A 72,089-nucleotide genomic window follows, 5' to 3' on the forward strand; every position below is an offset into this window, starting at 1 on the left:
TTAACCAATGTTTCCCAAATTATTAGAATGTAAAAACAAAAATAGTTTAATGAAAAAAAGGATTTCAGGGTAAAATAATTTGGAGAAACTGAGTTAGTCAAACAAGTCTCCAATACTGTGTTTCTTAGGTTTGAAGCATACAATGTTGGCCAGGAGCAGTGGTTCACACCTCTCATCCCAGCACTTTTGGGAGGCCGACATAGGCAGATCTCTTGAGGTCAGGAGTTCTTGACCAGACTGTTCAACATGGTGAAATCCCATGTCTACTACAATTAATCCCTTGCAACATAGTTCCTACACTTCTTTACTTTTCTGCAGAAACTATATTTTCTTATATCTCTGGAAGTCTCCCCATCACCAAATCAAAATAACTTTTTAGAGATTTGTTTTTGAATGCTACTTTCTATTTTACTAACATCTAAACTTCCATGTTGAGTGTGAATGTGAATCTAGTCACTAGTCAATGTACGCTGGGTAATACCATAATTCATAAGACATGGCTAATGAGCTGAATTTATAAGAGAAAAAATGGATTAAAGTGATATCACAGATATGTAAAACAAGAGATCACATTGAAGAAGAGATATAAACAGAGGTACATGTACAGTTGAGCATGCTGTACCTTGCAAAGCCTGGTTGTGCATCTTATTTCACATAGTATTCTGTGTGAATTGTTGAGAAATATTAAATTGTTGAGAAATGCTAAGTTTATGAATATGGAGAAATGCTGAGTGCATGATAGAATATATTGTTTGCTAGGAAGAACAATGGCAAGGAAAATCTAGCTGCTCTCCCCACCAAGCAGAAAACCAATTGGGCATTCTGAAGGGTCAGGACAATATATAAATATCATATAACAGTTAAAACAATTCATTAAGATATCTGACCCTGTCCCCATGGCTCCATTGTGGAGAATACTTTTTAGTTTGTCTGTGATCAGTGGTAAGCAGGCACCAGCTGCCTACTTGGCATATTTTGTGTTTTGAGAAAATACCAAACATCTGTTTGTTAATAGTGATCACCTGTTCAGAGAGAATAAATGTTTGGGTCAGAATCTGCTTGAGGCCTTCAGCCTGGAATGCTGTCAGCCCCTGAGGCTCCCAGCTTGGGAGGCTGCTGGCCTCTCGGACAGTCCCACTTTGTTGCTCTTTCTGACTGTCTGCCTCTGAGTTTCTTCAGCACTGCCTGGGTAGGGGTCTCTATAGCTGAGCTGGCTCTTGGTAATGAATAGCTAGACTTGCAGCTGTGTAGGGTACAGACTGAGAGGCTGGTTTGTGCTATTCTTGGTCTGTTTTAATAGAAGCCTTTTAATAATGTTTCTCTTTTTAATGAAATGTCTGTATTACTCTGATAAAAATAAAAATTTGTTTTAGTAAATCTACAAAACTTCAGGTCACAGCGGCTATAACTGTTAAATAAATGGAACAGACAGTGCAGATGATGAGCCTTGTAGAACTCAGCTGCCATTCAGCCTTGTTGTCAGAAAATATTAATATGTTTTGCAGGTGAGGAATGATGAGAAGTTTTCTGCGTGGGATCCATAAGTGTCGATGGAGGAGAGCAGCCATCAGGCAGGTGGTGACAGGCCTTCAACATCATGGTGAGTTGTTGGAACTTTACACTGTGGTCAGGAAGAAGCAAGCTTGGGTTGCAAACAAAGGAAAAAGAACATTAAATTTTTTTTGGCAAGATGCCTGGGAACAAATGGGAGAAGAGGAAGAGTCTTGGAAGGCAGAATAATTAGTAGCAGTTGCATAGTTTTTTGAGACAGGATGAGGGTCACAGAGACTTTAGATAAAGAGAAAGGTTGAATTTGGAACATATATGTGAGGTAAAACTTCATGAAAGATTGGATGTGAAGAATAAGGGCATGTTCTAGGGTAATTCCAAGCTTTCTGACAAGAGAGACTGAGAGGTTGGTGACCCATAAAATTGAGATTAGAAAAAATTGGAGGAGACACAGTTGTCATCCCTTTATTCATGGCTTCACTTTCCACAGTTTCAGTTTCACTTACTCACAGTCAACCGTGGTCTGAAAATAGGTGAGTAGAGTACAGTAGAATTTTCCTTCTTTCTTTCCTTTTTTTTTTTTTTTTTTTTTTGAGACGGATTCTTGCTCTGTCGCCCAGGCTGGAGTGCAGTGGTGCAATCTCAGCTCACTGCAACCTCCGCCTCCCGAGTTCAAGCGATTCTCCTGCCTCAGCCTCCCAAGTAGCTGGGATTACAGGCACATGCCACCATACCTGGATAATTTTTGTATTTTTTAGTAGAGATGGGGTTTCACCATATTGGCCAGGCTGGTCTGGAACTCCTGACCTTGCAATCCACCCGCCTTGGCCTCCCATAGTGCTGGGATTACAGGTGTGAGCCACCGCGCCCGGCCAATAGGATATATGAAGTGATAGAGAGTGAGAGAGAGACCAATTTACACAATGTTTATGACAGTATATTGTTATAATTCTTCTGTTTTATGATTGTTATTGTTTTTAATCTCTTATGTACCTAATTTATAAATTAAACTTCAGCAAAGTAGATGCATCTAGAAAAAAACATAATATATATAGAATTCAGTACTGTCCATGGTGTCAGGCATCCCCTGGGGATCTTGGAACATATCCTTGTGGATAAGGAGGGAGGGACTACTGTAATTCCATTGCTGCAGATTTTTGAAATAATCAACAGAACATGCATTTTTCCAAAGTGGGTCACACATCCAGAGGGGTAACATGGGCATGTACTTTAAACAGTCAGAAAGTCAGATGTATGAAAAGTAATTCTCTTTATGTCTTAATACCTGAAAAGTCACTTTGTTCATAAGGCATCAATTCCAGTTGTAACAGAAAATGTAACTTGTTGCTTCAATGTAATTCAGTCAGACCCCATTAGAGCTCAGTGTTTTTTGGGTAACTATTTAGATTTCTCATGGATTTCTTTCCAGCACCCTCTTCTTTTTCCCCTATTACCAGGACAAGGGGGTGAGGTAGGATCTTGGTTAAAGAACATCTAGTGAGGAAGCAGAGGTAGGCAGGGTGGCTGATGAATTGTTCTGGCATTGAGAGAGCTGTGTTCATTCTCTGGTACTCATCTGTCCCTGCTGGCCTCAGCTTGTACCTTCCTGTCTTGCACAGTGGCCTCAATCCCAATCTGCTGCCAACGTCCATAGTCCTGCACAATCCCTATGTCTTAGACCAACATGTTATTCATCCTCCTTTCCTCAAGGAAAGTTTACTCTCCGACTGGTCCTTAAAACTGTTTCCACACCTTGCTGAAAGTGTTTCAGAATTACCCAGTGTTTTTCTGGCAACTTACTGATCTAAGCTGAAGTCTGTAGGCCCACTCTGGACTATCCCACAGACTCAGCTACTCTGGCCCTCCAGGGCCATGTTGACTATCATGTGTATCACCATTTGTTCTTTCTGACCTTCAATAAAGCTATTTACTTATCCATCCATCCAATGCACTTATATTTCTATTTGTTGTATATATCTCCTCACCATCTCAATCAGTATATATGTTGAGAAAACCAATTTCAATAGACCAATCATTTTCATTTTTTTACTTTTATTTTAAATTTAGGGGTACATATGCAGGTCTGTTATATAGGTAAACTTATGTCATGGGTTTTTTTTGTACAGATTATTTCATCACCCAGGTATTAAGCCTAGTACCCATTAGTTATTTTTTTCCTGATCCTCTCCCTCCTCCCATCCGCCACTCTCCAAGAGGCCCCAGTGTCTGCTGTTCCCCTTTATATGTCCATGTGTTCTCATCATTTAGCTCCCACTTACAAGTGAAAACATTCAATTTCAATTAGATCCTTTAGTGATTACGAGAAAGATGAAAGTATATGATAATGAAGCAAGTAGAGGCCATGAGAAGACTATCAGTTCCAGCAAAACGCACTAAGGCTAATAGACCAAAGCTAATGGTTAAGGCTTAGAGGACAAATCTTTACCTTATTGAAGGTCAGAAAGAACAAATGGTGACACACATATCAGATATCCTACTGTAATTATTTCAGGACACATCGTAATTGTCCCACACATCCCATGGTGTAGGGAAGGAAAAGGGGTTGGGGGCAAAATTGAGAGTTGACTGAATAGTTATACAAAGAGACTGTTAAAAATTGATCATAAGGAACACGGTTTTTGTTTGTTTGTTTGTTTGCAATAGAGTCTTGCTCTGTCACCCAGGCTGGAGTGCAATGACTCAATCTCCGTGCACCGCAACCTTCGCCTCCCAGGTTCAAGCCATTGTCCTGCCTCAACCATTTGAGTTGTTCGGATTATAGGCATGTGCCACCACACCTGGGTAATTCTTTTGTGTTTTTAGTAGAGACAGAATTTCACCAAGTTGGTCAGGCTGATGTCCAACTCCTGACCTCAGGTGATCGACCCGCCTTGGCCTCCCAAAATGCTGAGATTACAGAATCAAGCAACCACACTTGGCCTAGAACATGGTCATTTTTTTTTTAAAGAGTGGAAATGGTGTAAATATGGCCAACATGGTGAAACCCCATCTCTACTAAAAATACAAAAATTACCTCGGTGTAGTGGCATACACCTGTAATCCCAGCTACTTGGGAGACTGAGGCAGGAGAATTGCTTGAACCCAGGAGACAGAGGTTGCAGTGAGCCGAAATCGTGCCACTGCACTCCAGCCTGGCAACAGAGTGAGACTCTGCCTCCAAAAAAAAAAAAAAAAGAAATGGTATAAACTTTCTCCTAACCATAAGAAAATAGAAGTAGGAATCGATAACAAAATGAGTTAAAATCGACAATACGTAAACTTTCACCTGGAAATTTTAAAGAAAATATGTTTTAAAATACCATGTCAGTGTGGTAATAAGGTGAGAAATATATGGAATTTGACAATGAAAATCCTGTATGTCAAAATAGAATAGATACAGCAAAATCAGAGGAAATAAATAGCTTTACTCATTTACATTAATAAAAGAAGTATGAAAGATAAATAAAAATTCAAATAAAGAATGATAAAAGTAACAAAATCAACCAAAAGCATAGAAGACTTTAAGACCAGCCTAGGCAACATGGTAAAATCCTATCTCTACCAAAAATAAAAAAAGAAAGAAAAATTGGCCTAGCGTGGTAGCTTGTGCCTGTAATTTCAGCTACTCAGGAGGCTGAGTGGGAGGAATGCTTGAGCCCAGGAGGTGGAGGCTGCACTGAGACATGATCCCCCCACCTCACTCCAGCCTGGGTGACAGGATGAGACCCATTTCAAAAAAAACCAAAAAGCATTAATGAAATTTAAAAGTATTAAATATATAGTAATTCCAAGGGCATATTTTTGAAAATGTTAGAAAATTAAAAATATAGTTAATCTAAACAAATACAGATACCACAAATCCACAGAAATCAAATGATAATCAGTGAGGAATCACAAATGCTTGAGAATGAAAAGAAATATAAAGATATTGTTTGGCTCAAAAAAGTTACGTAATTATATTTGGAAGTCTGAATTAAAGTGAAAGTTTTTTGTCAAAACTACGTAGAAAAAGCTAGAAAATTTAAAGACATCAACAAATATAGACAAGATATTTAAATACATACTTCTTCTAAAAATAAGAGCAAGAAAATTCCTACCAAAGTTTTAAAAATAGGTAACACTCATGTTATTTACACTATGTCAGAATAGTGAAAAATAGCGAAAGTTCCACATTCTTTCATAAACCCAATACAACACTGATACCAAAGCTATTAAAATACAGAAAAATAAATTTTATTTCACAAAAATTTAACAAACACTATATGAAAAAAGCCAAAAATAATTGCAAAATATAAATGAAATACTATGAAAGAGATACTCTTAAAGTTTCAAAGAGTTAATATATTTAATGATCAAAAAGGTTATGCAAATTTGAAAGCAACAACTAACAACCAAATAGGACAAAGGGTAAACATTTAAAATTATTTTTAAAAAATGTTAAACACACACACAAGATGAGAAATATAAGCTAAATCTATAATGGGGTATTATTTTTCTCTAATCAAATGTATCACAAAACGAAAACTATAAAAATAATATTTTTCCAGAGTATGGAGGTAGGTTGGAGATAAATTAAGTAATATTTATTAATTTTTTTCTTTTCGTCTTTTAGCTGGAGCGGGGTGGTATGTTGCCTCCTCATCACCCTGGAGGATCTCACATGGGCTTTTTAATGCTTTTTCCCATTAAAATTTTAAATGTACATACTTTTGACTTAATTTTACTTCTATAAATCAAACCTGTAAATAAATGCACATTGTACATTTCAACATTCATTTCAGAAATGCCTTAGGAACAAAAATGGGAAACAACTGAAATGCTGTCAATAAGTTAAAAGTATGTACATCCATATTAGTGAATATTTTACATTCATTAAAAGCAATGTCAAGTCTGTGATTATTGATTATGAACTAATTTCTAGAACATATTACATGAGAAAAAGCAAGATGCAGAACAGTGTACACAGTATGTCATCATTTGTCATTTGTGCCCAAAATGGACAACACACATACATATATGTTTTTTATCTGCATCAAATGTCTGTGGAATAATACATAAGTAACTGGCAAGAGTGGTTGTCTCTGAGGAATTGCTTTGTACTGATTGCATTTTTTTGACATGCGCATGGAAAAGAAAAGGGGAGGGGAGGAGAAGGGAAGGGGAAGGGAGAAAGGGGAAGGGGAGGGGGACCTTTGGAGGAAGGTAATGAGTTAAGCTTCAGATCAGTAAAATATGTTCTATTTGCAGGACATCCAGGGATATATTTTCAGAAGCAGTTGCAATTGCAGTATAGAGGATGAGAAAGAAGAAGAAACTGCAGGTTAAAAACAAAGCTTAGTGATTTTTTTTTTTTTCTGTCGCCCAGGCTGAAGTGCAGTGGCAAGATCTCGGCTGACTGCAACCTCTGACTCCCGGACTCAAGTGACTCTCCTGCCTCAGCCTCCTGAGTAACTAGGACTACAGGCATGTGCCACCACACCCAGCTAATTTTTGTATTTGAGATGGGATTTCACCATCCTGGCCAGGATGGTCTTGATCTCTTGACCTTCTGATCCAAGTGCCTCAGCCTCCCAAAGTGCTGGGATTATAGGCGTTGAGTCACCGAGCCCTGCCGATTCTTTAATGTGTAGCGACATTTGGAGAAATGGGTAGATCATCTCGAGAGAGAATAGAAGTACTAAGACAGAAAATATGGGCAATACAATATTTTTAAAGCAGGTAGAGGAAGAGAGGCCAACACAATTCACAGAGGAGTGACCAGAGGAAGAAAAACAACAGAGCAATAGTGGAGGAAGTTTCCCAAAGAAAACCCTCAGTTTTCCACAGTACATGATTTAAGGTCACTGAAAAAGGCCACATGCACATGGTATATTGTATGAAAAGTAAGTGTAACCGACAACATATATGTTTCTATGCTAATTAAAGACTAGAGTATTGGCCAGGCACGATGGCTTATGCCTGTAATCCCAGCACTTTGGGAGGCTGGGGTGGGTGGATCACAAGGTCAGGAGCTCAAGACCAGCCTGGCCAACATGGTGAAACCCCCTCTCTACTAAAAATATAAAAATTAGCAGGGCGTGGTGGCAGTCACCTGTAACCCCAGCTACTCAGGAGGCTGAGGCAGGAGGATTGCTTGAACCCAGGAGGCGGGGGTTGCAGTGAACCGAGACCTCACCACTGCTCTCCAGCCTCTGTCTCAAAAACAAAACAAACAAAAAAACTAAAGTGTTATCTCTTCTTTTTTTTCCCTCTCTCTGAACGTTTTATTGGCCTCCTGCTCCCCAAAGGGTCCCCTGCTTCTGCTGGCTTAATGTCTCAGAACTTTGGCATCATTGGTCTCAGACACCACCTTGCCATCCACTATCCAGCAGGTGGTAGTCTTTTGGATGGTTTGCACGGAGTTGCTGCTGTCCAGGACATCACCAAGATTGAAGTCCTAGCCATCTTCCAGCAGGTGGTGGTAGGTGGCAATCTCAGCCTCCAGCTTGACCTTGATGTTCAGCAGGGACTGGTACTCCTGGGCCTGGTGCTGCCCCTCTGCCCAGGTCTGTGCTAGCTCTGACTCCAGGTGCAGCAGGATCCCCTTGAGCCATTCCATCTGCACAGAGTAGCGGGCCTCCACCTCCCTCAGGCTGTGCTCCAAGCTGGCCTTCAGATTTCTGATTTTTCATTGAGTCCAGTCTATCTCCAGGGACTGGACTCTATGTCTCAGCTCCGTGAGCATCATCTTAGCAGCACCAACCTTGGCGGACTGCGTGGTGACCACTGTGATGTTCTCCTCAATCTGCTGAGGCCAGCACTTGTCCAGCTCCTGTCAGTTCTTCCAAGCCAGCTCGTCATATTGGGCCCGGATGTCTGCAATGATCTTGGCGAGGTCCTGAGATTTGGGGGTATCCACATCCACAGTCAACCCAGAGCTGGCAGTCTGGGCTTGCAGGCCTTTTGCTTCCTCTTCATGGTTCTTCTTCATGAAGAGCAGTTCCTCCTTGAGAGCCTCGATCTCTGTCTCCAGCTGCAGCCAAGTGACATTGGTGTCATCAGTGGCCTTGCAGAGCCTATGGGTGTCGCTCTCCATAGACAAGCGCATGGCCATCTGTGTCTGATACTTGACTCTAAAGCCATCAGCAGCAAGACCGGCACTGTCGATCTGCAGAACAATGCGGGTATTATCTACAGTATTTGTGAAGATCTGAGCCCTCAGGTGGACAGTTTTGAAGAAATGACTCCAGGCTCTGACCTGGAGTCCCTTTTTCTCCAAGTGCTCCTGGATTTTGCGCTCCAGCTGCTGGTTCTCAGTCTCCAGGCTCCTCACTCTGTCCAGATAAGAGGCCAGGTGGTCGTTCAGGCTTTGCACAGTCTCCTCATTCTGGATGCCTCTCACTCCTGCCAGACCCTGGGCCATCCCCGTGGCCAGGCCCCCAGACCCCATGCCACACTGGAAGCTGGTGGAGTGGGACATGGAGATGCGGGAACCAGAGCCCCTGGCACCTGCACAGACACTGGCCACGCTGCTGACTGGCCAGGCGCTGTAGCTGGGCACCTGGACCGAGCCCGGGGACTGGTAGTTGGTGGAGAAGGTGGAGCCAGTGGTGAAGCTCATGCTGTCCCGGGAGGAGAGCGACAGGACAGGACTCAGGCTTTGCCTACGACGAGTGTTATCTATTCTTATAGGCACATACAAAACACTACATTTTGAGCTAGTAAAATAGCCTGTATCCCTATATATGATAATCGGTAGTTTTGCTTTGCAGGGGGCATAACAAAGAATCCTACAAAAATCTAACATTTAATCTCATTAATCAAAGGATGAACAAATATATAATGTGTGACACATTGTAGGAAATCAATAAGTAGCTATTGAATAAATGTTGAATTAGCACAATCGCTTTGTCAGGCTCAATGCAATGTTAATAGTTTAATAATTATAATACGTTCTGCAATAATAAATTAAACAGCTATTAAATAGACAAGTAATCAACTAGGAAACAGTTCCATTTATGCTTTTCTAGTGCTTCTCCCTAATTGTAAGCAATAAATTTTAAATGCTTGTGAATTTTCCAGCTGAGGTGCAGGAAAAGAGGGAAGATCGTGGGGGGAGCTGAGGGCTGTGAGTGCATCACTGCCATTGTGAGACACTGTGACACACACATATAATTACTCAAGTCACAAAGAAAAAAAGAGTAAGACATGAAAACGAACATTTTCTAATTACCATCCTAAAAGCGACTTAAAATGCATTTAAATAATAAATATTATACAGTAAATGAGGCACTGGGGAAGGCATTTTGGCAGTTACAAAATGAAATACACTCTTGCCATATGATCTAGTCACTGCACTGCTAGGTATTTGAGTTGAAAACACATGTTCACATAAAAACCTGCAGATGAAAGTTTATAGCAGCTTTTTTCATAATTGCTAAAACTTGGAAACAAACGTACTATATGATCTCAACTAATGCCATTCTGGGAAAAGCAAAACTGTGAAGACACTGAAAAGATGAGTGGTTGTCAGGGGTTGGGGTAGGGAGGGATAACAAGGTGGACACAAAGGATTTTTCAGGCAGTGAAACTACTCTGTGTCCTAATGTCATGGTAGATATATGTCATTTCATGTTTGTCAAAACCCACAGAGTATACATCACAATGAGGGAACTCCAATGTAAAGTATGGACTTTAGTCAATAATAATTTATATTGGCTCATCAACTGTAATAAATGTTCCACAGTAATGCAAGGTATTAATAATAGGGGAAATTAGTCAGGCATGTTGGCTCATTCCCGTAATCCCAGAAATTTGGGAGGTTGAGGAAGGTAGATGGAGACCAGCCTGAATCCCATCTGTTCAAAAATGCAAAATGTTAGCAGACATGATGATGCACACCTGTAGTCCTGGCTGCTTGGGAGGCTGAGGCGGGAGAATCACCTGAGCCTGGGAAATGGAGGCTGCAGTGAGCCAAGATTGTGCCACTGCACTCCAGCATAAGGGAAATTGTGTGGGATGAGGAGGTATATGGTAACTCTCTGTACTTTCTACTAATCAAAACCTAAAATTAATCAAAAAAATAAAGTATCTTCATTTAGAGGGGGAAGTAAAGGAAGCATCCCCCCAAAGACATAAAAAGTAATATACAACTTGCTATAGTTTGAATGTTTGTGTTCCCTCAAAATTCGTATGTTGAAATCCTAAGTCCCAAAGTGATGGTATTAGAAGATAAGGCCTTTGGATAATTACGTCATGGGAATAGTCTTTCTGAATGGGTTTAGTGCCCTTATAAAAGAGGCCTGAGACAGACTCCTTGCCCCTTCCACCATGTAAGGACACAGCGAGAAGGTGTCATTTATGAACTGGGAAGTGGTACCTGGCTCTGCTGGTACCTCAATCTTTGCCTTCCCAATAAATTGGCTGGTACTTCCATCTTTGCTTTTCCAGCCTCTAGAACTGTGAGAAATGTTTATACGAGTCACCTAGTTTATGGTATTTTGTGACAGCAGCCTGGATAAACTAAGGCATGAATTATTTAATTAGTAGCTTATTTTTGACCTAAAGAAAATAGGAAGCTGAAAAATCAGTGTGCATGATTAGGTCTTGACCAACTCAGTATTTATTTATTTACTTACTTATTAATTTTATTTTCAAATGTATTGAGTGCCTTTTTTATATTATAAAATATTTTTTATATTATAAAATATTTGTAAAGCTTATGGATGGAGACCAGACATTCAGATCTGGAGTGCCGGCACAAGTAGAAAGTGAAATCACTTCAGCAAACACAGATGATGAGGAGGAGGAGGAGGATGACGACGACGAGGAAGAAGAAAACGTGGATGATCGGACCCCTGGGCTCTCCAAGGAGACAGTGAGAGCTTCGCTGTCTGACTTGTCAAGCCTCGATGATGTGGAAGGGATGATCGTGCGCCAGCTGAAGGAAATCCTGGCTCGGAATTTTGTCAACTTTTCTGGCTGTTGTGAAAAATGGGAACTGGTAGAGAAAGTAAACCGGTTATACAAAGAGAATGAAGAAAACCAAAAGTCCCATGGCGAGCGGCTGCAGCTGCAAGATGAGGAAGACGTCAGCCTGTGTGGCATCTGCATGGATGCTGTCATCGACTGTGTCCTGCGGGAGTGCGGGCACGTGGTTACCTGCACCGAGTGCGGCAAGCGCGTGAGTGAGTGTCCCATCTGCCGGCAGTATGTGGTGCTAGCCATGCATGTGTTCAAGTCCTAAAACTGAGGCTCCCCTCAACAGGACAGTCACCCCAAACTTGACCCCAAACATTTCTATGCACAGAAGGGACTAGAAAGTTACTGTTCAAAGGCTGAAGCTATTTTTAAAAATTATTTTCACTACTAAGTGGGGACAGAAAGATCCATACTGAGTTGTGGAAACCTTGGTCCATGCCATGAGCCTGTCTGCCTGTGGACACATGAGCTTCCGGGGCTCAGCTGGGCTTTATCACCCATCCCTTGAACACTCATTGAAGTCAGTCTGCTTGCATCATGTGGGCAACAGCTACTGTGTCTTTGGAGGACAGTTACCCCCTTCTCTTATTTCCCCTTCATCCTATTTTTAACTTAAACTGCTCAGATGTTTGAAACTTCTGTCCTCTTTGGGTGAGATCAGTGTCCACAAGTGGCCGACATGGAACATGCTGAGCAGGGGCTCCTCTGAATGTTTGCTTTTTTAGTCATGTATATTTTAAAAGCTAACTAACATTTGATGAATGTAAGTTTCCACATTGTTGCTGTTTCTGCATTTAAACATAATTGGGAACAACTGACATTCTATAGTCGACTGCCAGGGCCTTAGACTACACATGTCCATTTTTGTTCAGGTATAGCTTTTTATAGCAAGGGCTGCATCTAGCTTCTTTTATTAGAAGTGTGTGTGCTAAATTCTTTATTAATGTGTAATCAGTTTACACCATTTTGTATAGTGAAGGTGTATTTTCAGTGCTACCTGCTAGCTGATTTTAACTTTAGGAATAAAATTAGTTTAAAATATATATATATATATATATATATATATATATATATATATATATTGTATTATAAAATATTTTTATATTATAAAAAGGCACTCAATATATTTTTATGATATAAAAAAGGCACTCAATATATTTGAAAATAAGATTATTTCACAGACCTTACATTTGATGGGAGACAAAATAATAACAACCAAAGTCAAAGTCATGGGATAAAGTTTGGAAGTCATGCTTTTGCTTTTAGCATTCCAGTTACGCCTCAGCTTCCCCTCATTGCAGCAGCTACACCTTCACAGCCCCAGTGAGGGGATGGCAGCGGAGCACAGATAACAGAAAACTAATTCTTGTTTCTCAAATTTCTTATTGAGCCAAAGACAACAATATAATTTTTAAAAAATCCATGAGACTTAAAGTTAGCCGTCCTCACCACCACCTAGACCGTACAGTAAACCTGCAGTGGAGGACAGGAAAAACGAGAGAACAGCTGAGGATTTGTAGGTATTGGGCTCCTTGGAAAGGGAATGCTAGATTCTGCCTCAAATCAGGCCCACCCCAGGGGTGGCGATGTTGGATGATGAAGCCACTCCAGAAAAGTCTGCAGGATTGAGAGGAGATGTGGACCTTCATTTTCCACTGACACCCTCTAAGAGCAGGGAGACAGCAGAGTGAAGGGCTGAGATCTTCTGAGGCCATCTCTAACCCCCAGAAGCTTATGTTAGGAAACTGCATGTCATTAATCTCAGACGTATTTTTTTTTCCTTTACTGACAGATACATGTAATAAACGACATGTGTTCATTTTGGACAATTACATTCTAAAAGATAAATGCTTCCCCATGTCTGAATTTTCAAATGAAAATGAAAATGTCTTGTCATTTAATTCTTCTTTAAGTTTTCTTTACTCCAATTATAATGATGTCTTGTAAACAGGAGTGAGCTTACCTCGATTGATTTTTTTTAAGATTAATGTCCTAATATGATTAAAATCGATGCCTGTGTATTCGTTTGAGATGTAATAGGAAGAATATGCCCATTGTTATTCTCAGACAACTGTTTGGATAAAACAAAGTACTTCAAATTTTAGAATCTGACAATTTTTTTGAGTCTCTAAGTGTGAAAAATATATATTTTCCTTGATTATGATGGATAAGGTCCTCATCTTGATTACGGTGATAGTTTCAAGATAAATACATATGCCAACATTTACTATGCTGCATAATTTAAATATATGTAGTCATATCACGCTAACTGTAGTTCAAAAAAGTGGTTAGAACCTTTTAAAATGTCATAAAAATAGGCCTCTCACATTCTTTTTAAAAAGAGATTATTCCTGGCTGGCTGCTGTGGCTCACGTCTATAATCCCAGAACTTTGGAAAGCCGAGGTGGGTGGACCCCATGAGGTCAAGAATTCAACATCAGCCTGGCCAACGTGGTGAAACCCTGTATCTATTAAAAAATTAAAAACTTAGCCAGGCATGGTGTTATGTGCCTGTAATCCCAGCTCTAGGGAGGCTGAGGCAGGAGAATCGCTTGAACCCAGGAGGTAGAGGCTGCAGTGAGCCAAGATTGCACCATCCCAGCAGAGTGAGACTCCATCTCAAAAAAAAAAGAAAAGAAAAAGAAAGAAATTATTCCAAATACTCTTATGATTCAAAGGTCTATTAAATTCATTAATGGCTATCATGTTTTCAGAAACTTTGCCTCCTAGACTCTATTAAAGAAAGAAAACAAAAGATTCAAAATGGTATGTATAACATACATAACACACATCCAGAGCGTGAAACCTCTGACTAATGTCCGTAGCTCATCTGTAAGAAGAGATCACAACTTACACCTCTCAAAAGGGCCTAATATCCCTCTTAATCTGAAATGTCCTCCCATGTGGTCAAGTTCTAGTCCTTGTAATATTTAGGACAAATTGGCTCTGTTCAAATCCTTTCTCCAAAAACACTGCCAAAATCAAAACCAAGAAAGACTTAACTTTAGGTGTCAAAATGTGTTTCCTCTGAGAATATTAGCTCTTATTAAATATCAGTTCTTTAATTGACACCATCAAAATTAATATATAAATCGCTTAGCTAATCAAGAATTAGCTTATAATGCCATAATTCTAAGTAAACAAAACCTCCTCATACTTTGCAAGGCATTGGTGTTACTATTAAAAATATAATTAAATAGCCAATATACCGTATTTTTTAAATTATTGTGCAGTCTTTACACATGCATTTTTGGTGAATGAATGCAGATGTTCTGGCCATAGAGGTTGTTTGATTCCTTGCTGTGAAACGTCCCACAGGCCCTGAACATGACCTCCCTGCGCAGTCCTATTTCCTGCTTCTCTGGAAGGGAGCCCTTGCTTCATCACACCACACTGCTTGCTGTTTCACAAATGCACGTTTCCTGTTCTATCCCTCAAGTATACGTGGAAAAAGCATCTTTCAAAAACCAAATTTAAATGTTAAATTAAAAATATAGTGCCCAGTAACTACATAGAGTTTAACTATGTAACAAATGATAGTTATCTTATTCTCTTTTTTCTTGAGATGGAGTTTTGCTCTTGTTGCCCAGGCTGGAGTGCAATGGCATGATCTCGGCTCACCACAACCTCTGCCTCCAGGTTCAAGCGATTCTCTTGTCTCAGCCTCCCGAGTAGCTGGGATTATAGGTATGTACCACCATGCCCAGATAATTTTGTATTTTTAGTAGAGATGAGGTTTCTCCATGGTGGTCAGGCTGGTCTTGAACTCCTGACCTCAGGTGATCCACCTACCTTGACCTCCCAAAGTGCTGGGATTACAGGCATTAGCCACCATGGCCAGCCAGGAATAATTTCTTTTTAAAAGGAACATGAGAAGCCTTGTTTTAGTTATCATATTCTTTACTGTACCTTCCAAGTTTTTGAATAATGGTAGCGTTATCATATTATATTTGGTAATGTATTTTAGTTACATTTTACATGTATCTAACTATATCTGATTCGATTTTATCCTTGTAAATTATGAGGAGTGTTGTATCTTATTCAACTGGATCCTTAACACTTAACCGCATTGTGCCTGCTACTAGGCTCTTAATAAATATTAGCTAGAGGTTATTGACTTGACATTTATATAAGGGTTTGGAGATATTCAATCACACCTAGAACATATCATCTTGAGGGGATATAAGAGAGCAAATTATTTTCCCTATTCTTTCTCTTTTGCTAACAGCAGATAACCAGAAGGAACAAGAATGTGAGGAAGCTGAAGTGTGTTTGTACAATTAGGGCAGAATTTGCATTACTTAGAATCTGACTCAATCAATCCTAAATTCTCCTGGGTCAGGAGGAGAAATAAATTTGCCAGTTAATCATATTTTAAACAGTGTCTTAGGCAAACTTTAAGGTGATGTCAAGTTCTAGTTCAAGCCCAAGTCTGACAAAACTAGAAGTAGGGTTTTGAAAGAATCAACAAAACTAGCAAATATTAAACCAATATAGGGCTATTTGGGGAAAATCAGATAAAAATTGTTCTGACAATTTTCTGAAAATATCTGCATTTCTTCAGTTTTACTCGAGGAAACAAATGTAACATGAGTGTTTCGTTTTTGAAATTTCTGATGGTCTTGCAGTATGTCAACATTCAGTCAATATGAATCAATATTTCTTTCTCTGTCTCATACAGTGTGTTTATATGTGTGTGTACATATATTTATTTATATATATATGTTAGATAAACATATCAAAAACTTTGTCTCCACTCACTAAATTTACTATCAAGTAGAGGAAACAGACAAAAATGTTAACTATCACATTAAGAATAATTATAAATTATGCTATAAGGACATAATAAACAGGGTCAAATATAGAAAATAGGCAGTGGTGACTCTATCAAGCATGGCCAAGGCAGGTCTTTCTAATGGGGGGGACTATTCAAGTTGAGCTTTGAACAATAAAAGATAATTCATGCAAAACTCCAGAAAAGACGATTCTAAGCAGAGGAAAAGAACAGATCCAGAACTAAAAATAGAAAGCACTGAAACAGTTTTCTGGACTATTGTTAGCCTAAGAGGTCCTGTAAAATGGACAAATCTACTTAAGAAATCATTACCTTTTCTTCAGGAGCAAAGACTAGTTGGAATATCCAACACTTCCTGAAAAATTTCTATGAGTCGGTCACTGTTTGAAGCCCTTTATACATACTATTCCAATAATCCTATGACATTTTATTATCCCCATTTTATATATGAGAAAACTTACACAGAATGAGAATGAATAAGTCTCAAAGTCAGAGTCAATCAAGGCTTTTGGCTCCAGGGTGAATACCATTATGCTATTTTGCCTCTTCCATGTCCTGGAGGTTTTAGGAAGCCAGTGTAAAGATTCCATAAACAAGGTTGCTTGGACAGTACCGGGCTGGAACAGTAGTGTTTAGGAGGCGGTGAGCTAAAAGTCCACAAAATCCTGTCTCCTACCTACGTTCCCCCCTTCCTCATCTCTCCAGGACTGAGAATAAAGAAAATAAGAGCATCAGAATTATTTGTTCAATAGATATAACTCCGCAGTGGGGCTAAAGCCAGAATATCAATTAAAAGAGAAAAACAAATGTGTACACAGAAGCTGTTAGGCATTTTACATTCCGGTGCCTAGAATTTCATTTATCCAGCAGTGGTGGCTTGAGCCAAAAAAATGCAGTCCATCAACCTTAGAGTTTCAAGTTTAACTGTCTATGTGTAGTTTCACAGGAGGTTTTCCACTGATAACAGACACATAGTCACAAGATGGCTGGAGTTCAGAGGTGGAACTTTATTCTGTGGAAGGACTAGAGGAACCAATTAGGAGCCTGGTTGACGGATACATAAGGGCAGAAAGGAAAGCCAGCAGAAAAGGCAAACTCAAGAACTGGAGGGCTAGAACACCAAGGTCCTAGACTGGCTGTTGGAATGAATTCTTGTAATTTTATGTTGCCTCAGTGTCCTTTTTGAATGAGTTGTACTTTCTCATAACAGAAGTAGAGTTTAGTCCCTTTTGAACATAGTTTCCAGTTCTTCATCTCCTCCCAATTTTTCAATGGGATCAATCCGGATATCTGCCTTAGACAACCACCTCCTGGTAACCACCTGCCTAAGGACAGCTAGATACAATTCTCTTAACTCACCCCACTGATCCCCACGCCTTGCATGAACTGTTCAGACAGGCCACAGTGATCCACAGAACTTGTACCTGCTTGCTGTAAGCCAGCTAATTAGAACCCCCTTCAGGTAATCTGCTTGTGTAATGCCCTGGACCCCAGTCAAGGCTTTGGCCCACAGGTCCTTCTCTCTCTCTCACTTTCTTCTCCCCTGCTGGCTGAACCAAGTGTCCTGGTTCTTCCCTTCACAGGCCCTGCAAAGTGTGCTGCCATCTTCTCTCTGGATCTGTAAGTAATACACTGCTTGTGTTATTTCATGTGTTTTGTTGTGTGGTCTTCTTTGTGTCTCACCTGATGGACACACCCAAGTATAACACTCCTCCTGCTCAGAGCCATCCTAAAGTGTAGCTATCTTGGTTAGAATAAACTGAACACAGGTCAGCCAAGAGCTTCAAGGACACCTGCTAGTTAAAACAAGTTTCCTGTGAAAGAAACATCTGAGCATGGGTTAGACACTTAGTTATTAGGCCATCCACTCACCAGGTAAAGAAGTATCCCCTGAAAGGCATTCTGTAAACATCCACAACCACCTCCCATGGAGCCAACAGGTCAGGGCTAGAATTATAGTCACTCTCCAGAAAGAGAGACCTCAAGACCAAATCAGAGGAAAATTTGACACCAGTTGTATATTAGTCTGTTCTCACATTGCTATAAAGAAATACCTAAAACTGGGTAAATTATAAAGAAAAGAGGTTTAATTAGCTCACAGTTCTGCAGGCTTACAGGAAGCACGGTGCTGGCATCTGCTTGGCTTTTGGAGAGGGCTCAGGAAACTTACAATCATGGCAGAAGGTGAAGGGGGATCAGGATTCTTAGCTGGCAAGAACAGGAGCAGGGTAGAGAGAAGGGGGAAGCGCCACACACTTTTAAACAAACAGATCTCATGGGAACGCACTACCACAGAGAGAGTAACAAGAGGGAGGTTGCTAAAATATTCATGGGAAATCCACCCACATGAGCTAATTACCTCTTGCCAGGTCCCATCTCTAACACTGGAGATTACAATTTGACGGAGATTTGGTGGGGACACAAACTATGTCTTGTAGTACTCTGGAAGTTCACCTAGCATAGATCTAAGTTCTCTTATTGTCTTCTTGCTTAAGTAGAAGGCTCCAGACATTTAGTGTTAGCCTAAGTGTTAAGTGACACTGTCTGAGAGTCGTGGGGCTGAAAGAGTAGTTGATGTTATAGAGTAACAAAGCAGAAGCTATTCAATCCACAGGCCTATTTTTCAGCCCACCATGTGGCAGGAACTGCTCTAGGGTATGGGATGATTCCTCTGTAGCCAACTCCTCAGACAAGCCTCATTGACTGTCTTTCTTCAAGCTGAATTCTTACAAATAGAAGAAGTAAGTATAGTAAATACTGTAGCCAAAAATAAACCAAAAAAATACGGGTATACAACATGTACTGCCAATTAGACATTCCTGAATGAATGCATGCCAGAGTATTGGGAACATAGAACAGCAAAAGACCCAAGCAGCAGAAGCACATGGACATTGCCAGGACGTCACAATGGCTCATAATTCCTTCATCTTCACTCACACCAACTCACTTTCCAGAAATCTGCAGTTCATTCTTTCATCACTTTGTCCTTCCAGTGGCGCTGAACCTCTATGGAAGAAGGGCAAAGCATACAAGAAAACTTTTCCCACCTGTTATGAAGAAGGTCAGTGTGGGAGACTCCACTGGAAAAACAACCCTGACGCTCTTATTCTTCCACAACACCCAGAGAAGCTATTTGTTTTGTATCGATATGAGCTGAGACCACAGAAGCCTCCACAAAAATGTCCCAGATATACTTGTGTGTGCAGAGGCAGAATATGAAGACAAGGGTATTGTCTGTAGTGTGTGAGAAATTCATATGCTCCTTGGAAAGACTGCACCAACACTGAAGCCAACCCCAGATGAGAAAGAGAGAATGTGTTTATGACAGCAATACTCCCCTTGGTGCCTTAGCAAAGCCTCCACCTCTTGTTTAAACTCTGAAATAGAGCGAATCTTTTAGGGGCTGAAACACTTTTCCAATCACTATTTCAATAAAGTAAATGGCTCCTTAAAGGACACAAAGAGCTAGTGGAACTTTAGAGCAAAGAAGCTGTCCAGTTTTCCATTCAATGTGGTGGAGTGAGCACAGAAGGGGGGCTAGTTATATTAAAATCAGGTGAACCCATAGGCGTATCTGCAGTGAAGCTGGGTGGGCTTCCTTTGTTTGTTAAGGGCTCATCTGCTGAATGCACAGATACGTTAGAAATGGGCCAAAGAGAATGTAAGCTTTGTTTTGCTTTGTTTCGTTTTTGTTTTCTTTTCCCCAAGTTCTCTCTAAGCCAGGAACTGGTTTCCTACCTTTTGAAAAATTATTGTGTACAAGCAAGCGCTGAGACCTCTGCCCAAGGACCAGCCAAACTGCCGGCCGTGGTTAGTGGAAATGCTTATTTGTTCTGGGAAGCAAAACCATCTGGGTGGGGTGGGGGGACAACTTTTGAACAAAATACTAAAAAGAAACAGATCTGAGGAATCTGGTGAAATTGAAACTTTTAATCCAAAGAAGATAATAATGACTGAATGGAAAATAATTTCACCCCCTCATACTATTTTGATTTCAAGCATTGGAAGTTCTTTTATGGTCTAGAATTGCTGCCATAGCAGTGGATAATTGTGCTTGATTGGCAGTAGTTTATTGGAGATATTTCTTCTTTTAACCTCAGTTTAACTGATGTCAGCAAAATAAATTAGCTGGAGAAATTGCTTTAAAGATAACTATTTTAAGTAAAAGCCTGTCAACTAATACTGGGTTCCTGTGGCGTCAGACGGAAGAATAATCACATTAAAAAATAAGGACAGGAGTTAAATGTAGGCATGGCCGGTTTCTAAACTGAGCTGAGCGTGGCTCAAGAGGATTCCTTCCAGGTGCTGACATGGTCTTACTAATGAACAGGCTTACGTTTTAGAGGAAGTATCGATGTGGATATTTGTCCATTCATAGCCCATGCCCAAAAGTGCCTAATTGTTTCCCATTGAGCAAATACAGGTGAAAAAAACAAAACACTACAAATTAGAACTGGAAAAACAGCCTTTCCTACTTATCACTCGTATTGAATAATGTGTATTACTTTTCTAGTTTAATAGGTTCTTCTTCTCGTAGCGATTACAATGACTTGGTAATTTTTTTTTTAACCAGAAATGTTAATTTTTTTCTAACGTTCTCTCAGGCTTCCATGAAAATTTTGTGGAAATTATTTTTTCTTTTTTGTTCATGTGAAAGCCTTAAGTTGAAGTGTACTGAAAATTTTATCCACTTTTTAAAAATTAGTTAATGTTTTATAAAATGAAAGGACAGCAATAAAAGTATCTTGTGTTCTCTCCTTACATCATTTCTCAAATCTCTTCTTCTATCCAAGTGTCTATTGAACGATTCATCAATATAAAATGTGATGCCTGTAAGGAAAATCTCAAATTAAGCTGCTTTCTTTGAGTACTTGTGAACCTTAGATAACCAGTAGACAAATTCCATCTTAATTAATAATTAAATTCCATCTTACAAAATAACAGCAAAAGTATTCTAAAGAAAAAATTAGTCTAGCTGGCAGAGCAGGAGTTAACATTAGCTTATGTTTGTTGTTAAGAAAAGCCGGGCGCGGTGGCTCAAGCCTGTAATCCCAGCGCTTTGGGAGGCTGAGGCGGGTGGATCATGAGGTCAAGAGATCGAGACCATCCCGGTCAACATGGTGAAACCCCGTCTCTACTAAAAATACAAAACATTAGCTGGGCATGGTGGCGCGTGCCTGTAATCCCAGCTACTCAGGAGGCTGAGGCAGGAGAATTGCCTGAACCCAGGAGGCGGAGGTTGCGGTGAGCCGAGATCGCGCCATTGCACTCCAGCCTGGGTAACAAGAGCGAAACTCCGTCTCAAAAAAAAAAAAAAAAAAAAAGAAAAAAGTTACCTTGCATATTATTTGACTTCTATTTAATGTTCCCTGTCAGTCTGCCCTTTGCTCAACTCTAGACATCCAGTTAGTCTTTCGGAGTAACAAAATAGCGTTTATTTAAAAATCTATACCCATCTACATTTTACTGCATTGTGCTTAAATTACATATTACAGTACTTCTATTTTAAAATTTGTATTGGAGCTTAGTTAATTTCAACATCTAAAATTGTGGATTGGAAACCTATTCCTACTTGCACAAAATTCTAGAATTAAAAAAGGTATGTAAGACAACTAAAACCAAGTGTGTGTGTGTGTGTGTGTGTGTTGTTTCTGTTTAGGGAAGGGAAAAAAGTCACAACAAAAATAAACTAGCAAGTAATGCAGATATTAGAATTAGCAAACGCAGACTATAAAATAATTACCTTTCGTTTATTCAAAAATTAAAAGAAGCCTATAAAAATATAAATAGAATAAGATACTATAAATAACCAAGCAATTTTGAGTACAAATCAATTATATCTTTGAAGAAAAAAATTTAAACGTTTTGTCATTTTTTTTAGACTTGAAATATATTTATGATTTATTCAACTATTCTGGATATAAATGCTTTTCTGAAAGTGCACTATAAATTATTTCTCCTGGTTTATACTTTATCTTTTCATTCTCTTGATGCCGTCTTTTGATAAGCAAAAGTCTTAATTTTAATGTTCATTTATATTAATAAATAATTCTATTTTTTGAGTTAATGTTTATTGTGTCCTGTTTAAGGAGTGTTTGTCTACCCCAAAGTTATGAAGATATTTTCTTAGGCTTTCTTCCAGAAACTTGGTGTTTATTTTTTTCTTACAGCTCTGTAAATCTATGTCAAATTAATTTTTGTGTATGGTGTGAGGTAGGTCTCAATATTATTGCTATGTTTGTTTTTAAATGGATAGTAAAATTAAAAGGAAGAATTTATAGAAAATATCAACCTTTTCCCAATGAATTGCAGTAGTACTTGTGTCATAAATCAGGAAACACAGGCACACACACACATACAAACACACACACATATACATATGAGTTTGTTTCTGGTCACTCTATTTATTTGAATTTGAGTGTTCTTATGCCAATACTGCACTGACTTACCTACTCTAGTTGTAAAATTAGTCTTTCATTTCTTATACACAAGAATCTTAGCAGAGTAATCACAGTGTCACTGCTATGGAGGTAATAACACTAGGGCAAATGCAGAGAGAGATGGTGGGGCAAGAGGGCTGTTTTAAATCTGGAGGTCCAAAAACTGTCCATTAGGAGGGGCCAGAATAAAGTGAGAGAAAAAAAGCCATGTAACTATGTTGGAGGTGGTAGTCGTAGAGGGAAGAACAAGTGAAAAAGCCCCACCAAGGAGATGAACCTGGAGGAAAGAGAGCAGGTGAGGTCGGGGAAGAGTGAGCAACAGCAAAGAAGCAGAGAAGGACCTTGGAGAAGGAGGCAGGAGCCACCCAGCCAAGCTCTTTTGACTAGCAATGAAGTTCAGATTTCCTTAAGAGTGGAAATCTGGAGGCTGGGCGCGGTGGCTCATGCCTATAATTCTAGCACTTTGGGATGCCAAGGCGGGAGGTTTGCCTGAGCTCAAGAATTCGAGATCAGCCTGGGCAACATGGGAAAACGCAGTCTCTACTAAAAATGCAAATAAATAAATAAACAAACAAACAAACCAGGAGCGGTGGTGTGTGCCTATAGTCCCAACTGCTCAGGAGGCTGAGGCAGGAGAATTGTTTGGACCTAGGAGGCAGAGGTTGCAGTGAGCCCAAGATCATGCCACTGCACTTCAGCCTGGTGATAGAGCGAGACTCTGTCTCAAAAAAAAAAGAAAAAGAAAAGAAAGACAGAGAGAGAGAGAGAGAGAAAAGGAAAGGAAAGGAGAAAAAAAGTGCATTGGAATGTGGCTGGGAGGTCCTGTGCAGGAAAGTCATGGAATGTGTTTTACTTTGAAAATGATCAATCCCGGCGCTGTAGGGCTGGACATTCAGAGAGCAAGAGTGGAAGCAGAGAGACCCATTAGGAAGCTGCCCTGGCTCGCACCTATTGCTTCTAAATTTTTTGGCTGTGCAATACGAGAGTAAAAAGTTTTGGATCTTACTCACCCCACTGTGTGTGATATAAATTGTAAGCTGTGCTAATATAAATTAGACATTACACATGAGATCCCCTAGGTTCCACGAATTATATATATTGTATATATTATAAAATATTTAAACAACAAAATATTTAGAGTGAAATTTCTAATAAATGTTAAAAATATTTTGTTATCAATGTTATAAAGTCATTTTGCTTTCCTCAAAACACTACTGTGATATTTCTAATTTTAATTTTAGATTTTGCTGGTATTTACATTTTTAGTAGAGCAACGTCATCAAATATGCTCAATAATTTTGAAAAGTTTTGTTTAGTATATCACTTCGATCATTTTACATTTATTTTCATTTACAAATATTTGCTAATGATGGCTTAACTCACCAGCTAATCTATCAAGGCAAATGTTCATTATTAACATCACATTTATTATTCCTAGTAGTCTGGAAAATTTTGAATTCCTTGGCCAGTCTGTCATATTAAATCATCATTATTTTTACCTAACAATGTGGTTAGCAGCTTGTTATTATAAGTAAGGTAAGTACCAGCTCTTACATTTCCTGGTGTTACCTGTGCATTCAGTATCAAATTATTTTTAATATTGGTTCTGTAGAAATTTTATGAAACTTTTGGTCAATGTTCATTAAAAGCTGGATTTTAATTCTCTTATCTGGTTTATTAAAATACAGTAGGTGGAAAAGACCTAAAAGCAAACAGCCATGTGAGAATCACAGAGGATGCTGCTGTCATGGGCCACTCTCCAGCCTTCAGACACCACACCCTTCTCAGGAAACACATCCCTTACTTATGGAGCAAGGGAGAGGCATCGCCGTCAATCCCTTATCCTGCAGGGATTCTTCATTTCTTTCTTTCTTTTTCTTAGATAAAATTAAATATCAAAACCAGTTCTTCTATTTCCTAAGCACGACTCTCAATACTGCTTCTTGAGCACTCCGGACCACAAACCCCACTTTGGACTCCATTAATGTATGTGAGAGACATACATTACGTGGATTAGGTGGTGGCCAAGCCTTACTTGTCCCTGTGGTGTTAGGGACAACAATCTGTACACTAAACGAACTCAGCCCTATTGGATTCCGAGTGTCTATGACTTCACACTGTTCAGAGATTTTAAGACTATATTAACTCAAATATCTTGAGTTAATACTGATATTTCAAATTCATACTTCAGTGTTATTTTGTGAGATGATACCTCTTTTCTCTTACATTGAAAACTTTGATTTCTAAAAAGAACAGTCTAGTTACTTACAGGCTACTGAATAAAACTAAATCTTTCTTTGCAACTCTATCTTTAAAATATGTTCCACTAAGGGTATCTGCCCCAAACACTAAGTTTTAGAGTCATTTCAAATCTTTTTGTCCCTTTATCAGGTTCACTTCTTACCCTCTAGAGGTAATATTTTTATTCTTTTCTAATTCACCATTCTACTTTTCTTTTTGTAAATGGAAACTAATAGTATCATAAATGCATGTGTGTATACGTGTAGTATTCCCCCAGAATGTTCCCATGACGGTAGTATGCCAGTTATAATCTTCTGTACCATACTTTTTTCACTTAGCAATGTATCCTGGGAGACCACTTTGAATGAGTGTATAAAGATTTTCTTTTCAACTGCATAATGTTTTGAACTGAGTGTGTCCCCACAAATTCCTATGTTGATATCCTGACCTCCCAATGTGACGATACTAGAGGCTCGCCTTTGGGAGGCGGTAAGGTCGTGAGGTTGGAGCTCTTATAAATGAAATTAGCGTCCTTATAAAAGAATCCTCAGAGAGCTGGTGTGATTCTCTTTCTGCCACGTGAGGATTTGAGGAGAAGCCAGCAGTCTGCAATCTGGAAAGGGACTCTCTCTGTAGCCTGACCAGGCTGGCACTCTGATATCAGAGTTCTAACCTCTGAAACTGTGAGAAATAAATGTCTGTAGTTTATAAGCCAAACAGCCTGTAATACTTTATTACAGCATCCCAGAGGAAGACAATGTATTATCTCAAGTGGGCATACTACTCAGGCAACCCCTTTCTGATTGACCTTTGTTTCTGGCTTTTTGCTATTGAAACTGCACCAGTAGTTCCAAAGACAGTTCTTTTTTGTTGTTGTTGTTGTTGTTGTTGTTTTTGATAAACATAGAGATTGACCCTTCTGGTCTTAAAGCCTGAAACTCACCAGATCCAGACAATGAGAAGCCAGGCCCTTCATTTATCACGATTTCTTCCTTACCTCTCCAGAGTTCCTGTTTTCCCATACATGGTGACCTTTCCTCCCTGCTATATAAATGCCTAATTTTAGTCAGAGAGAGATGAATTTGAGACTGATCTCTCATCTCCTCCACTGCAAAGCCTTCTTCTTTGGCAATAATCATTTTCTCAGTGATTGGCTTTCTATGCTGAGAGCGGCAGGAACTAGACTGAATCCCTGGTGTTTCTCTGTTACAAATAGTTACAAATCATTCTATAATAATTCACATCGTACACATGTCATTTCATATTTTGCCAGTGTACCTCTGGAGCGGATGTGTAGAAGAGGAATTGCTGAGTTAAAAGGTAAATGCATACACAATTTTTCAGGATACTGACAGATTCTGGAGCTTGTAGAATTTTCACATACCTTTTAGTTTTTAGAATAAAGTCTGGTTATACCATTTTCATGTGCATTTTTTCAGAAAAAAAAATCATTTTTGAGATAATTAACTACATCGTTCAATGTATTATGTAGAAATTCACAGGATAAATTTCTGTCTGCACTTAAGTTTAGAAAAACCCATGTGTTCCTTCATAAGCTGGCATGTTCCCTTCAATTATTAAGCTATCAATGAAGGAAACATGCTAGGACTTCATTTGTCCTTCATCAGAGGAGAGAGTTGGGGTCAAAGATATTCAACTAAGGATGTGTGCCACCTCTCCACTTTGCTAAGACAGGACCAGACAGGACTAATCCCTCCTGCAAAGTGTAAGCACAGCACAGGAGAGTCGGTGCTCCCTGGGACCACAGTGCCAACATTACTGTCTCAGAAGGACCTAGGGCAGAGTCAAGTGACAGCAGGAATAGGCTCTGCTCACAAGAGTACAGTATGCTGTATCTGGAAAAGCCAGTGTCTGCCTTGTCAGGGATATTGCCTCTCATGAGAGCGTAGGTTAACTAGTGCTAACCAGTGGGTAAGACTGAATGGTATCATCACTCCCCACCCCATTTCTTCACCTTCAGAGATGTCCAAGAATAGAAAACTGAGATTTTGCTAGCATCAGGCCTCTGTGGGGCTAGAAATTGTAATACGCACACCTGCACATGCATGCACGCACATACACACTCACAGATCAGTGAATGGGACCCCACCTGCACGAGAGATGACAGAACTTCCCCAAATTGTGAGTGGAAAACCAGGGGCTTGAAATAGGAGGAAATGAGGTGAGCAAGGACGACTAGCAAGAGAAAGAGAAGCTGAGAGAGAGCTACAGGGTTGGGGGGAGAGATGCTGCTTGAAAAGGCTTGAGTTAGTGAGGCTCTCTCTATGGTAAAACAAATAATAATAATAAATGAAGTCCTAGATTCTGGTCTTTCTCTACTGGCCTATGAGATCAACCATCTCACTAGAGAGGAATGAATTACCCCTCTACAAGGAAGAGCAACCCTGGGAGTCTCCAGCCTTGGGCAGACTAGTGGCCTGAGATGGTGCCTCTCCCTTAGAAAGGCTTAGAAGAAGGCTTTGGTTTCTTCTCTACAAAGAAACAAAAAATATTCATGTTCAACTGCTGCAGTTTTACCCAGTCAGAACTTCTTAATGTTTTGTTCTTTTCTTTTCCCTCCATGGAAATATCTTTTATAATGATACCTCAAAATATTTGGGGAGATTTAGTGGCAAAAGAAGGAAAGAAAAAGGGAAGAAAACAGGAAAGGGAAGGAAGAAAGAAAAATAGAAAAGTTTCAGTGGTGCATTAAAAATACAGTCATTGTTGCTTTAGAAAAGTGCTTTATCTCTCATCAAAACTGGTAGATGGTCGATCCAACAGGCCAGTTCATCTAGTGTCTAATCTACTTTAAAACTATGGAAAAAAGAAAACAATTAGATATAATTCGAAAACAACACAATTAATCATACTTTTTTATTAAAAGAAAAAATAATACAATGGAGTTTAAAAAGCTACATTTGTTATGGTTCTTAAGGACAGAGGTTTACACAGGTTTTATATATGTACACACTCACAACACTATATCACAACGTCAGAGGCACCATTTTTTGCCACAGCATCAGGCAATGAATAAAACTTCTCCAAATTAATTTGTTTAAAAAATATCTAAGATGATACAGTATATTTGAGGATTATATAAATATGTGAGACATATTTAGATATTTTTAAAAATAGTGTTTATATACATGCATCACAATCATCTCTAATTCTCAAAATATTTTGGTACCAAAATTCTGTTTGTCAAATACAACACAAGATGCTGCAATATGTATCCAAGCACCAGCTTAGTACAGTATTTAACCTCCCCCAAACTAAAAGAGTGCTAACACGTACAAACTGAATTGAATATTTCAGAAAACCATTGAAATAATTTAGGCCCTCACATTTTTTTTTTCATTGGATGGTTGTTTTTAGAGGAAAAGGAGGGAACTAAATGATTTAGATTAAAGTTGCTCTGTGTAATAGAATCAATCCAAGGGCTCAGAGAAGAGTGTTCCCAGGCACTAGAGAAGGTACGGGGAATAAGTAAGTCCATTTTATGCATATTACAAGTTGGAGTTTTGCATGTGATTTCGTTCATAGAAAAAGTTCTACTGCTTTAAAATAAGTCTGAAAATATTTTAGAAAGGGCTTCAAGGTAAATTTTATTTGGTTATGCTAACATGATTTAAGGAATCTGTCAAAACAGAGAGCTTACACCCAGCCAGTTATATATATAAACTGAAGTCGATTATACATATTTAAACCTGAAAATATTATCTGTATTAGTTATAGATGATATACTCCCAAGCTTTTACATACATTTTTCAATCTAGAAGGACTTTGAGTGGAATAATACATTCAATGATATGACCAAATAACATTGTCAAATTATAGACCAATAATTAAAGGTGGAGAAATAATCCTTTTATATATGAAATTATTTTTCTATATATTTTTTATCTTATGAACTGAGCTAAACAAAAATAAACCATCACTTCTGAAAGTGAGATAATTATAATTCTAATTGTATTTATAAAGCTAACTAAATTTAAAAATATATTTTAGCAATATCTAATTTAGAAAAGAAAAAAAAAAACACTTTAATAAGTGCCTCAGAACTGGAAAATCACAAAAAACATTATTACTTGGGAAAGTGGGTGCCAGAATGTATTAACTCTCTTTTCCTCTTAGAGACATATGTTCATATTATCAAACATTTTCGATGCTGTCAGACTTAGGAAATACATGAAAATTCTAATATTGCACTACAAATTTTTATGGAACAGAAATGGCTTTTGCTGTGGGTCAAGCAGCAATTAAGAATTTGTCTTCATAACCACCAGAGGGCGCTACTGCCTGCAACATTGTTAGTTCCAGGCGTACTCTAATCAGTTTAGGTGATACTTGACTTTGGACATTGCCAAGCTGGAAAAAAATTAAAAAAAAAAATAAAGGTAACTTCCAAAGAAATATATTTAAATTCTGTAACACCTAAATAACATTGGACTGTTGCATTAAAACAACAGAGTTAACTTGCCTATTTTTGGTAAAGATTAGTTTAACATAGGATTTCATTAATATTTCGGAATCAGGAATTGAATGGATAACCCTTTTAACAATGAATAAAAGGAGCATTACTAAAGCCATCAACACTGACAATTCATATAGCACCGTATATTTAGCACCAGAATAGATACTGACAGTTCACACTGAATAAAAACTTTGCTAAGAAACTTCAAAAGTTATAGCAAGTATATGTGGTAATCGTAATGTGTTTTCAGCACCATTAACCAGTGAACTGGTAAAACTTCTAAGTTTTTGACTGACCTCCAATAAGTCAAATTTAAACCATAACATAATTTTTAAAATTATTTTGCATATGTTCAAATGATAGCATGTGATTATATGTTTCACCCACACAAATAGTGACAAATTTTTATGAAACATAAAAGCAAAGGTAATGTTAGACAGTAAGACAAATGTAACTTTATTCTCCCTAAACACTTTGGTAGGTAAAGGCTTCCATCTATGTCAAGATTTACATCCTTTGATACTGCAGAACCTGAGTTTATGGCTACACAGGAAGAACATACATCAAAGCCTAAGCATTATTTTTCCTTCATAGACCCATTCAAATTATATGTTTAGCTTGTGCATGTATTTTATAAGCACAGCAGGAACACAAAACACTTAAACTGGCTTAAATATATATTAGATTTAATTATGTAGATAAGTTGGTTTCATACAAGTGCATATTATGAGAAAAATACATATTGTTTCAGTTCAAATATTCTATGTTAAACAGAACTTGCCCTAGTGTTTGGTCAACTCTGTGCTAAAGCTACATGGAACTTTCAAATGAATGTTTCCATGAACTTTTCAAATGAATGTTATGGCGCTGCCAATGAAATTTGTAAGGCAGCTCTGCTGGATGATGGGCCACAGAAGGGATGATGCTTAGAGGACTGAACAGAAGCATAAACAATAATAACAATAATGGCTTCATCCACATTTCTTGAGCAAACACTACCATAACCAGAAATATTAAGACTGTGCCTACACAACTCACAGATAATTCTACCATGAAATCCATCAGTTTAATTCCAAACTTAAAATTTTTCAGTCTTTTGATGACAATGGAAGCCCCAAACCTATACCACAAGAATATTACAATTTTTCTACCCGTCATATAAAAAAATCAGCACCGTAGAGATGATCAATGCTGTGGAATATATATATGCCAATTACTATTTTTTTTGAATGACACTGTTCCATATGAAAACCTTAATACTGACCATTTAAAGCTGCTCTTATGAAATAGCTTATACCCAGACCTTTCCTGCTTCTGGCAATTACAGTGAAAAATAGCTATCCTAGCACCATTGTTGCATGCTGTGAAAAATATGGCAGGCTGTGTTGATACTAGCAAACTTTCATTTGCTTTAGCCTGGAAAATAAAATACTTTACATGGCCACTTTATATTATTAACTTTAAAAAATAGAGTTAGAATAACAAATATACCCGTTATGTTTTCAGCTGAGTTGTTAAATTATAAATAAACTTGCAATTCTTGTCATGGTTTGGAAAGGACAGTTGCCTAAGTGTGCAGACCCTAGTTTTAATCTGATACATTCGATGATTCATCTGGATTTTTTATATAATTAAAACTTTATATTTAAAACATTTTTGTCTTAAGCATGGAGCGATGGGATTTTTGTAAATTGTTGCCATTCTTGGCTTTTTATTTAATTCTAAAAATCCATTTATATGAGCATTTATTAAACGTTTATTGGTATAGCCACCATTTAAGAAGCTGGGATAATACAAAGAATTAAACAGAGTTTCTGCCAAAGAGGAGCTCATGAAAAATTTAATTTGATCTCAAATAAATGTTTTATAATATTAATGATAATTTCAATATTCATAAATTTTTATTAATCTAGTAAATTTACCCTCATTAGAACCTCTGTGAAATATGTAGCAAATATTACTATTCTTCCTTAGAATTGAAAAGTGAACTCACAGAAGCAATTCATCAACAAAATTGGAAATTAGTGTAGCCACCTTCTTTCATAGTACTTATTGCTGTTCCTGTAAAATGAATAAAATAGAAGAAGAAAAGACTATCTAGATAAATCAAGCAAGCATCCCACTAATGAGCTTTCCCTCCAATTGTCTAGATATACTAGAAAATCTGGATTAACACCTAATAATGTAATTACTTCTATTCTCCATTTTCATCTCCAAAAACATTTAACAGCATCTACGTAAGTGCCCACAAAGGCAAAATAGTATGTTATCAAAGCATTTTGTCCCCATGTTCAATTTATAAGGGTAATTGGGCCAGTCATTCGTTAACAAGCAGACCCAACCTTCAGATGGTGAATTCCCTTACCATTGAATGGATTTAATGATCTGTCATCTTTCAAAATATCCAACCTAAAAAACTGCAAATGTATATGAAATTTTAAACAAGTAGCTTCCTTCTGTTATTTGCACTCTGGAACTAACCATATTTAATTGTTCTGAAACTAACCATATTAAATTGTTCTGTAATTCTATGGAAGCATTACATAACCTGAATAACACACACACACACACACACGCACACACGTACTTGAAGTGCAATACGTTAAATATCTTGACCAAGATGTTGTATTCTCCTCTCTGAAAGAGATGTCATGAATAGGAAAATGTGACATTTCCAAATTACATGAGTAAAATTTTCATAGCGACTCTAAATGGATTTTCATAATCAAACTCAAAGAAGAACTGAAAATGTTTCTTCTACAGAAACAGAAATAAAGTTGATAACTAGCCCTTAGAAAGCATGTAAAGAAGGCTATTTTAACAAAGTCATGACTGTATGAGGTGTACACCATGGATCTTTCATGCAATACTCAAAGATTCAAAATGATAAGTAGATTGATTCAATGATAGGCTGAACAATGAAGAGACAGGGGTGTCGTCAGCACCTCCACATCTCTTCTTGGAATCCTTCAGCTCCTGACAGGCCTCGGGATGTACTAAACCCTCAGGATAGGCCATTCTGAATCTCTCCATCTGGTGGTTATGTGCAATTACCCTTTTCATACCTGTCCTCTAAATGTTACTTCTCTTGGACTTCATTAGTTTTCTGAGGGTTTTGCTTTCTGTTTTCCAAAGTCACAGGTGTACAATCTGTTCCAGAAATCTTGGCATTTGTTGATTATTTCCTTGCCCTTCTCATTCCAAGTACTGTAACTAAATTTCCATGAGAAGCAAAACTTGTGTATCTATAGTACAGCATGGTTTATTACTTGCTCCACCTACAGGTAAATACTGCTGTGTCTGCTCCCTTCAAAAATAATGTTATAGTAAAATCACCAGTCTGCATTATTTCCTGAATATTTTTTGTGAGCTTCTTGAGGGCAGAAACCATGTCTAATTATCTCTGCATTATCAGAACACAACTAGCAAAGTGTCTTGCATGTAGTAAGCACTCAACTCATGACTACTGATTCAATAAAATGAGACTAAGCAAAAGGCATGATTTGAGAACTTACATAAGATATAAGTTGGCATTATCCTTTGGTGGACTCAAATAAGAAAAACTGTCTCCAGGTTCCTTAAATTATTATTTCCAGATATCACTAAGTATTATTTTATAAATTATCACTTTGTGGGTATTACAGAAATGGGTGCTAAAGGTGTCCCATCACCTTACATATACTTGAGAATAGTCTTTTTAAAATTTCCCTCAAGTTGGCTACTGACTCATATTATTATCTATGTGTTACATCATACATTATATGTTTGTGTGCATATATAAATCCATACACATATATATGTATATGTATACATATACACACAGGTTAAATACATATTTTATTACTTAGGAACATAATGATATAATGATATAATTTATAAATGTAAGTTTTAGGATTGGATGCATCAACTATGTCATCATTACATATACAATATTTTAATTTAGGCTTAGAGGTCAGAAAATAGAAATTGATGTTTCAAATATCTCAAAGGATTAAACAAACATGCTAGACAAACACTAATTTATACAAAGGAATACTAAAAGGAAAACAAGATTATCATAAAATATGCAAAATATGTGCAAAATTCAATATATATATATGTATGCCCATGTTCCCAGAAATTATTATATTTCCTGGAGGAAAAAGTAAGCTTATTTAAACCAGTACAGGTAGTTTGATGTAACTCCTGGAAAACACAGATTGTCAGTACAAGAGCCCCCATAACTTGGAGGACAAGATGAACATGGTACCCCTACTTTATATGGTGCTTCCCCAATCCAATTGCCCCTAGAAGGGAAAACAAAAAAGACAGCATTAGTGCAACCCACACGTTTTTAAAAGTAGATTGTCCTTAAGCCATATGTTCACGTGTATTGACATGTGATGATCTGTTCAAGAAGTTGCATTAGAAAGTCACTAAAAGTTATAATCATTTCTTATTTCAATTGTAACTTATTCTGTATATCTTGCTTTTAAAATATATTCTCTCTGAGTATTGTTGATACGATGTTCATTTACAGTTAAGAAATGAATCCCTACAACACCTGATGACACAGAGCCATGGGACATCAGGCTCATTCCACTCAAATCTCTCTCCTTCCACAGCAGGTTTGCGGAGCACATACTCAGGCCATATTCCCTTAAACTTACTCCTTTCAAACTCATACTAATGCTCATCTAAGGATGATTAAGAAAAAAATGGTATATTCTGGGAGACTTAAACATAATGAAATGAGTAAGAAGTTATCATATAAACAAAATATATCATGTTTATCATGATACATGTTTACCATATACCATGTTTATGATATACATTTATCATATATATGTTTACATGATATGTTCATGAGATTTGCTTCTAAAGCTGTAAAGTAGTTTAGATTCTCAATCTTCATAAAATGAAATGAGAAAAACTTCTTATGTGGTAAAATGGTATAAACCAATATACCATTATTCTCATATTAGGAGAACAATGTCTCTCAGGAACAATTAAAGGTGACACCAAAAGTTTTATTTCATATGCAAATTGATAGCTACTAATTTCTTTAAATTAGTGCTATTAGATTGTTGATAATACTGAAAGTTTTAATTGAATTACTTTGCATTGTCAATATTTTTCTTTCACTGTGTTGATGGCCATGATCATAATAATGGCCCAAAATATCCACGTTAACAGAGTTACAAACAGCCATGATGCCATACTGTTATTTTGCTATTTTAATTATATAGGAGAAGTTAATAAATGTGTTCTCAGTAGTTTGGTGGTAAGTAACTAAAATACTAAGAAATAGCAATATAGACAGCAATGTGAAGGCAATTGAATGTTCAGGAGAAAATTTGGTTGTCATTGGTAAAAATTCAGGGTTGAAGATAAGACAACAAGGTAAGAAGCTAAAATGTGAAACAGGAAGCCTTCATCTTCCTTAAGACCCAACTAAGACCAAGCAGTGACTCATAAAGTTTATCTACAGGATATGAAAATATCTTGATCAATCAGTCAGTTAAAAATTCAGACTTTTATCTATAAAATATCTATATGGGAAAATCTACCTATAAAATCAAAAACTTGCTAATTATTCACATTATAAACTGAGATAAGATTTTAAGACTGCCAGCCTCTATTAAATTTATTCTACACTATACTCTAAGGACAAGCTTCCTCAAGCATAATTTTGATGCCATCAGGGACTTGCTCAAAAATGCTCAAGGGGGCCTATTATCTTATGAGTGTAGCTTACTCTCTTATCCGAATCCTGTACCATTCTATGTTCATAATCCTGTTTCCCTCTATGTTTTTTTGTTTGTTTGTTTTGAGACAGAGTTTTGCTCTTGTTGCCCAGGCTGGAGTACACTGCAACCTTCACCCCAAGGGCTGAAGGGATTCTGCCTCAGCCTCCCAAGTAGCTGGGATTACAGAGATGCACCACAATGCCTGGCTAATTTTGTATTTTTAGTAGAAACAGGTTTCACCATGCTGGTCAGGCTGGTCCCAAACTCCTGACCTCAGGTGATCCACCTGCCTGGGCCTCCCAAAGTGTTGGGATTACTGGCATGAGCCATCACACCTGACCCTGCCTCTTTGGATATACCCAAAGCTATAAAAGCATATGGGCCAAGCCAATGCAACCTTAATTTCATATTTTCATCATTTGTTTTCCCACACATTTTTTGGAGAACACAATTTTAGAAACAGAAACTTGGAAATAAAATTGTATCGCAAGTAAAATTGTTACATAGTGTATATAATAAACTTTTACGTAAATCTCAGATTTTATTGCATACAGGATAATTACATTCAAAACAGTGAATCAGTCAATTTATATACTTATACTATTCATTCTTTTATTTTGTGCTATTCTAATTAAATTCTCTCTCTCTCTCTCTCTCACTTATCTCTTTCCTTGTTCCCATTCCTCCTTCTCTCTCTCTTCCTCTCTCATTTTTCCAGGAAATAACAGTTAGACTTCACATAATTTCATATTAGCTTTAGAAGAATTATATTCAGCTACCAATCAGGATTTTAAAACTTTCTTCATTACTTAGTTTCCATAAAAATTGTTCTTTATTACCACTGAAATGTAGCATGTTGGACCTATAAAAAAAATATATTTCATCAATAATATTAGAAAATTATAACTGTTAGCCAAAAATGAATAGTCACATGAACGAAACAAAAATTTCTTAGACTATTTGCATTCTGCTTGGCCTATTTACATCAGGGAGAAAGGGTAAAGTCTTCATAGAAAAATGCAATGTGTGAAACTAAAAATTTTATACAAATGTACAATTTTAATGCTTTTTATAATAATGCAGACACAGTCTACTTTCCAAATATTCCCATTCTAATAATTATGAAGAGGAGAACATAGGGAGAATCACTATTTTTCTAACTTTGTAAAAACACTGCCATTGGCATACTACCATATAAATGAGTAATGCAGTTATTTGTGAAGCATTTTCTCATTCCCTCCCCATGCTGGAATAGCTGGAGAAATTCTTTGTTTGAGACTTACTTTGGAAGACATCAAGAGTGTCATAAATCCTTTGCACATTTTGGTATTTATTCCAAATGGGAACAGAATTGTGTATAAATATTGAAACATTTTATCATCTGAAGAGCTATTGTAATCAAGAGGCATGTTACCAAATGTTGATAAATGTTTATCCTCATAAAGAATGTTCACAAATATGACCATATCTTATAATGTTTGATAAATTTCCATAACACATTTTTGTATGCCCTAGGATGAAATTGTGGATTTTTTAATCTAAAAAATAAGAGAAGGAAGAATGAATTCACTTTCAATGCATTGCTAAAAAGGTAAACCAACGTTTTTGTACTGGTAGATGAAAACATCATGGAAGATTCTTTCTTGATTTATTTTATATAGCTATTAAAAGTTTGTGTGGTACCATGTTTATTTTGCAATTGTCATAACAGAAATACATGGTAAGGAGAATTTAGTGAGTCCCAGCATTTCAAATTGTTTTGCCTACAATTTTAGACTAGAATCCCTGTCTTTGTGAAAAGAAACCTTTCAGCTAATCGTTTTTCAGAAATATCGAAAGGGTGGTAGATTTGAGGATTAGAGGCTATTCTGGCTAAGTCTTACTCACTTACCTGTCACAGATACCTATCAGCTTGGGGTTATTTAACATCTTTAAAGAATCCAGGAAATAGAATCCAACCTGGTACTTACTTTGGGGCATAGTTGCATACCAAGTAAACTGCACGCCGCCAGACAGAACCCCAGACATTCATGTTTTGGCAAGTATGAATTGCACATCCTATCCGATTGGAAGTGGCCCAAACCATCTGTGAAAATAAACCAATATACTATTACAGAAGTCAGAGCTAAGACAATGCATGTCCACCAAAATAGTATTAGCAAATACTTTAAAAGTACGAATCAAAAATTAACAAGGTAATTGAAATAACCTGTGTATAATGTGTGCACATGGGACCAAAACATCTCATAGGACATCTGGGGTTGCAATCCTGGGGATATGGAAAAGCATAATCTTTCACTTCATCATACCATGGCTTGACCAACTGGAGAATAGAGCGATATCTGCATATCAAGAAAAGAAAGACATTAGAGTACAGCACTGGTAATATATAAGAGACTCATGTTACACTGTAAATTGTTCTTTTTGCAGATTTATTCATGGTGATCCACAAGCATATCCATCCCTCACAATCATGATCTCCACCTAGTCGGGTCCTCTATTCCTGCAAGTACAGCCAAGCATGGAAATGCCCAGGGCTGGAGCAAGTGATTCTATATTTATCTAAACATGTGTCTGGCCATTCCACAAAGAAAATGCAAATATTTTCAGGACTCATCAATGTCTTATTTAATCCAAGTCAAAAATTTCCTCCTTCAGAATTTTATAAATAATCCAGAATTAGATATATCAAAGGAGTCACAATATTAGAACTCAGTGCGTTTTTTCCTTTCAGTCTGCAGTCTGAATTCCCCCCCCCCCACTTTTTTTTTTAATTTGAGACAGAATCTTCCTCTGTCATCAGGCTGAAGTACAGTGGCATGATCTTGGCTCACTGCAACCCCTGCCTCCCGGTTTCAAGAAATTCTCTGCCTCAGGCTCCTGAATAGCTGGGATTACAGGTGTCCATCATCATACCCTGCTAATTTTTGTATTTTTAGTAGAGACGGGGTTTCACCATGTTAGGCAGGCTGGTCTTGAACTCCTGACTTCGTGATCCACACGCCTCAGCCTCCCAAAGTGCTGAGATTACAGGCGTGAGCCACTGCACCTGACCTGAATTCCCTTAATTTTAATAATAGCACACTTGATTTTCTTTCCCTATTTGGGGGAGATGGGTCTTTGGAGTGTTGGATAATGACATTACACCGTGGGAGAAAAATTATCCTAGCAATGGGAATAGCTTTTCTCATAGCTGCATATACCTGCATATATATGTGTGTATAAATATATATATGTAAATACATACATTTTTATTTATATATTTATGTATATGCAAATATATGCAGCTATGGGGAAAGTTGCATACACATGCATATGCATGCACACACACACACACACAGCCTCTACACAGTCATGGGGCTTTTTCCTGAGTTGGAGAGGGCAGGATACAGCATAGGCTTGACTCTTTCTAATATTCTGTGAACTGAAAAAAAAAAAAAAAAAAAAAAAAAAGGGCTAAGAGAGAGTGTTCCAAGAGTGAAAAGCAGAACTGGCCATTTTACCTAATTAAATAATTCTGGAAGCAATCTAAAATATTCATATGTGTCAAGCATTAGTACTTGACCCATAGTGAGTATTCAATAAGTAGTTGATGTTACTTGAAATTGATGTAATTCTCTCCTTGAGTTCATAATTAATAAAGCCATATGGATGAACTGTATCAGTGAAACTACTTCCTACCTTCCAGTGCGTACAGATAGATTTTGGCCCAAAAATCTCAATAAGTAAGAAGGTCCATGGTCCCAAATGCAAGTAGCCGCCCACGCCTCTGCCGATTTTGCGAGATTTTCATCCCAAACCTGTAGGGGCAAAAAATCTTCAGCGTTACTGGATTTGCTAATAAACAAAAAGTAAAACGAAAGAAATGGTGTTACTATTTCCCAGATTTTTTTCCCCAGGCTGGAGTCCAATGGTGCGATCTCAGCTCACTGCAACTTCCACCTCCCAGGCTCAAGCAATTCTCCTGCCTCAGGCTCCTGAGTAGCTAGGATTACGGGCACATGCCACCATGCCCAGCTAATTTTTGTTATTTTTAGTAGAGATGGGGTTTCACCAAGTTCGCCAGGCTAGTCTGGAACTCCTGACCTCAAGTGATCCACCCGCCTCGGCCTCTCAAAGTGCTGAGATTACAGGCGTGAGCCACTGCTCCAGGCCTCCTAGAGTTCTTTTAATTCTGGTTCCTGAGACTGCTATAACTATAAAAGAAAGCAAATTCAGACCACTATTATTCAAAGCTCTATAATACTATATGGTTATACTTCAAAAAATTATTGCCTTTCAGTGTCATCTATATCCAACACTGACATATTAGTTTTAGTAAAGAAAAGCTTAACAAAAATACTATAATTATAACTGGGGGACAGTTCATCCTGACTACTGAAATTTGAATCCAACTAAGTCCATTGGTTTTCCTAGAGATAATTTTCACAGCCGTCAGGAGCCATGTTGTTAACATATTTCAAGAAACAAATATGATCCAATTTATTCAAATTGATTTTACCAGAATCAACTATGTCTAATTTTACATTGCAACCGATAAGGTTATATTCTATTATGGCATAAAAAAATCCCATAGAGTCAACATATGTAATGTAATTTGAATCATTAGTGGTAATAACAATAATACTATGATAATTTACATTTTTGTTGTTATAAACTGGAAACAAACTAATAAAAGTAATACTGCTACATAGTGTTATAACAACATGGTACTTTATGGTTCAATTAAATGAAATAAGAAAATAGCAACTGTTGCTTTCCTTTATAGAGGAAGCTAAGTTAATAAGGATGTTAGTGATGTATGACAAATTTTCTTTAATTGAAAAACATCATAGGACAAAATCTGAATGAGCCATGGAGTTAACGTACATTTATTTTATTAGTTACCATACGGTTTGGCATGCTTATTTCCATAGCTGCAAGAGGAAATCAAGTTAAGCATTTGTGGACCTGCCAGTAATAAATCAGCTCTGAAATGGTAATCTATTTTCTGGCAATTCATGAGGTACAAAAACACAGAACAGAGAATATTTATAATTCTTATACACAGTAAAGAAAAAGAAGTTTAAAAAAAGTGTTCCCTAGTGGTAATATATTTAATGATGTATTTACCTGTTGAACATAATTACTTTAAAATTGGTATCATAGTTCAATGTCATGACACGATTTCCTAAATTATTTATAGTATTTATATATTATTCTACCTGGAAAAAATAGTGTTTGAATTGTGACTAGAGAGTCGTAATTGAGATCTTGTATGAAGAAGGAAGCAACAGTTTTATAATCACTCATATTTACATGGAGCTTATATAAGGAGGTATATAAATGTCCTACTAATCTACTGTCCTGCTTTTCCTCCATCAGGTTGTGGAAGCGAGGATTAGTAGCTATGCTTTCACTGTAAGTTACAAGCTTTCAAGCAAACTCATGGGAATTCTTGACCATATCACTGAAAAGGCTTCATTTTCCTCAAGGATAATGGATTGCACAGATTTATTTAATATAACAACGTATTTAATTGAAGGAAACTAATTTAGTGACTTTAAAATAAAATAAGAAAAAAAAAGATGAACTCTTCAAGAGAACCTCTTACCTCAGAGGCCTACTTTCAAAAGACATTTGTTAGTTACTGAGAAATTGTTTTAAATTAGAAAAAACAAAGTCATCTTACATAAATTGATCTAGGATTCCATAAAATAAACTCACTCACAAAGTTCATATAAAAAATCATAGTATCCTGGGGCTGAAATGAACTTTAAAAAACATTTCATTCTGTTGAAAATTGATTTACCAAAGATTTCTTCTTTTGACCAAATATTAACAAAATGTCGATTCTCAAAATATTGATTGTAGTTCAACACAATACAAAACACTATAATTAATTTATAAAAGAATTTCAGATGGAATAGTATCAACAAATTATGTCCCCTAAATGATCTTAACAAATTGTAGTTACTTGGGAAAAAGTACATGCACACATTCTGTACACATTGAACTAGAGTGTGCACTCAGATCTATAACTGCTAAAAACACTTTCCTATAATCTTATGCTAAGATATTAGCAGAGCATGCACACACAGTGCTGATCTGGATCAGTGACTAATCAAGGATCCTGTACTCTAACCCCAATTCCACTGCTAAAGTTATCTGCAACTGAGGCCAGGTCAATTATGATCTCTGTCTCCCAGTTATCTCATCTGTAAAATGAGATTGAATGAGGTCATCTCCAGGGTTCCTTTCATCTTTAACTTCCTGTGATTTAGATACACTTGAGTAGCCCTAGCAACAGAGCCAGGAAGATCTAGGTTGTATTGGCCTGGGACTTGCTCAGTTCTGGCCTTTTCCATATCATGGAGAAAGCAAATCTAGATTACTTTTGAAAAAATTAAACATATTCAAGACCTTTCTTTTTCCTTATTTCACTCCTTATGTGTGTACCAAAACATCACACTGTGTACCTTAAATAAGTACAATAAAAAATAAATAATAAAAATAAAAAATAAGGCATTTAACAATTTTAAAAGTAATTTACCATATGTAACCCTATCTTTATACTCAATCATATATTTAAAAGCTAAATATTGGGTATGTCAAAAAGATAAACTAAAAAGCTCATGCCTGAAAAATATATTATAATATCATTCTTTGTTAACTATTATAAGAAATTTTGATATGAAGAAAATGTGTTCACTGACATCCACACTTTTAGGTATTTCTATGTACAAATATTACATATTGGAGAAGGTAGTTACAGGGAAGGAAGGATAATTGCTTTCTGTCACTGTGTTTACTTTTAGGAAACTGGGAGGGTTTCTACCCGTCTCCATGAACCTAAAGGAAAGTTCTGAAAAGTCTGACAGGTACTGGTTAGGTCCCACAAAGAGTGGGTTGACTTTGCCTCCATGTGGAAGATAGGACTGACCTACCCTCTGATGCCCACTGCAAGGGAAGTCAGAGGGCCCCATGCTCTTTCTTGCCTCTGTCTCCAGGCAGAACTCACATCTACTGGAGAGAGAGGGGAAGGTCTGGTTTGAGTAGTGAGAATTTGGCAATTACATTATATCCTCTGGTAAAGTTAATTTGGGAATTACATTATATCCTCTAGTAAAGTTAAGACCTACATTTACTTTTTCTGTCTTTATCCATTGGTTACAGTTCCCAGGAAAAGATGGACAAGTGATTATCCCTTTAGTCTCCAATTATTTAAATTTATTAATATGATGAGATCTTTTAAGTTTGAAACTAACAAGCAATGATAACTTCATTTAATAACTGTCAGAACCATATGAAGAGAAATTGATTAATGGGTACAGATTTTGATAGAAAAAATAAGGCTTAGTGCTTGATAGAGAAATAGACTATAGTTCATGATAATCCAGTGTATATTTCAAAATAACTAGAAGAGAATAATTCAAATGTTTCTAGCATAAAGAAAAGACACAAATTTAAGGTAATGGCTATCCCAATTACACTGATTTGATCTTCACAAATTATATGAATGTATTAAATTATCACATGTACCCTAAAATATTTCTATTATGTATCAACAAAAAATTTTTTTAAATAAGAAACAAAAAGTATAGAAAATTTCAACAAAAAAGTGGGGTCTGTAAGAACCTATGATTATTTCCTATCTGGAAGCTCTAAGTTGTAATGGATGTTGCCAGTGTAATTATGGGAAATATTTAATGACTTATGAAAGTTCAGAAAATGAGGATGTAAATTGTCTAAACATTTGACTTAATTTATTAATATCCAGATGTTAATAGGCAATCTATTTGACAAATTTCTCTGAGTGTTTGTAGCATTCATTTAAAAAATATTATTTAATGTAATATTATAAAAATATTATACTCTACAGATGTATCAATGGAAGAAAGAAGGGTACAGGTGTATACTTATTTCTATGAAATGTCTAGTAAATATGCAGCATATTGTTATCTATGCTTGGAAAATCTAAACACCTAATATTTATGGATTTCTTATTAAACCAGATTCAACATTCTGACTTCCTAGTTCTTATCCCTCTAAATAGATATGGTATTTTCACAGATAATTTGCTTGTAAACACTTAAATCTTTCAACTTAAAAATGAGGCAAAATTAAGAATATTGTGCATAAATATGAAAAAATATTTACAGGACCCACTAGAAATTATATATTATGATTAAATTAGATAAATTTTAATTCATCAAATTTAAATGGTTCATAATGGTGTCAGAACATGCATGTGCTTGTAGGATGCCTTATTGCTTCCAGCAGTTTTCTTCTATTCTTTTTTATTAAGAGTCATTCAGTTGGTCAGCTCATAAATTGACTGATTTAGCTTTGCACTAAAATATTCACCATGAGCTATTGTACTTATAAATAAATTAGAGAGTTTGAGATAGACACAGTACGTTGTCTGCTAAGCACAAGAAGTTGAAATCACATAGTCAAACTAAAACATGACACATATCCAGAATTCAAACTTAAGTCATTTAAATATCTAAAAGAGTTGTGATCCTAAGAGATAGAAGGAATATGAAAAGAATGCAGGATTCTCATCAAGTTCAGAGATCTTTAGAACTTGAGCTGAATACAAAATTGAGTAAAAAATGCTGCTGCATGGGCAAAGGTTGCTGACTTCCATAAGTAGACAGAAAAAGTTGATGATACTGATCCAAACCAGATATGAGGCTGTTTTATCAACTGTTTTCCTGTTTTGGGATCCTCCGCAAGGTGGCAGCCAGGACCATGAAGCATGCTGACATCTAAAGATGTCTTAAATCCCAGCCACTATCTCTGGCCAATAAGAAATGCAATAAGAAATGGAAAGCAACCCCCAAAATTACTTGGGACTCTGCTCCTAAACTTTATTGAAATGACTTTTTTCCCCATTAATTGGGTAAGATCCTTTAGCTCCAAATATAAAAATTAAATGTAGAAATGTTTTAAAAGATAAAATTTAAGATAAAAATCCAAACAATGCATGTTCTCACTTAAAAGTGGGAGCTAAACATTAAGTACACATAGACACAAAGATGCAAAACATAGACACTGGGGACTACTTGAGAGAGGTGGGAGGGAGGAGGGCAACAGTAGAAAAACTATTGGGTGTTGTGCTCACTACCTGGGTGATGGGATCAATTGTACTCCAAACCTCAGTGTCACAAAATATACCCATGTAACAAACCTGCACATATATCCCCTAAAATATAAAAGTTGAAATTACTTTTCAAAAAAGGTTAAAAGAATGGCCTTTTGGGGTAAGGAATCTGAGCTTATTCAATATTACTAATATATGTAATGGTTACAAAATGCTCTATTGCAGTAACCTGTTAGTCTTACATTTTCAATTTAAAATCTATAGGCATATAAATACTTGAATTTATAATTTTACATTGAAAATGACAAGGCAATTTGTGAATTTTTTTCAACAATTTTGCAAAGTTTAGGTGAACTTGAATCACTACATTTCTTAGAATTATATAACTTATTTAACAGTATGAAAAGTATTATTATCAATAAATCAATTGAAATACTAAAAAAAACAAATCTATTAAACCTAAATATGCAGTTTAAGAAATTTAACTTACAAGTGTTACAAACATTAAATAAATGTGATTGTCAAAACTTGCTACACTTATGAAAAAATTTACAAAGTTAAAATTTTAAAGAAAAAACAAGAATGTTAATTTTGAAAATTAAAATGACCTTTGAGAAGTCTATTCTACACATGGAAACCATTTTGAAATACACAAAATGCTAAAAATAAAAAACATCAGGCTTTGAGTTCTGGGGGATAGATTTACAGTTATTTTCATGGATGCTATAACAATGGCATTGGAAACTATATGGCATGTTCTATAGACATTTATTTTTTCTTGGACACATGTGTAATTTCACATATACAATATAAAAAGCAAAGGCATCTTACATAGACAAGTTTTTATTTTAAAAGTAATTTAGCTAGGGCTATTTGATCTTTTGCTTAGGTTGAGAGAAGAGTGCTAACTTATAGAAGTGAGAAAAAGCCATTAAAAAAATTAAGTGATGCCAAAATTATTTTCCTTTAAAGCAGCCAAAAGCTTAAAAACACTTCATAGGCATGATTGTGGTTCTGTTTTAAAATTGGTGGATTTATCCTCATTAGTTAGAAATACTTGTGAAATGCCCAATAAGGGAAACTGACAGCTGAATATACAAGAACTTGAGTTAATCCAGACAGGAGGGCAGCACTGAGCCTTGTTAGGCCGGGGAAGGGGACGGTGGGGCAGAGGAAGAGAAAGGGTTTTTATAAAAGAATTTGGGAGTGCTGATTAGATTAATTCCATGATATTAAAATAGCTCTTTGTAAGAGTAGAAGGAGAAGATTAAAGAAACTTGATTTAAAAAGCATTCCCTTCAACCGCAAAAATAACTACAAAATATGGCACTATATTATGTATATCAAGAAATATAAAGGTGAGAGCCAAAGGATTTTTGTAATGTTTGAAAAAAGATAATAATGTCTTTCCTTAAATAAGATGAGTACTATCTTTCATGTAAATTTCTTTATCTATAAAGAGATGATGTAAGGTGCACTATTTTTAGGGGCTCTCAATTGAATCGTTGCCAGCAGCATAAATATCTGTAAAGCACATAGATATTTGTGAAAACCATCTCTTGAAGCCTTTTCCTATTCAAACTACTATGCCATTCTTCTCCTGTGTTTTTACAACAAAATTTTTTGAGAGTTGTCTTCACTGGAAATTTCCAGTTTTGCTTTTCCAGTGTTCTCTTGAGCCCACCCCAGGCAGATTTTCCACCCCATCCCTACTCCACCCAAGCAGCTGTCTTCAAGGTCATCAAAGGTCATCTCCTGGTCATCACCTTCCTTGGTATATCAGCAGCTTTTGGCATGCCTGACCACCTGCTGTTTCTGGACACACTTCCATCCCTTGGTTTCATCACCCTACACTTGCCTGTTTTTCTCTGGCTGCTGCTTTCTTCTCTATCTCCTTGCTGATTCTTCCTTATCTCCAAAGCTTCTGTGTGCTGGAAAGTTCCCAGGGCTCAGCCTAAGTCCTCATAACAACTCCTATTTTTTTTCCATCCTTGTTTCATTTATATCCACTGCCCAGGTAAACTCATCCAGTCTCATGGATTGAAGCATCAACTGATAGTATTATTCCAAATTATATTTTTAGACCTCTCAGTTGAATTTCAGGTTAATTTATTCAACTACCTACTTTTCCAAAATTGAAGTCCAAATATTCATAACCTTACCCCTATCCCTCCAAACCAACTACTCCTGCAGTCTTCCTGGTATCTGAATGATAGTGCCCTTTCTCTAGTCCAGGAATCAGCTAACTATGGTGGACAGGCCACATCATTTCCACTGCCTGTGACATATTGTCTACGGTGTTTTCTCGCTACACAGGCAGACTCAAGCAGTTGCAACATAAACCATAAGACCTGCAAAGCTAAACATATTTACTATGAGGCCCTTTACAGAAAAAGTATACTGATTGCTGTTCTTTATTGCTTAGGCTGAAAATCTAGTCATCTATTCCATTTTTTTATAGCCTATATCTGCTCAGTGAGCAAATCTTATTGACCCTACCTTCAAAATACTGTATATCTAGAATATAACCACTGATCACAACCACCACTGTCACTACCTTGGTCAAAGCCATCATCATTTGTTATCTGGATTATTAAAAGAAACTCTACTTTGGGAGGCCGAGGCAGGCAGATCATGAGGTCAAGAGATTGAGACCATCCTAGACATGGTGAAACCCAGTCTCTACTAAAAATACAAAAATTAGCTGGGTGTGGTGGCATGCACCTATAGTCCCAGCTACTCAGGAGGCTGAGGCAGGAGAATTGCTTGAACCCGGGAGGCGGAGGTTGCAGTGAGCCAAGATTGTACCACAGCACTCCAGCCTGGCATCTGGCAATGGAGCAAGACTCTGTCTCAAAAAACAAACAAACAAAAAAAAAAAAAAAAAAAAAACAACCAGAAACTCTAACTAATAGTGTGCTCAATACAGCCTTAATATATAAATTAATGAAGGAATAGATGAAAGAAAAATATATTTTGAGAAAGAGTATTTAAATAGCTTGTTGATTAAAAAATCAAGGAATGAAATTTTTAGTGTTCTACATCTATACATCATTAATTGTGCACTGTGAAACCATATTTTTGTTAAGTCCTTTGTAAACAACGTTTGAAGTTTTCTTAATCAATAAAGCACATTCCAAGTAAGGGTCATTTCCTATTGTAGATATCTATAGCTCACCCATAGTACCCACATGTTTTCTAGAAGTAAGTGCTGAATGGTCAAGTGAAATTATGTGATAATATGAAAATTATCCCTAGAATAATTTTTGTTTTAACCTATTAATTCTTGCAGTATATAGGCAGATAAGTAGATCTTTCAACCATATAATATTTTTCTCAACTCGGTTTGGGATCCTCAAAGGATCCCATGTACCATGACCTCAAAGGACATTTTAGAGTTCTCACCAGGGAAATAACTCTAGAATCTCCCAGGGAACTCTTGAGAAGGCAGATATCTAGTTCAATCCTGAACATATCAAATCAAAATTTCAAGGTTGGAGACCTTGAACGTATACTTATGAAGTGGTTCTATGTTCACAGAAACTCCAAATGGCTTTATAAATTGAAATACCTAATGTAACACATGTGAGAAATACGTATGAAACTTTCTGAAGATCCAAAATTTTAAAAAAGATTTAAAAAATTCTAAAGTAAGACTTGAAGGGATGGGGGTAAGGTTGTGAAAATCTGGAGCTCAATTTTGTAAAAGTACATAGGTGAATAAATTAGTTTGAAATTCAACTGAGAGAGCTATAAATATAATTTGAAATATCATCAGCATATAAGCAGTATTTCAGTCCATAAGACTGGATGAGTTTACCTCAGCAGTGACTATAAATGAAACAAAGATTAAAAAATTAATCCCTTTCCATTATAACAACATTGTCTGCATTTAAACCACACATTTATTTGACCTGCAAGCAGCTTAGTTCATGAGAATGCGAATCAGCAGGACAATGTGCCCACTGACTCTGCCAAGTTAGCTTCAGGATACCTCCACAGAAGTAGAGCAGTTAGAGAGTAATTTGTCACATAAATCCTAGGCATCTCACTGTCAGAAGAACACACACATGTTGTAACCCAACCAGAAAGTGCAAGCAGTGATGGGAATTCATTGCTCAGGGCCTCAGGGCTTCCAGGTCCCAAGATGATCTCACTGTCACTGTTCACATGTGCATGTGTGGAGTAAGGGCAGGTGGGGAGTGTCCTGATTTTCCATTTCCTTAACAATAAACTTCTTACCTTTTCCAGGATATTCAAAAATCAAATGTCTTTGTGTAGCCTCCCCTGACAGCTTACGTTGGCAACATCTGGATGGGAAGGATGGTATGTGTAGGTGTTTAACACAAAGAATATGGAGGCTAAGAAGGGTTTTGGTGACTGGATTCACTGAGTCAAGGATCTATGACATAGAGGTTTTTTAAGATACGAACCCACTTCCTGATAGGGTCTAACAATCATCCCACTTCCCAGGAAAATATAATTCCCACCAGCTATCATTTAATATTGAAATTATAAGCCAATTAGAGATTTCTACATGTGTTTAATTTTTTTTTACCAATTCAATGTTGTATTTTAAGAACTGATTTCTAGATCGTTGAACTCTCCTGTGATACCCCAGCAAACCTCATATCTTGCCATTGCCCACTTGGTCAGAAGAATTCAAATGCCTTTCCACCTACCTACAGCCTGCTGAAAACATGATCTCTCTGGAATGCAGAGAGATAGATTTTGTAGAATGTTCATATTTAACTAAATTATGAAAAGTGGATTTGATGCACTTTTTAGTAGAAAACAAAATTGTGTCCTTATGTAACACTTTGGAACTTCAGTTTGGAGCGTGTGGTGTGAAATTTTAAAAGATTTTATGAAGGGTTTAGTCTAAAAACAAAACTTGTTGGGCATTCTTCCATATTTGTGTCAAGAAAAAATGCTTGATGCCTGCTTTCAGATGCTATGGATAACATAGACTGGAAGAATTCAAATCCCATCCCTGCAAGCCACAGTCTAGGTTGTATTTTATGCCAAACATCTTTCTTGACCATTTTAAACTGAGAGTTTATATCTTCCACGCCCCCTTCATACTATTCTTCAGAAATTCTTATAGACAACCAAGTGTCTCAAGTTCATAGCTATTTAATGGCCATTGACTACTTAGTAAATGGTTTTCATAAATACTAAATTCATGACACCATTAAAAAAAAAAAAAGAGGAGGGATGAGGGATATTTTCTTGCATAATTGTTGAGTAGATTCCCAGGTATCAAATAATTAATCCTTGCTGTCTCCATGACTCTACCCAACTTCTATTATGCAAAGTGGTTTATTTTGACTACTGAAGAATATTTCCATCCAAAATTCTTTGTAGTAGAAGAATGTTCCTTCCCCCACACTAGCTACTTTTTTCAACCTCCAGAGGTGTGGGTACTGAGTGATAAAGCTGCAGCCACTAATGGCTTCCAGAATTCTGCTCCTTGTTTTGTGTTCTCTAACTCAGAGAAACTTAATTGTCTTTATCAAAAACGGAGACATCCTCCTTGTCTGCCTCACCATATAAATCCCCATTCTATTTTACCATGTAAACTACTTACTCCTATGGATTTGTACCTTCATATTTCACAGCCCTAATTTATGTTTTTTTATATCCTTATTGCCTTAAACATAGCTGAGGCTTCAATTCTACCTCACCTAGACTATCCTAACAGCCTCTTGACTATGTCTTTTCTTCACTTCTTTGTTATTTAACTTCCCTGCTTAAAGCCTTCAATAACTACCCTGGATCTTAGAATGAAATTCAAACAAGTTTCTGGGTGCCTTCCTCAACTTCATCGAACACCACTCTTTCTTCTATACACTAATCCAAGCCTCACTCAATTTTTAACCATGTCTCAAGTGTACCACGTACCCTCTTACCCACTATAAATTCCTCTTTCCTTAACTCACTCCTGAGTTAAGGAAACTCACTTCTTTCCTTAACTCACTTTATTTTGTATATTTTTTATTTAAAATCATTCCTTCTGGAAGCCTTTCCTGCCGTCTTACCCTCAGTCCACATCTGAGCTAGGTCCTCCCATGGGATTCCAAAACACCCTGTATCTATCCTAGTTCAGCATTCAGCAAGCTGTTCTGCACCTGACTTGTCTGTTCATAGTACTTCCTACCAAAGAGAGTCCCTTTGCTCCCCACTGACTCCATGAGCACACAGTGCCTAGAACATGAGTAAAAATTATGGACTGAGTGATTGAACATTGCATACCCTTGACCCCCAGAGCACCACAGTCACACACTCTAACCAGAAAAAGTTAAAATACCTCATTTAATTGGTCTACAAATAGTTATTGAATAGTTACTGCATATTCTCTGTGGAGCAAACATGATGTTAGGCTCTATAAATATTCAGCAGGAACACAATAAAATTATTTTTCTACACTGTTACATGTGGTCAAATGTCATTTTCCACCAAAAAAACTATGTCCAGTACTCAGAAGTACAGTCATCACCTATGTGGTCTACCTGCAATTGACAGCTTTTCTGCCTGCCAACTGATGATGAGGTTCCGAATCACATCCTGTTATTGCTTTTACATTTGCATTTTTTAGAGCCTATGTTGAAAATGGTGACAAATGAAACATTCTTAACTTTGGCTGGCTCCCTTTGGTGAGAGCAGAGCAAAAGGCAAGAACCTTTAAGGTTACTACCTTCTTCAGGCGTATTCAAGTGATACTAAGCAACGTGCACCTTGGAAGAAAATTCCTACAAAATGTGCCCAGTCTCTTTTTGAAGCCAAGACATTGAAAAGGTTTTACAACTAGGAAAGCAGGAATGCAGAGTTCTGAATGTGCTGGAGAAATGACTCCTGCCAGCAATTGTTCTCAGTACACCGCCTGCTGGCAGGGGCTCTCAGGAGGCCTTCTAGTGGTCATGAAAGAATGCATTGGAGAAGTTCCGATTATATGTGTTAAAATTCTCATGTTTATAGCAAGAAAATTGAGTTATCCTTCCCAAATGAGAGGAAATGTGCCATGTGGGACCCTATATGGCTTTGTTAAAACATAGATATACACATGTATATATAAGGATGGACACTACAAGTGTTTAATCAACTGCTGAAGAGGGAAAAACAAAAAGTAGTTTATCTTATCCACATTCTCTTCCACATGCAGCCCAAATAAACAAAATCAGCATTCTTTTTTATTCCCAAGTCATAAATTATCATCCTAGGCAAATAGTTTGTTGGCTCTTTTCAAGCATGGATTAATCTGTTCTCCATTCATTCAAGGCATGCTTTCTGTTACTTTACTACCTGCTGTGCTTTGGTATGCAGTATGTTTCCTTTTTCCAAAAAACTATAGGAAGCCTTATTTCTGTAGCTCTGCAAATAATATTTGCAGGCACCAAATAAATAAAATAGATACTGTATTATTAATATAGTTATTCTGGCTTCTTCAAATTACATTAGTTTTTTGTTTTGTTTTGTTTTTTTCAGTTTTAAGGTGATCAGGTCATTTCCATCATTATATTCCCATTGTCCCTCACCTGCCTTTCCACCACTCCATGTTGTCTGTGAAGACTGCCATCTCACGCATGACACTTCCGGGAGTTGTCCTGCCTGCCACTTTATGTTGGTGCAGCTGTGCAGTTCTTCCTTACCTTTTCTTGAAGGACTGACATTGCTTACTCAGGGGTCACCGCCTCTCTAGTCACTTACACTGCCAATATCAGCTCCATCAACTGCCAGGATCATCTTTCTAAAACGCACCCTTAACCTGCTCCAAAACCTTCACAGTCTTCCTAACTGCCTTTGGAATAAGGAATCCTCAATCTTTTCTCAAATTCTTAAAACATACAGCTCAAGTGTAATGGTTTTCCTCTGCTGGATAGTTTGTTCACGCATTGCTTTGCCTGCTGTAACAGCCAACCCTGCCTCTTCCTGGGCATCTATCTCACATGCCCCTCCTTCAAGGATCCTTTCATGGTCTGCCAACTAGAGATTATTGCTCCCTTCTTCAACTCCTCCATGGTATTTGTCTGTATCTCTTTTATTGCATCAATCTTATGTAGCAGTGTATTATATGGAATTATATCCTTAGTGGTTTTTTTCGTTTGTTTTGTTTTTACTGTATTGTTTAGACTTTAAAGACAAAAATATTTGTTTTCTTTGGACCTCTTTATGTCATGGAGGGACCTCAAAGTTTTTCAAATTAATTTCTTCAGTTGACTTGAATTCAGAGAACATCCTACAAATTTTACTCTATGTGTGGGTCTTGCAATTTTATTCTTTTGGAGATAATTCTTATTCTAAGAAACTAGTGTGGTTTGTGGTTTAGAGTCATGGTTTAAGCTGCCCTCAGGAAGAATAAAAAACAGCTGGTGTCTAAGGAGCTCTGGAAATTAGTCAATAAACGAATTGTAGAACAGAAGCCAAGAGTAGAAAGTTTTACCTGCAAATTTTAAGTGCTATCTATATTATTTCTGTGAAAAGACACTGTTTTAGAAAATTAAATATTTCAAAAAAATGTTTTTTTCTTTATACTAAAATCATGGACAATATATTTGAAGAAAATATTATACAACCATAAGATGAATGTCAAAACTGGTGTTCAAATTGCTTGTGCTTTATTTAATCAAGTGTATACTGTTTAATATAAGCAATTACTTAAGGAAAGTAAAATTGATTTTAAGGAATATTTTTAGAATTTAAGAAAAACTTTTTAATTCAGGTGTGGAATCAAATATTATTATAAATGATGAGAAAAAACTCTATTAAAGCATTTATAATATCAAAATTGATGCTAATTATAAACATATAACAGTTCACAGGGATTTCAACTAAATTCAACAAACGATGGTCGATCACTGTCTATATACAAGAAATTGCCCAAGAAAACAGAAATGAATACAAAAATGAGTAAATATAGACATAGCACCCAGAAAGCTCAACATTAGGAAGTTTGCAAGAAATGCACAAGTAACTGGAACTCACTTGATGAAAGCAAGCTATGGTAGCATGAAGCCCTATACTAGCTCAAAAGTAGGAGAAATCACTTGTGGTCATGGATATAAGAAGCATTCTGACATCAAAAGCTTGAAGAGTAGGATTGTAAATAAAAAGATAAACTAAGGAAGAGACTTCAGAGGGAGAGAAAATGGAGTGGTAAAAGGCTCAGAGAGTTGTAGATGAAAGGAATTACAAATCAGGCTGGTGCAATTAGAAGCCCTGAGCCAAAGACCATCTTCTGTGAAGTTCCCTTGGGTGATATCACTCACTCAGGAGAATTTGAAGTCACTTATAGTCCCTGCTTCAATCTCCAAGCCACCTACAATACTGTATTTCCCTCCAAGTTCCTCTGGGTCTTCATGAGGGATCTAGATGAATGTTTTCCTGTGGCCGATTTACTCAAAGGGTCCTTCTAATTTATGATTTCACTCAGTTGAGCACATTTTTCTAAATGAAGTGATGGATGTTCTCCCCTTCCAGGCCTTTGTCCAGACTCCTCACTCTACCTCTCTTCCTTCATGTATGAGAGTGGCTCACTCCCTCACCCATCTCCAGGCCCTTTCAGTGAGCTCTCTTCCTTGGCCATCTATTAAAAATCAAACCCTCACCACACCCTCTGTATTTTTCTTCATAATTTTTTCACCTAACATCCTATGTAACTTATTTACCTGGCTTATTGTCTGATTCTCTACCCAGGGAGCCAAAGCTGTCTATTTTACTCATGAATGTATCCCCAATTATATAGCCTAACATATAGTCAATGCTCAACAAATATTAAATATTTAATAAATATTAAATTAACAAGTATATGGGTGAATCAAGTATATGCACTGTATTTACATGAGTATTTGAAACAAGCGCTATTTTACTTTCTAGCACTTAATGTTCTCATTACTTATACTGAATTAAGGAGAGTTTACAAAGCATCTACTATGTAATCAGCATTGGATCTAGTTCTTACTAAATAAATCATATATAGTGGTTCTGATATTTGAAAAAAATATTAAGAAAGGAATAACAAACAGAGTATGAAATTATAGGATTTCAGGAGGCATTTTAAGGAAAGAAAGAAAGATACCTTGACATCTTCAGGGGTCCTGCTATGGGGCATTTCCTCAATGCAGCAAATGAGAAAATCCTCCCTAAGAGAAGCATGGGCTTTGAAATTACACAGACCTAAATTCTAATTCCAGCAGTACCATTCATTATCCTTACCACCTTGGCCTGGTCGTTAGCATCTCTGGGCCTAAGTGATTTCACTTGTAAAATGAAGCTCACAATGTTAACCTCACACGGAGAATGTGAGCTATCAAATGAGATCATCTGTGGAAACAATTAGTCAAGTCCTTGGCATACGGAAGCAATTAAATAAATGCATGTGGAATGAATTAATTCTTGATAAGTGAGGGAAAATAAAGCTAGAAAGAAAACGTGGATTTTTTCATCCTAAATCTACCGTGTTTACCTATCTATGCCTTTCCTCATGGTGAACCCACTGACCTCAATATGATAAAAATAGTGAATTGCATTATTTGATTGGTTATTATATGTACTGTTATTCTCATTTTATAGATAAATAAATTGGGTCTTAGACACATTAAATACCTTGTGCAAGGCCACAAAATAAGCAGCACAGGTAGGATTTAAACCAGACAAGCTCGCCTTCAAAGCTGCCTCAGTAGTCTTAGTCCTCACTTTAGAGTCATGTGATTGCTGCAAATTCTCTAAACTCATAGTTGGGATATTATGCCTTTCTGAGCTTGTGTGGCATCTTAGGCATATTTCTTTCATAATTTTTAGTAATTTAAAAAATATATTTGGTCCTCTACTTTGTACCTATTTACATCACCTTCTAAAAACATCTCTATTGTATGAGTAACCGTTTCTGCCTTTAGATCCTGAATGGGTTTTCACTGGGCACCTTTCACAAGAAGTTCAAAGAAACCCATCAAAACTAATGTTTGTTGAACATCTAGTTAGCAATAGGCTCTGGTCTGATTATTCCACAACTCATACATTTATCATAACAACCTATGTGGCAGATACCACCTTTATCTTCATGTTAGAGATGATGAAAATGAAACAATGTGGTCATTAGTTCATTCAGCATATACTTCAGGACTAGGATTCAAACCCTAGCATTTAGACTACAGAGCCCACATTCTTAATCATGAGACTATATTGCTCCTCACACACCAGGACTGATTACATCTTCTCTTTCTTTATAAATTCTAAAATATGCATTTTCATAGAGTCTAAATTGTACTTCTTTGAACACGACTCTCTTACATCATTTAGCAAGTCTCTAACTTTCCTGTGACATTGTCATCTGCAGCTAGCCAAGGTTTTTAATATAAAACTTATTTATATAAAATAAGTGAATCTAGAATATGATAAAAATCCCAAATTTTAGTTCAGCACATGTAAAACTGTTACTGGTACCACCTCCCCTCAGCCCAATTTGGAAAAACCATATTGATGGTCTTCATTGCCTTAAACAGGCTCCAAACTATGCTCTTGTAAGATGCTGGACTTTAAATCATAACCTTGCATAAATTCAAAACCAAATATAAACTCTAACAAGAACTTTTCCTTTCAATACTAACTCTTTTTACTTCCTAAGTAAAATGATTTAAACATTGTCTATTTTTAAGAGAGAGCAAAGAATGTGTTCACAGCAAGTTGGAACAGTGTGCAAATGCACTGGCTTCACTGTTATCTGGATGGCAAAGCATTAAATCACAAGGAGAAAAAGTCAGCATGTTCTCTTAGAATACAAATAGATTAGCATCAGAAAAGCTTTATCCAGGAAAGGGAAAAGATACCTACCCAGAGAATAAATCAGGCATATGAAACCTATAATTTTAAAAAGTATTTTCACAAAAAAAATGTCATAGCTGATAAATGTGACTATTAGATAAAGCACAGAAAATGTTCATGTGGCATTTTTTAAGTGGACTTTTCAAATGTGATCAGTCAACATACCCCACTCTTTATCTATGATTCTTATATAAGATACAATCCACCAGTAGCTATGGAACCCACAGAAGGAAGTCTATGTAGATTCTGTCTGTCTGTCTCTGTCTCTGTCTCTGTCTCTCTCTCTCTCTGATTCTATGATGCAACAGTACTAAACATTATTAGGCACATAAAAATCTTATGTTAAGATATGTAAAAAGTCCATATACCCTGATGTATAAATACTCGTGGTCATTTGAGTTTCTGCTAATGTACAATTGAAAGCTTTCTCATTCAGAACACAAAAAAAAAAAAAAAAAAAAAAGAGAGAGAATTCTTCTTCTTACCATATATTCCATATTTGCTGCCGGTGGGAACACTTTGCCCCGAACTTGATTATGATAATCAAGAATGGCGATCATGTCATTCTGCGAAATGTAGCGCTTCCGCCTGGCTTTGGGGATATCCGCCGAATCCAGTTGTGCTTTCAGAGCTGCTTCAATATCAGTGAAATTATTGGTTGGCGGGGATGAGTCAGTGGAATTGAGTAGGACGGCGGTACTTGCTTCACAGAGAAGAGAGAACAGGAGTGCACTGCTGACGGCGGAGACTGCTATCATTTTGAGGGGTGGAGAAGAGGCCGCGGAGTTCACTTTGCTTTAAAGCAGAAAGGTAGAGTTAGGGTCTTTGAAAAAAAATAGGGCCAGAAGGTATGAATTTACAAAGTCATCATTTGGGAGCATTGCTTGATTTGACTTTCTCCAAAAATTCAAACAAATGTTGAACTCAAGCCTAGGAGATAACCTACAGTAGAATCTATTTTATTTTGTTTAGTGTCATGAGGCAGACCCCTAAGAGGAACTTTGTACAGCAGAGAAAAATAAACAGCATGACCACTAACGCTGAAATGAATGTGAACCATTTACCCCAAATGTCTGAACCACAAAATGCATTACTGCGTATTTGTTTTCAGTGGGAAATTTTCAGGAATTGAAATTCACCTTGAGAGTGAAGAAAAATGAATCACAGGTAACAACAGAGAATGTGCTGATAATGTCTGCCAGACATATAGACACACCAAGTGATAGAACACATACAAAATTTACAGTAATCCAATCTCATTTCTTTTAAAAAAAAGTGAGCTACTTTAAAATCAATGCATGCAATATAAACTTGTTGAACTAAATGGCTTACCTCTCTGCACAATGCCAAAATGAATATATTGTTCTTCCAAAAATTTAAAGTTCTTTGCTATGTTGTAGCATGAACTCTTGTAAGAGGAGTGTGTCTTATTACAAGCTCTCTGAGAGCAAAGCTCTGCAAGGTTTGAATGCTGCTGGCTTCAGGAGCAGCTAACAGCTTTTATATGTCACAGTTTGCAACGTCCAGAAAGGGCAGTCTTTCTAAGGGTCTCTCTTAGCCAAAATCAAAGGGGAGGGATTTGGGGTAGACAAAACAGTGATTGGTGGCAACTTTTTTATGTGGGTGGTAAGGAAATTGAGTCACACCCACAGCTAACAAAGTGCAAGCCATAAAAGACAAACCCCTTTTTCTCTGGGCTTCCACCTTTTCTGTGAGTAATTTCTCTCATTTTATGCTTTCTAGTTCCCGGTTCCCATACAAAAAGAAGAAACAAAGAAGAAAAAAAGATTGTGGGTTCATGAAAACACAGACGGTTGAGTAACAAGCAGTACATTTTTTAAAGACGGTAAATGACATGGGAGCTAAAAAGAACAAGCTGATATTAAATCAAGAGATCAGCTAACATAGTTAATCTGGGTGGCCACAAATATGATTCAAGAGGGATGCCAGGCAAATCAGTAGTAACCAAACTATAGCATATGATATTAGCATAATAGATGCTCAAGTGGCTGTGCTCTCTGCTTCCATGTGGCTACATTCCTGTACTTTATATATTTATTCTTCCCTCTCTCATTTTGCCTTCTCTCCCTTTTTTCTTTTTCTACAGAGTGAGGTCAGAAATTACCTGCTTTTTACCTGCCTTGTATAAAATATGAATAGAGAAGCTCATGGTAAATGACAGCAGCCAAGATAACATCTGTTTCAGGTTTAGACGCATATAGTTGAAATTGTAAGCAGAGAATAGCTCAGCCTCTCAGGAAACATATTAGAGGGCACAACACAGAGGCCATGAAGAATTTTAAGAGCAGCACCAGCTGCCAACAATTTTTAGGAGGATGTCATAGAGGCAAAATCCATGTCAGGCAAAGCAAGAAGAAGAATGTGAATATTGGTGCTCTGTATTGAAAGGATTCTCCCCAAAATGTATCAAGATCTCATTAACAAAATGTGGACCGCTTACAATCAGTAGCAATAGGAATCCTGGAAAACACACTCTTCAGTCTAGAAATTTACTTAACATACACTGATTTTTTCCAGCTTGCTAATGTGATTGTCTCCCACATGTTTCAGCAGAAGAAATACTATGTGAAGTTACAGTCATCAGAAATGATGGTCATGTGGCACACTGGACAGGGAGCCAAGTTTCCTAGGATATATTCCCAGGTGGGTCCCAAGCAGTATGTGTGGCCAAATGCATACTGTTTAACTCTTCATTGGTGCACCTAAAAATGGGAGAGAAAAGATGCATGTTCTGTGCTGAGAAAGACGTCATCAAGTTACTTAAGAGGGTAGTGAGATGTGCCAGAAGTGTCACTAAAATTCAAACTACAGTGATAAGACACAGAGTTAACAATAATATATACCAAAGGTCAGTTTTTGACATATTTTGATGACTATTAAACTCCTAACTAAAGTGAAATTATTTTAAGAGAGCTCTAGCTGAAATATTGAGAGCTGTAAACAAGGAATTAACACTAAAATTGAAAAGGCACAAACAGATAACATAAACTCAGAAGGTGAGCAGGGATATTATGAAACATTGGAGCAACTAGAGGAAATTGACAGGGTTGTTCACAGCTGCAGATTTTTAACAAGTGGAGCTGTCCAACCAGGGTATCACCACTTCAGAAAGTATTCAGGGCACCTTAAACATATCTCAAAGATGCTATATTAAGGATTCCTGAATCAGATCAGAGATTAGATGAGAAACTCTCTGTAGGCCATCCAGCTCTAAGATACCTGGACTTTTTGAGAAATTAGTGGCAGCATACATTTCTGCCTTTACTCTCTACATCTCTCATATAGCTTCCCAGCTATCTGAGGAACTAAAGGTTTTTAATGCCTTAAGAGTAGTCATGAGCCTTTCATTCTCCAGGGTGACTGAGTTCTTGCTTTGAACCTCATAAGAATCAAAACTTATATTTAAGACTACACTCTTTGTCATATACACAAAGAGGTATTGTCCACCTCTTGGGGTTTGACTTGAAAGACTTCCATAGGGATAAAAATGTGATGCTTGAGAAACTTGTCTAAACCAAAAATGGATTTCCTCTAAGTGCAGGAAGTGGCAGGATGGAGGAGGAGGAGAAGGAATTTCTGAGACATAGCTAAACAGGAGATCACCTCTGAGTCCAGTTACATTAGGGCAGAGCTGATAGTTGCTTAATCCGGAGACCCTGAGGCATGTCAATGATTTCAGATGTCTTTCAGCACACATGGATTATACTGTGGAATTTCGGACTATTAAGGAAACCCACAAGGCTATGGAATCATAAAAGAAAAGACCTGTGGGAGGAAAGTTAAGAATTCTGCTTCCAAGCAGACATTTATTGCCAGAAGTATTTGAAATGCTTTGGAAGTAATTTTAATTTTAAAATACTTGCAAAATTAAGAGGCATACATCCAAGTTGTCAGTAAGAGAACTATTAATGAACAACTAACAATGAGGTGTTTTTTTATGAAGACTCTTCTTGAAAAAGACCATTGACATGTTTTGAAACCTTTAGGAACTGCTTGCCAACAGAGACAGAAATGGAATGTAGTTGTATTACTGAGGAGAAATGCATATACATTTGGCAGCATCTTGAAACCTGTGAGAAAATGGTTGTTATTTTAAAATGGAAATCAGATGCAGGCATTCCAGAATGGTACACCTGCTTAAGCAAAGCTACTTTGGTGTGTGTATGTGAGTGTGTGTGTGTGTGTTTATGTGCGTGTGTGTGTATGTGCATGTATGTGTGTATGTGCCACATATGCATTTGACTTTAATTCTTTTCTAATTGAAATATGTTCTGTGGACTAGTACCCTTGAGATCACCTGGAAGCTTGTTAGAAATGCAGAATTTCAGGTCCAGCCAAGACTCACTGAATCAGTGATCCTCAGATGATTTATATGCACATTAAGACTTGAGAAGTACTATCTAAATCACTATGTTTTTAGAGACACAGAGACACAATCTACTACACACATGCCCACTGAATCAGCTATTGGAAAAGTCAATCTATCTAGTAACATGGAGAGAACTGAAGACAATAGAGGTATGCACGAATGTCTTTGAAGTGGTGAACGTAAGTCAACCTCTATTTTATATGAAAAAAGGGGGGTCTGGGGGCTCACGCCTGTAATCCCAGTGCTTTGGGAAGCTGAGATGGGTGAATCATCTGAGGTCAGGAATTCAAGACCAGCCTGGCCAACATGGTGAAATCCCGTCTCTACTAAAAATACAAAAATTAGTCAGGTATGGCGGCATGCTCCTGTAATCCCAGTTATTGGGACGCTGAGGAAGGAGAATTGCTTGAACCCAGGAGGCAGAGCTTGCAATAAGCCAAGATGGCGCTATTGCACTCCAGCCTAAGTGACACAGAGAGACTCAGTCTCAAAAAAAAGAAAGACTGGGAAAAGAACACACAGCATCTTACAAAACGTTATTTAGCAGTGGTGAGAACATTTGCAAGATTACTATCAACTGTATTTTTAATTTAATACATATTAATTCATCAGAAGATTGCTGAAACAATGAAATGCAGTGTATGTGAAAGGGCTCATAAACTGTGATGCGGTATATAAATGAAAAACTATTATTTTATTCTGTCTCCCCAGGATAGAGGCCCAAATCATACTTTTTTCTCACTCTCTCACCTTGTTTCATACATTCAATAACTATGGAATACATGTGTATTTTTCAATCTCTGACCTGTTTTACCAATCTACTCTTTTTATCATGGTCACTGTCATTGTGACTTCTTAAAGTTAATGCCTTTATCTTTCTCTAGAATTAGAATAATCACCTTCTAGCTGATATTTCTCACTCTAGTGACTCTTCTCCTACCCATTATCCACACTGCTTTCAGCTACCTTCCTATAAAACAAACGTTATCATTTAACTCAACTACATACAACTCTCTACTGGCTCTCCATCATCCACAGGGCCAAGTTCAACTGCCTTGACCTGCCTTACAAGAGCCGTGACTGTAAACACACAAAACAGATTTTTAAATTTTGAGTGCTCTGTGTAATTTGTATTATATATTTTAGGATATAAATATATTATATGTCATTATATATTTACATATTATATACTTTATATTTATATAATAAATATATCATTATAAAATGCCAAAATACTATATTACCAAAATATTTGAGAAATTTTATAAAATATATTTGTGTTACAATCTATTCCTATGCTTGCAGCTTAAATGGGGCTGCAAGATTTATTTCTAGGATGGCTCATCCACATGACTAGCAAATGAGTGTTTCTGGAAGGAGGCCAGTATACATGGACCCCACCACATAGACCTCTCCATTAAGCTGCTTGATCGTCGTCACAGCATTGAAGCTGGCTTCCTCCAGGTTGAATGATCCAAGAGTGAGCAAGGTAGAAGATAAAATGTGTTGTATGGCCTCCCTGTAGAAGTCACACACCAGCATTTTCACATCTTATTGTAAACATGGGTCACTCAAACCTATTCAATGTGATGGGGGACTGCTTAAAGCCGTGAACCAGTAATTGAGAATTATTGAGGGTCATCTTGAAGGCTGGCTACAACAGGGAAATTTTAGAAAATAACTGAACTGGAACTACAGTTCAACCCAGCAATCCCATAACTGGATATATACCCAAAGGAAAAAAAATCATTCTGCAGAAGAGGCATATGCACTCATCTGTTCATTGCAGCACTATTACAATAGCAAAGATAATGGAATCAACCTAGATGTCCATCAGTGGTGGACTGGATAAAGAAAATGTGGTTCATATACACCATGGAATACTACACAGCCATAAAAAGAATAAAATCATGTCTTCTACAGCAACATAGATGCAGCTAGAGGTCATCATCCTAAGCCAATTAACACAGGAACAGAAGACCAAATACCACATGTTCTTACTTATAAATGGGAGCTAAACACTTAGTACACACGAACACGAAGACAGGAATAATAGACACTGGAGGCTACTAGATGGTGGAGGAAACAGTGGCATGTGTTGAAATATTGCCTATTGGGTACATGCTCAGTACCTGGGTGATGGGCTCATCCATAACCCAAACTTCAACATCATTCAATAGATCCATGTAAAAAACCTCATATGTACCCTCAAATCTAAAATAAATAAAAGTTGAAAGTTTTCTCTTTTTTTTTTTTTTTTTTTTTTTTGAGACAGAGTCTTGCTCTGTTGCAGTGCTTGAGTGCAGTGGTGCGATCTTGTCTCACTGCAACCTCCACCTTCCAGGTTCAAGTGATTCTCCTGCCTCAGCCTCCTGAGTAGCTGGGACTAAAGGTGAGCACCACCACCCCCAGCTAACTTCTGTATTTCTAGTAGAGATGGGTTTCACCATGTTAGCCAGGATGGTCTTGATCTCCTGACCTCATGATCCACCCAACTCAGTCTCCCAAAGTGCTGGGATTACAGGCATGAGCCACCATGGCCAGCCTGAAAGTATTTTCTAATGAAAATAGCTATCTAAAAATAAATAAATATCTATATTACTTGGATATCTGGAGTTAACTACCAATAAGAAACTTTTTTGTGAGGTAAAAGTGGCTGCTTCTGGAAAGCAGAAATATAGATGGGAGTGAGCAACATGGGATTAATTTTTTTTTAACTTTATGGAATTATTTGACTTTGAAAATTATATACATTTGCAACTTTAGCATAAAAGGTAAATACTAATTAATAGAAATTAATTTGGTAAACAGTGCAGATTAAAATATATTCAATGAACAAATAAACACATAACAGAACCGGAGATATAGATAAAACTGAAACTACATTTGAGTTTGCCTGGTATTTCTCTCATTGGGTTTGGTTATGTTACAGAAGTTTCTAACTGGCTGGAACTTTAATCTTAATTCAGTCACCTTACTCTGAGAATAGCCCTTCAATGTTTTAGATGGTCCTTGTCTAACTTCCTTGTTTTACTGAGCTTCAGACTATGCTTTTATCTTCCAGTTCAATGTAGGAAATGAGGCTCTGAATTAGCATGTATATGGCTGTTCCTACAGTACAGTAGGATGGCCCTGGATAAAGACGGGGTAACCTTCATTTCGGAATTTTCTAATCAGTACTTAAAGACATATTTCTCTCTCTATCATACATCTTTCTGAAAGCCTGGGCAATAAACTGAAAGCTCCTAAAAAGAACAAAGTGTCTGGCAAGTCAAGCAGAATCTCAAAGCTGAACTAAACTTGATCAATCTGAACTTTGCCAGCCCTGAAGAAGAATAAGCAGGAAGAAACTATTCAAATAGCTAGTGCATTTGTGTTGCTGTCAGCAAAATAGCAAGTTGGAGAGTTATGCTGTTCTCCACTAAAAGGACTGTAGAACCATTGGGCTTTAATAGGTTTCAAAGACTATGTAATTGAGTTCATAATCATCTGGCTTTAAAAATATGCAAAATCACATTCATAGTGTGTAGATGAGTTATGGTGACAGTGGACAATTCTGATAGGAAATATTGGTTATATCTGCTGAAACCCATGAAAAACCAAAGGCATCTTAACGGTAGATGGTTGGAGTTGGGGTATGATTGTTGGTTATATGGTGGAAGGGAAAGGATTAAGATGCTGGGGCCATGCAGAAATTATGTGATTACCCTACAGAAATGATAAGCCGTAAAGTTCTACTCTAGCCTGTGTTTAAGATCAAGTTGATGCTAGAAAAGAAAAACAATAGTGACATGCAAGTAGGGTATTTATTTTTCACACGCCAATAACATGTCAAAATAAAGCCCAATAGGATGTCTATTCAGTGGTCAAGTAGGCTGAGAGATGTTAATGCACTTACACATGGCATCATTTCAGATTTTGCCTATAGTAGGCATTCAAAAGATGTTTGTTAAATTTTATAAATAAGCAAAAGCTATATCAGCATGGCCTTTTTCTAATCCAAGACCTGGGCACACAGCCAGGATAAACTTAGGCTGTCCAAAACCCATGGGCACTCTGGCCAGAATCATCAATTCTCTCCAGTCATGTCACTGTGAAGAAGGTCTGGATGAACAGAGTGGGAAAGTCTCATTAGCTGCCACTCTAGGATTGCATATCTATGCATCCTTCAGTTTTATGTCACTGATCTGTTTGTGTTCTTGCTGGTCCTGATTTTAAACTATGGCTTTCCCCCTTAATATTGTTCTGATTCATTTTTATATGTTACCCAATATTCGTTAATGACAGCAAATAATGATAAAAATAATAGCTGCCATGGCATAGTGAGACTTCCTGTGATAGCAACTCTTCTAAGATAAAATTTCATCCTCATGACAACTCCTAACCTATGAAAAAGTTTCCATGCACTTCTATTTTACTACTAAAAATACTGTGGTTTAGTGAGATTATGCAATTTACTCAAATTCACAAAGCTAGAAAATGCTTGAGCTGGGATGCAAACCTATAGCTAAGAGAAAAACCTGATCTCCTAATTGCTATATACCACTAATCTGAAGCAAAGTGGGGATTATTTAAATAAATAATCAATTATTAAACAATGATTAGATGCTTAATTATTTTCAATCTTTTTTTAGCACTAAATATAACAACAATAGTAGTAATAATGATAATCCATCCACCTGTGTTAAGTGTCTTATATATTAGTTGTGGAAATAAAACATATATAGTGAACTGTTAAAACCCATAGAAAATAATTTATAGCTAAATATATACATGTACTAAGCAGCAAAAGAAACTCATCTGGAAGTTTTAAAATGAAAGGAAATGCACAAATATTAAGTCAACTGGGCATTTCTTCTCAGGAAATGAAACTTAAGCTGAATCTGAAGGATGCTAAGAATAAAATTGACGGAGGTGAAGACAGAGACTTCCACATAAAGAAAATGGTTAGAAATTAAGCACAGAGGCAAAAATTAGAGATAGTGTGTTGGGGGAGAGGATCTATTAGGTGTATCCAGGAAATAGGATTTATTAAGTAGATTGATAATAAGGTTTGAATGCTTCAAAAGTTCTAAGCCTACATGCTTGGAAACAAAGTTTCACCAAGAATTTGGATAATAAATTTGAAGAATAAAATGAGAAGCTTAATTTGCATGTGTTCAGTTTAAAATGATATCCGGTTAGAAATACCAGGTTGTAGAGTTGGAGACCTTGTACTGGGAATTAAGTAATGATCAGGATTTATCACACTGGGACAGATGAGACCAACACACAGAATACACTGAAGGTCAGGTTCTGTCCAGAAACCAGTCAACACCAGAGCATTAGTAAATATGTGATAAGTACATCTTCTTCACTCAGGCAAGGAAACCAATTTAAAATGTAAGAAGTCTATATAGGTAGAAGAAAGAAGTGGAAATCAATTTAAGGGGAGAAGAAAGCAAAATCAGAATATAGTCTCTCATCTGAGTCCCTAGTCATATGTCACAAGCTACAGATGAGTGATTAGATAAACATGTGTGCATTTAGAAGCAAACGAAGACTGAATGCCATGAGATTTTGGAAGCTATCATTATAATAAAGAGCATTAGACGCTCAAAAGTACTCTTAAAAGGGCTACGCATAAGAATATCTAATATTTAAAGAGGTTCACAAAATTCCTGAACATGTACTAGCCATTTAAGAAGTGATGGTAGAAAGAGAAATATATAGGTCAGAGAACAGCCATTGGAAAATAAAAGGAGTTAGGGAAAGAGATAAAGTGAAGGAATGAGTAAGAGAAGAAGAAGGAGCTATGTTGGCATTTTTGTAACTATGATTACACTCATTACGTTTGACTCTACCTTATCTACATTTAAAGATTTATAAAAATAAATATAGTATAATAAGCTATATAACATAATATGCTAGAAATAATGCCCTTGAATATTGCGAAGATGTCATTGTGTTACGCTGGTGATCCATGGATATATAGTGACTAATTATAATGTGTTTTGAACAAATTTCAAGATTCTACTTACAACCTAATCACCAAACTATTCACCCCCTCCCTCCCTGCCCTTTCACCAATGAAAATGCCCAAACTTAGAATGCCTCATGAGATAGTCAATAAATGCAAAGAAAATGTGTACATAAGGCCAATGTTAAAATACATTTACGATACTTTCCACCCTCTTTTCCCATCCATACACTAATGCCGTAAGTTGATTCTCCGTACGTACACCTTGAAAGCCAAGGACCTCCCAATCCCCACTTGTTGTAATTGGCCTTACCTTTTCAATACTCTTAGAGCAGAGATTCTCAGACTTGAGCATTTATCAGCATTACCTGGAGGGCTTGTTAACACACCATTAACTGGTTTAGAGTTTCTGATTTAGTAGGACCAGAGTGGACTCGAAAATTTGCTTTTCTAACTTATGCTCAGTTGTTGGCGACACTACTTGTTTGGGGACCACAATAACAACAGGCTTAGAAGAATATTGTTGTTATTTGTATAATTATAGTCGCTAATTTCATACTAATGAAGCAGGCTTCCCCAGGTAATACGATAAGGAGAAGACTGTCTCATTTATCTCTGGAGTCTCCCAGGACTGATACCTAGCACAATAATAAGCATGGGCCGAATGAACGATTAAACAAACAAATTTACTCTCATTTTTATCTCACTACATTGTTTTTGTGTGTATGTGCCTATGTCTAATTTAGTATCCCTCATCCTCATTCTTAGAGAAGTACATCTTTTTTTCTCTTAAAATTAAATCTTCAAATTTGCAATCTTGATTTCCTGTATTTCTGGAAGAAATAAATGTGGAAAGGAGGCATCTCACTTTGACAAGGAGGCATATCACATCTGCAAGTATTCCTTCCCCTTCCAACCATTTCAGTATATTTTCTCTACAATTTTTACTTTCCCTGACTCAAATTTCTCACAAATTCTACTTTTTTCTGAACAGTTTTTAAATAAGTTTAATTTGCCCCTTCTCACTTTTACTTAGTAACTTTTGATATGCCTTAAATCAGGCCCCCCACCCTCTGCTGGTACCAGTCTATGGCCCATTAGGAACTGGGCCTCACAGCAGGAGGTGAGTAGCAGGTGAGCTGGCAAAGCTTCATGTGTATTTGCAGCAGCTCACCATCTCTTATATTACTGCATGAGCTCTGCCTCCTGTCAGATCAGCAGCAGCATTAGATTCTCAGGATTGTGAACCTTATTGCTAACCATGCATGCGAGGAATCTAGGTGGTGTGCTCCTTATGAGAATCTAATGTCTGATGTTCTGTCACTGTCTCCCATCAACCCTGAATGGAACTATCTAGCTACAGGAAAACAAGGTCAGGGTTCCTACTGATCCTACATTGTGGTAAATTGTATAATTATTTCATTATATATTACAATGTAATAATAGAAATAAAATGTACAATAAATGTACTTGTATCAACCCCCTCCCTGGTCCATGAAAAAATTGGATTCCACAAAACCAGTCTCTGGTGTCAAAAAGTTGGGGACCACTGCCTTAAATATCAGGCCTTGGGTCCCTTACCACTCAACAGTACTTCTCTAAGAAAGTTGTTGAAAGGTCATTATCTTAAGACTAAACTTCTCACTCAAACCCCAACCTCATACTCCACACTACCTTCTAAGAGATAACTTCAAACTCAGTAATACCAAAAGACTACAATTATACCTCTGAGATCCTGTAGATTCAGTTTCAGACCACCACAATAAAGTGAATATCACAAAAAAATGAGTCACATGAATTTTTGTTTTCCAAGTGAATATAAAAAGTTATATTTACAGTATACTATATTATATTAAATGTTCAATAGTATTATGCCTAAAAATGTACATACCTTAATTTAAGAATACTCTATTCCTAAAAAATGCTCCCTACCATGTGATCCTTAAGCAGCTTATAATCTTTTTGCTGGTGGAAGGTCTTATCTCATCGTTGACAGTTGCTGATTGATCAGGGTGGTGGTTGCTGAAGGTTGGGGTTAATGTGTCAATTTCTTAAAATAGGACAACCAAAAACTTTGCTCCATCAGTTGGCTCCTCCTTTCACAAAAGATTTCTCTGTGGCATGCAATGCTGTTTGATAGTATTTTACTCATGGTAGAACTTATCTTGTAATTGAAGTCAGTTCTCTCATTCTGATGCTGCTATATAAACTAAGTTTATGAAATATTGTAAATTCTTTGTTTTCATTTCAACAATGTTTGCAACATCTTTACTATGAGTGGATTTCATCTGAAGAAACCACTTTATTCGCTCATCCATAAGAAGAAACTCATCTCTTTAAGTTCGATCATGAGATTGAAGAAATTCAGTTACGTCTTCTGGCTTCACTTCCAATTTTAGTTCTCTTGCTTTTTCTACCACAGCTGCAGTTACATCCTCTACTGAGGTCTTGATTTCCTCAAAGTCATCTGTAAGGATTAGAACCAACTCATTCCAATTCCTGTTAATGTGACTGTTTGACTTCATCCCATGAATCATAAGTGTTCTTAATGACATCTGGAATGATAAATCCTTTCCAGAAGGTTTTTAATTTACTTTGTCCGGATCCACCAGAGGATTCACTATCTATAGCAGCTATAGCCTTACAAAATGTATTTCTTGAATAATAAGAGATGTGAAAGTAAAAATTACTTCTTGACCTATGGGCTGCAGAATGGATGTTGTGTTAGCGGGCATGAAAGCAGCATGAATCCCCTTGTGCATCTCCATCAGAGCTCTTGGGTAACTAGATGCATTGTCAATGAGGAGTAATATTTTGAAGGAAATCTTTTTCTCTGAGCAGTAGATCCCAATAGTGGGCTTAAAATATTCAGTAAGCCATGTTGTAAGCAACTGTGCTGTCATCCAGTCTTCACAGTATGTCTCTGCAGTGGTGTAAACTCATTCTCTGTTCACCTCTGCAAATCTTTTCTACAAGATATTAACTACTTCCACAAGTTGTCTCAAGTGCTTTGTTTCAAAACCTTTTTAGGGACAAGAGGAGGTAGTGCAAACCAATGTTTATCTCATTTTTCTGAATTAACCTATCAATAATATCACTCTATTTTGTATTTGATTAAATATTATTCCTTCTGTTTTATGTGGATCAATCTGCTAACTACCACACATCACAGTTTTGTTTTGTTTTGTTTTGTGGACAAAGACTATAATCCTCTGTAGCCCCATAGTATCCAGAAAGGCAATCTGTGCATAATATAGACTCAATAAATACTTTTTGGTTGTTCAGTTATTTACACATCAAAAAGTTAAAGGTAACCTAGCTTAATGAGAAGTAATGACCATAGTATGAGTGAAAGAAAATGATATAAAAATCCTTGCATTGTGATTAAACTAAACCCTTAGAAACTCCTATGAAAGGTACCTTTTGTGTGTGCCCCTTTAATGTCTCAAGTTGAATTGTCCTTCCCAAACCACATTGTGCAATATCTATCTCTGATTAACAGTAACTAAAGCAATGAGAACAATTTCCCAACATTGTGGTGGAAAGCCATCCCATATTACCCACTTTTCTTGTAATTTCCAGTTGTTTATTCAACATAGGTTTGTTTTTTTTTTTTAAGTGTACATACTCCTACTACAATGTAACGTCAGCAATGTAATCTCTTAACTCCGCCAAATTTGTAAACTTGGCCAAAGACCACAACTTCAAGCCAACTCTTCAAGGATCTGAAAAGTAACAAGTGGTACCCAAAAGCTGAAAAAAATCTATAACAGAGAAAATTATATTTTTCTTTTTCAGGAGATGGTGGAAATTAAGCCTTAAGACTTCTTCCTTATCTTTGCCTAGCTCTAGGATACCTCCAGCTTACTCAAGTGTCAGCCTCTCATTTACCACAAGCTTCTCCTATACTGGGGAAGAAAAGTGAGAGGCAGCCCAGCAGGGCAGTTGAGAGCATGTCCTCCGGAAACACACAGCCACCTCCAGTGTGTGTCCAGCTCTACTGCTTCCCAGCTGTAGGCTTGTCAGAAAGTCACCTAACCTTCTTACACCTGATTTTTTTTTCCTCTTTAAAAGAGGGATTATAATCTACCTCCCTGGGTTGTTGTGAGAAATTAAAAAGAAGTAACCCACGAAAAGCACTTAGCACACAATTATACACACATGTATGTATGACATAGCACATCTAGGGCATTTCTGCTGGTGTCCAAGAACCCTGAGAGGAGGGGAGAAATTGTGAGAGTGAGGAGGTGGGAGGGCAAGGGATGAAAGGAAAAAGAATGTCCAGATTTTTTAAGGAAGAGGAAAAGGAACATGTTCTGACGGCCGGGAGCGGTGGCTGACGCCTGTAATTCCAGCACTTTGTGAGGCCGAGGCGAGCGGATCACCTGAGGTCAGGAGTTTAAGACCAGCCTGACCAACATAGAGTAACCCCGTCTCTACTAAAAATACAAAAATTAGCTGGGTGTGATGGCACGGCCCTATAATCCCAGCTTCTTGGGAGGCTGAGGCAGGCGAATCACTTGAACCCAGGAGGCAGAAGTTGCGGTGAGCTGAGGTTGTGTCATTGCACTCCAGTCTGAGCAACAAGAGCAAAACTCTGTCTCAAAAAAAAATTGTACATGGTTGGGAAGGGAGTAATAGAATTACATTGTTGAGAAATGTGAACTTAGCGTAGTGAAAGAAAGAAGAAAAACGGGTCAAAAGGAAGCAACTATCTCTAAGGGTCACATTCTCCCACACTGTTCATAATGCCACTGTTAACCTCAGTGTGAGTTGGTCAGACCAGCTGCCAGAGGAGCCTACAACAATTTCTGAAGAAGGTGGCTACTTGGAAAAGTGGAGGAAGAAACTGATAAGGAGAAGGGAAGAGGGAATGTGTAGGATAAATAGGCAGTAAAGAGATTCAGTGGGAACATCTGTGAAATCCCAGATGTCTAGACACATCATTGAGGTCTTGGTGTCACACTGTTCCAGCACACTGAGTAACATTTACAACTGCACAAACACAAGTGTCCTTTGGTCTTTCTCCTTGCTTCATTTTCCCACCAATAGCGATTGCCTCTGTACTCACAGAATATCTGTGCATCATCTGAGCTACATTAGTACATTGAATGATGCACTTGTTCAGAAAGAGGTACATGTGATTATTCAAATGTTCGGGCCAACTTCAGAGAACGCCAAGCAAGATCCACTTCAACAGATCATAATTTATACTGGCAGCTGGACAAACAAAAGCAGAGTGACGCATGAACCAGCTTAAGAAAATTGCCAATCCTCCACCAACTGCTTGTTATATTACTCTTAAATGTTTCTAAATAGGTCAGTTAGAATAACATTATGTGGGCCATAGTAAGTCAGAAGAAAATAAATGTCACTTTTAGCAAGTTGAACTCTTCTAAATCCCTTCACTTTGGTCCTTTTATTTAACTATTATCCGGCTGAGGGCAAAAAAACAAAATTGTCATGGTTTTGTAGCGGTCAGCAATTTCAAAGATTCACATTTCAATGTGGCCCTGTGACAGCTATGGGTCTTTTCCAGGTGGTTTTTGGCACTACCTACATTGCTGGTCACACAATGTATTTTGCCTTGGAGACTGGAATAATAATAACAATGACCAACTCAGAGAACCACAACTTCACTCTGGCAGAGGTTCTGAGCCAAAAGCTCTGAGATCCTGAGCTCT

The 72,089-nt window shown here is 37.1% G+C and overlaps 1 protein-coding gene and 2 pseudogenes across 2 annotated transcripts; 1 reads left to right on the top strand and 2 right to left on the bottom strand.

Annotated features, from left to right (window-relative positions):
• Nucleotides 1-7,765: 7,765 nt before the first annotated feature.
• Nucleotides 7,766-9,145, bottom strand: LOC116529467 (annotated as a pseudogene).
• Nucleotides 9,146-11,208: 2,063 nt separating this feature from the next.
• Nucleotides 11,209-12,504, top strand: LOC116529472 (annotated as a pseudogene). The gene has a single exon (XR_004259516.1). The product of XR_004259516.1 is annotated as an E3 ubiquitin-protein ligase RNF34 pseudogene (transcript).
• Nucleotides 12,505-27,808: 15,304 nt separating this feature from the next.
• PI15 (peptidase inhibitor 15) lies at nucleotides 27,809-57,573 on the bottom strand. The gene is made up of 6 exons (XM_032250970.1): nucleotides 57,389-57,573; nucleotides 56,542-56,851; nucleotides 38,833-38,951; nucleotides 37,361-37,493; nucleotides 37,122-37,237; nucleotides 27,809-33,708 (listed from the first exon to the last, which is right to left on the bottom strand). Exons 2-6 carry the CDS (start codon nucleotides 56,812-56,814, stop codon nucleotides 33,573-33,575), a joined length of 777 nt encoding a protein of 258 aa, XP_032106861.1. The 5' UTR covers nucleotides 56,815-56,851; nucleotides 57,389-57,573; the 3' UTR covers nucleotides 27,809-33,572.
• Between the last annotated feature and the right edge of the window lie 14,516 nt (nucleotides 57,574-72,089).

This window comes from Sapajus apella, unplaced genomic scaffold (genome assembly GCF_009761245.1).
Source record: "Sapajus apella isolate SASKATOON/1434 unplaced genomic scaffold, GSC_monkey_1.0 scaffold3, whole genome shotgun sequence".
Taxonomy (NCBI): domain Eukaryota; kingdom Metazoa; phylum Chordata; class Mammalia; order Primates; family Cebidae; genus Sapajus; species Sapajus apella.

Coding starts and splice junctions, on each gene's coding strand:
- PI15 (XM_032250970.1), bottom strand. CDS start 56,814: ATGATAGCAGTCTCCGCCGTCAGCAGTGCACTCCTGTTCTCTCTTCTC. Junction 38,952..56,541: donor CAGCAAATATGGAATATATG/GTAAGAAGAAGA, acceptor TTGCCCCTACAG/GTTTGGGATGAAAATCTCGC. Junction 37,494..38,832: donor CTATCTGTACGCACTGGAAG/GTAGGAAGTAGT, acceptor CTTGATATGCAG/ATATCGCTCTATTCTCCAGT.